The 72089-nt window shown below is 44.0% G+C and overlaps 1 protein-coding gene across 1 annotated transcript; it reads right to left on the bottom strand.

Moving 5' to 3' along the window:
- Window positions 1–15176: 15176 nt before the first annotated feature.
- Window positions 15177–71045, bottom strand: HSD17B2 (hydroxysteroid 17-beta dehydrogenase 2). Its single transcript, XM_082269688.1, has 5 exons — window positions 70663–71045; window positions 44861–45073; window positions 29948–30133; window positions 17708–17845; window positions 15177–15618 (listed from the first exon to the last, which is right to left on the bottom strand). The coding sequence occupies exons 1-5, from the start codon at window positions 70931–70933 to the stop codon at window positions 15254–15256; spliced, it is 1173 nt and encodes a 390-aa protein (XP_082125814.1). The 5' UTR covers window positions 70934–71045; the 3' UTR covers window positions 15177–15253.
- Window positions 71046–72089: the final 1044 nt, after the last annotated feature.

The raw sequence follows: 72089 nt of genomic DNA, 5'->3' as shown, positions 1-72089 counted from the left end.
GGTTAGGAATCTTCTACGGCCCTGTCCATCTCTCCTAGAGTAACTGCCTGTCTCCTGAAATCTCCTCCATGCTCTTTGAGACTGTGCTGGGAGACACAGCAAACCTTCTGGCAATGACACGTAGGAGTTGGTGCCTTCCTGGAGGAGTTGGCCTGCCTCTACAACCTCTATAGGGTCCAGGTATGGCCTCATGCTACCAGTAGTGACACCGACCCCCTCTATAGGGTCCAGGTATGGCCTCATCCTACCAGTAGTGACACTGACCCCCTCTATAGGGTCCAGGTATGGCCTCATCCTACCAGTAGTGACACTGACACCCTCTATAGGGTCCAGGTATGGCCTCATCCTACCAGTAGTGACACTGACCCCCTCTATAGGGTCCAGGTATGGCCTCATCCTACCAGTAGTGACACTGACCCCCTCTATAGGGTCCAGGTATGGCCTCATCCTACCAGTAGTGACACTGACCCCCTCTATAGGGTCCAGGTATGGCCTCATCCTACCAGTAGTGACACTGACCCCCTCTATAGGGTCCAGGTATGGTCTCATCCTACCAGTAGTGACACTGACCCCCTCTATAGGGTCCAGGTATGGCCTCATCCTACCAGTAGTGACACTGACACCCTCTATAGGGTCCAGGTATGGCCTCATCCTACCAGTAGTGACACTGACCCCCTCTATAGGGTCCAGGTATGGCCTCATCCTACCAGTAGTGACACTGACACCCTCTATAGGGTCCAAGTATGGCCTCATACTACCAGTAGTGACACTGACCCCCTCTATAGGGTCCAGGTATGGCCTCATCCTACCAGTAGTGACACTGACACCCTCTATAGGGTCCAGGTATGGCCTCATACTACCAGTAGTGACACTGACCCCCCTCTATAGGGTCCAGGTATGGCATCATCCTACCAGTAGTGACACTGTCACCCTCTATAGGGTCCAGGTATGGCCTCATGCTACCAGTAGTGACACTGACACCCTCTATAGGGTCCAGGTATGTCCTCAGTCCACCAGTAGTGACACTGACCCCAGCCAAATGCAAAACTAGTGAAAAACAGTCAGAAAAGATGAGTAGGTAAAAAAAGGTAATTGGCCTCCACCTGTAAAAAAAACCATTCCTGTTTTGGAGGTTGTCCCATTGTGGCCCATCTAGTGCACCTGTTGTTAATTTAATTAACACCAAAGCAGCTGAAACTGATTAACAACCCCCCCCCCCCTCTGCTACTTAACTGGCCAGATCAATATCCCAGGAGTTTAATTGACTTAATGCTATACTCTAAATAAAAAGTGTTCCTTTAATTTTTTTGAGCAATGTAGATTGATGAATGACCTGGCTGAGACAGATAAATAGATAGATAAACAGATTCTGCCACCAGAGGATGAAAGCCAGTTATATTTTTAGATCCAGTGGTCAGCAAAGGCTTCCAATGTAATTCTCTCAGCATTCTATATACTTGTAAAATAAATTCAAAAAGAGTACAGATGTCCCTTTAAATCCAATGCAACCTCCGATTCCTCCATTGTCTCTGGAAGAATTATCCCCGCGGATCCAGGCGAGATATTTTTACAAGGTACAGCCAGCTGGTTGACCTTAGTGGCACCAATCCAAATATCTCCCTGGCAGGTGAATAGATTGCAAACATGCGTAATCCTATTTACTTTCCGACACAATCCAGTGTTGTGTTTCAGATTGGCTCTGACTGTAGAATGTTTTGTCTGCCCGTTGTTCCTGGAATACTCTTCTACATAGAAGAGCAGAACGATCGCAGCTTCTGCTGGAAGATGGAGTGAACAGCTGTGGGACTGGCTGGCTAAGCCGGAATGGCTTTTAGGAAAGATAAATGCTTTGGATAATAAAGGCTGGTGGCTGTTTTTAAAAAAGGAAGAGAAAACAATTCTCTTTGAAATGTTCTCCATTTGCCTAAATTCACTATTTTCAGGCTTACAGTATATAACCCTGATATATAAACATAAATTGCAAGTGGGGCTGCTTTAGGATGATTTTTGGCCAAGGACCAATGTCACATGGGCGAGCCCCCATTCCTGCATATCATGGGTGTGCTCCCATCACATCTCAAAGGTGGGTTCCCATCCAAACATCTCATTGATCAGTGGTCATTCCGGCATCTTGTGGTGTGCCTTCATCCCAAAACATCTGTGTGTGTGTGAGCTTCTATCCCAACATCTCATGACTAGGTTTCCATCTCAACATTTCATGGGTAACCCCTCATCTCAACATCTCATAGATGGGCTCTTTTTCCAACATCTCATGGGTGGGCTCCTATCCCAACATCTCAGAGGTGGGCTCCTATCTCAACATCTCTTGTGTGGGCTCCTAACCCAACATCTCATAGGTGGGCTCCTGTCCCAAGATCCCATGGGTGGGTTCCTATCTTAACATTTCATGGGTAGCCCCTCATCTCAACATCTCATGGATGGGCTCTTTTTCCAACATCTCATGGGTGGGCTCCTATCCTCACATCTTAGAGGTGGGCCCCTATCCCAAAATCTCATGGGTGGGCTCCTATCCCAACATCTCAGAGGTGGGCTCCTATCTCAACATCTCATGTGTGGGCTCCTAACCCAACATCTCATAGGTGGGCTCCTGTCCCAAGATCCCATGGGTGGGTTCCTATCTTAACATTTCATGGGTAGCCCCTCATCCCAACATCTCATGGGTGGGCTCCTATCCCAACATCTCAGAGGAGGGCTCCTATCTCAACATCTCATGTGTTGGCTCCTAACCCAACATCTCATAGGTGGGCTCCTGTCCCAAGATCCCATGGGTGGGTTCCTATCTTAACATTTCATGAGTAGCCCCTCATCCCAAAATCTCATGGGTGGGATCCTATCCCAACATCTCAGTGGCTTTCTATCCCCACTGCTCATTGGTCAGTGGCCATTCCAGCATCTTGTGGTGTACCTTGATTCCAAACATCTTCTGGGTGGTCCTCTGTCCCAACCTCTTAAGGATGGATCCCCATCTCAACATTTCATGGGTGGGCTCCTATCCCAACATCTCATAGGTGTGCCTTCATACCAATATCTCCTAGGTGGGTTCCTATACAAACATTTCATTGGTTAGTGTCCATGTCAGCATCTTGTGGTGTGCTTTCATCCCAAACCTCTTGTGGGTGAGCCCTTATCCGAACATCTTCTGGCTGGCTTCCCATCTTGTGGTGTGCTTTCATCCCAAACATCTTGTGGGTGAACCCTTATCCGAACATCTTCTGGCTGGCTTCCCATCTCAACATCTCATGAGTGGCCCCTCGTCTGAACATTTTATGCGTGTCTATTCCAGCATCTTGTGGAATGCCTTTATCCCAAACATCTTGTGGGTAAGCCCCTAGCCCAACATCTCCTGGGTGGGTTCCCAGCTCAACATCTCATGGGTGGCCCCTCGTCTCAACATTTCATGGGTAAGCTCCTATCACAACCTAATAATGGGTGGGTTCCTATCCCCACTACTCATTGCTTAGTATCTATTCCAGCATTTTTTGATGTACCTTTGTCCCAAACATCTTCTGTGTTGGCCCCTAAACCAATCTCTAATTGGTGGGTCCCCATCCCAACATCCTATGTGCGTCTCCCAACTCAACACCTAATAGGTGGGTTCCCACCTGAACATCACCTGAAGAGCAGAGCCATGATTAAGGCCTGACAGCTAAAATGCTTTGGCTTTTCCAAAACTGTATTACATGAACTGTAATAGAGAACATTCGATTATAGCCGTTGCAGTGGAGCGCCAGCTTTCCGTACATGCTGTTTGAAGATTGGAAGTTAGACTGCAAGCTGTGGAGGATTACCCACTTCAAGACCTCAATACGTATATATATATATATATATATATATATATATATATATGGTTTACTGGTATTATGGCTGAAGCTATCAGCCTTAACCCCGGTATCATTTACAGCCAGCGGCTGACTTTCTCATGAAAGCATTCCGAGCGGCTCATGGGCCGCTGGAACACTTTCAGAAGCAGCGTGAGGGCCTACCACTGCTCCCTGGTGTTTCTCGGGGTTATCGTTTCTGCCGGTTGGCACGAGAAATGAACAAACCGTGCGGCCGGCTGCTCCCATAGACGTTCAAAGAGTAGATCCTCTTTGATCTCCTCTTTGGCCTTCGAGGACCAGAGCAATGTCATGACGTCACTTTTTTTTTTTTCTGATTGTTTGCTTTTAAAGATAAAGGAGAGATTTGGGGTCTTTTTAATCCCAGATCTCTCCATAAAGAGGACCTGTCATTCTTATTTTTATTTCAAGAGATATTTATATTCCTTGTAATAGGAAAAAAAGTGACAAAAAATAATAAATTAAAGAGACAGTGTAAAAATAAAAAATAAAAAATAAAAAGTAAAATAAATAAGAAAAAAAAAGTTAACATTTTTTTTTAAAGCAAAATATAAATTTGTTTATTTATTTATTTATTTTTTTTTGATCGTTTGCTTTTAAAGGTAAAGGAGAGATTTGGGGTCTTTTTGATCCCAGATCTCTCCATAAAGAGGACCTGTCATTCTTATTTCTATTACAAGAGATATTTACATTCCGTGTATTAGGAATAAAAGTGACATAAAGAGGACCTGTATTTTTTTTTTCTATCAGAAGAGATATTTACATTCCTTTAAGGCCCCGTTCACACAGGGGCGATCCGACTTGGGGGGGGCGACCTCCGAGGTCGCGGTGCGAGCAGCGCGCCGCGACCTTGGAGCGGCCGGCATGGACTTCATAACATTGAAGTCTATGACGGTCGCTCCGGGTCGCCCCAAAGAAGCTCCGGACCCTTTTTCTAAGTCGGAGCGACTTGTGTCGCTCCTATTAGAACGGGTCCGCAGCTTCCCTATGGAAAGCGACCTGTGAGGCGACCAGGTCGCCGCACAGGTCACCCCAGTGTGAACGGGGACTTAATAGGAATAAAAGTGACAAAATATAATAAATTAAAAAAATAAAATGTAAAATAAATAAGAAAAAAAAAGTAAACATTTGTTTTTTTAAAGCAAAATATTAAACTTTTTTGGGATCTTTTGCATTTAAAGGTAAAGGAGAGATATGGGGTCTTTTTGATCCCAGATCTCTCCATAAAGAGCCCCATCCCTCCGTACTCACACACAGAAGCGAACACATATGTAAGTCGCCAGAGATGTATAGTAACTAAGTAGAACTATTTCACTACTGTACTTAAGTACGGATAGGCGGTATCTGTACTTTCCTAGAGTAGAATTCTTTTCTCCTACTTCCACTTTTACTTCACTACATTTTTTCGATGATTTCAATACTTCTACTCCGATTTTTTTTTTTTTGTGCTGCATAGTTACTCGTTACAATTATAAAAATGACCACTGCCAGAACAGTAGATGGCAGGTTTCATGAAGCTCAAAACATGTGTATTATCAGCGCATATGAAAATAAATGCTACTGTATGTATAAATAAAAGCTGCATTTGAAATAATAAAAAACAATATGATGTTCAAACTTTTGACTTCTTTCTTTAATAACTACATAACACAGTACTTGTACTTTTACTTTCAGTACTTGAGTAGCACATTTTTTAAAAAAAACTACTTGCAATACTTAAGTACAAAAAATGTTGAATACTTCTACTCAAGTCACTTTTTGATCGGGCACTTCCACTTCTACTCAAGTCACTTTTTGATCGAGCACTTGTACTTTTACTCAAGTATGAGTTTCGAGTACTTTATACAACTCTGTAAGTCGCACACGCATATATAAACTGTATAAACACATGTGAGGTATCACTGAAAACATTAGAGCGAGAGCAATAATTCCAGTGCTAGACCTCCTCTGTAACTCTAAACAGGTAACCTGTAAAGCCGTTTAAAGCGTACCATAATTTGTCTCCATTTCCACAAGTGTGCGCAATTTTAAAGCGTGACATGTTAGGCATCTATTTACTCGGCGAAACATCATCTTTCACACTTTACAAAAAAAATGGGGGTATATATTGTGGGGTTTTTTTTTTTTTAATTCATTAAAATGTATGATTTCCCAAAGAATTGTGTTTGCAAAACCGCTGTGCAAATACCCCGAGACATAAAAAAATTGCAACGATCGCCATTTTATTCCCTAGGGTCTCTGCTACAAAAAAAAATGTATTATGTTTGGGGGTTATTGTGATGGTAGTTACCGTCACTGGGGATGAAATACAGACACTATAAGTGGGGCCCTTAGAGTAATGTTACTTTGGATTCAAGTCCATGTCTCCCCAGACGGTCAGACTCATGGCAGATGCTAATATTATATCAGCTCAACCACCTGTCTTCCACACATTCTTGATTGTGCTGATTAACTCATCTATTGTCCACTGTGGGGATGTGTTTATACTTGTAATAATGTGTATTGTACTTTATGAGCTTGATGCAGTCTGAAATGTTATAAGTAACTTTGTAGCAAAAAAATAAATAAATACTGATTCAAACTTGTAAACAAAAAATGCCAGAAAAAGCCTGGTCCGCAGGTGGGATGTAGCAGTTCTGTTTCACCTATCTTATATAAGGTCCCACACCAAGCTGGCCGCCCGAGATCTCACGAGTACAGCATCCAATCAGACAGCTGACTTTTCTCTGAGGAATGCGTCCATGGGGGCAGCGGTCCTCAACTCCGGTCCTCGGGGCCCACTAACAGGCCAGGTTTGCAAGATAACTAAATTGCATCACAGGTGATCTCATTTGCTGCTCAGTGATTGCAGTATTCTAGTCTGCGGCTCCCCAAAGTAATACTTAAAATCTGGCCTGTTAGTGGGCCCCGAGGACCGGAGTTGAGGAACACTGCATGGGGGGACATTTCCCCAATGGACACCACTTGATCTGTAATAATGGCACAGTGCCACCTACAGGACAGAGATAAAACTACACCCATTGTAGTAAACAAGGACCCATGATAATTGGCCCAGATTTCTACCAGAAATGCAGTTGTAACATCAGAGTTCTGCTATCTTGATTGGTAATAACATTTTTATGGCTTTTAGTATTTTTATAGGCCTTATAAACAGAAAGCAGTAGTTTTCAAACTGCGCTTATAATCTCAGCCAGGCAGGAGATGAGAGAAGGCAGAAAAGAGCGCGAGCGACCGGATTCAGAGATCCTCAGCTGGAAGGCTGGGTAATGACAGAGATATCTATACGCCGCTATAGGAGCGCAGCGTGTTGTGTACTATATGCCAGCACACACACAAAGGGAAATAAAGCATTTATTGCAAGCAATGTATCTCTGCTGGGTGTTTATGGATTCACCTTAATTATTCAGCAACAATACAAATATCAATCCAAAGGAATTATTTGCTAAAAAATATCTCTGTAAAAAAAAGTATATGAAAAATTAAAAGACTATAGTTTTATGTCTTCAATACCAATAAGTTTTTACAAGCTTTTTTTTTTTTTTTTAAGGTATATGGCGCTGCCTGAAATAGGATTGATCATTCATTTGATACACCTATTTCAGGTAGCGCCATATACCTTATAAAAAAAACTAAAAAAAAAACTTGTAAAAACGTATTGGTTGTATGATAATTATATATCTCTGTAAATAACTGGATAAATAATCAAAACATATTAATAAGTAATAAATGAATTAATAAAATATTAATAAATCAATAAATACTCAAAATAAATACTCAACAAATAATTAGTTAATCCAATATTCGATTAAATAAATAGTTCAAATAAACTGTGATATAGTGACTGGGTAAGTATACGACTGGTAATGATTGAGTCATTTACAGTGATATATTCTGTAAATGACTCAACCATTACCAGTCGTATACTATTTATTTAATTGGATATTGAATTAACGAATTATTTATTGAGTATTTATTTTGAGTATTTATTGATTTATTAATATTTTATTAATTTATTTATTATTTATTAATTTTTTTTGATTATTTATCGAGTTATTTACAGTGATATATTCATCATACACTTATTGTTGCACATTGAGACACCGTTTTGATACTTTAGTGACCCTGCACATTGAATTATTGCACATTTGGCACTTTAATAATATATTTATTGTTCACCACTGTTGTGTGACATCCATTTGATACACCTATTTCAAGTAGCACCATATACCTTCACTTTCCCCTCTATATACCCCCTACCTTGGGGTTATATTTAGAAGGTAGGCTGCAGCCAAACCATTTCATCCTAAGCGCGGATTTTCTTCTTCATATTTTTTATTTTTCTAACCACTTCTGGACTTGAAGGTTTTCCCCCTTAATGACCAGGCCATTTTTTTTTTTGCAATTCGGCACTGCGTTACTTTAATCACTTGCCGACCGCCCGCCCACCGCAGTTTTACTGCGGCAGACTGGCTCGGCTGCGCGGACCGACGTATTACTACTGCTGGGGGGCGAGCGCGCACCGCCGGTGGCGCGCTCCCACCCCCACTAGGCAGTGGGGATGCCGATGCACGGGGCCGGCGGCTGCAATTGCCGCCGGCCACCGGCAATCGCTCCCCACTGAGAGAGGAGGACGGACGGCTGTTGTAAACACAGCTGACCGTTCTTCTCCCTGGAATTATCACAGAGCGCCTGTGATCCTTCTATATAGGAACACAGGTCTCTATGGTCATTTCACAAGCCCCTCCCTCATACAGTTAGTAAACACTCCCCGAGGCTCAAATTTAACCCTTTGATCACCCACTAGGTTAACCCCTTCCCTGCCGGTGTCATTATTACAGTAACTGTGCATATTTTTAGCCCTGATTACTGTGATAATGTCACTGCCCCCCCCAAAAAAAAGGTCAGTTAGGGGTCCGAACTGTCCGCTGCAATGTTGCAGTCCCGCTAAAAATCGCAGATCGCCGCCATTACTAGTAAAAAAAATAAAAAATAAATAAAAATGACATAAATCTTTTCCCTAGTTTGTAGACACGATAACTTTTGCGCAAACCAAAGAAAATGCGCTTATTGCGATGTTTTTATTTTTTAACAAAAATATGAAATATGTAGCAGAATACAAATCAGCCTAGAAGGATGAAAAAAATGTATTTTAAAAATTTTTGGGAGGGGGAATGTTATATAGCAGAAAGTAAAAAAATATTGTTTTTTTTTTTTTTCCAGAATTGTCACTCTTTTTTTTTTTTTTTTTTGTTTATAGCGCAAAAAATAAAAATCTCCACTCCTCCATGTAAAAATCATAATTTTTTTGCTAGAAAATTTCTCAGAACCCCCAGACATTATGTATATTTTTTTTTTTTAGCAGAGACCCTAGGGAATAAAATTGCAGTCATTGCAACTTTTTTTATGTCACACATTTGCGGAAAAAAAAAAAATTAAAATTAATTACCTCAAGCTGCCAGCACTGCTTGGGGGCTCACCAACAGTGGCTGGACACCAGGGCCCAGTCACAAGTGCGTCCTTTGTGACCCTGGCAGTTCCGCCACTGGCACCTAGCCTTACAAATAGGTAAATGGGTGTCTTTCTTACATTGCTGAGGATGCATACATACAACATTGAATCAGAGACTTTTCTATTAAAAAATCATCTTTATTTGGCTTAATTTTGTTCAGAGCTCTAACTTTAAAAAAACAATTGATCATTTAAATCATTTGAGAAGATACGTAGGTCTGCTAAATCTGCCTACAGCTTCCGCTAATCATGAAAAGCAACAGAATCAGAATTTTACACATGAATTAAAGTGCTTGATCGTGGCTCATTTTCAAGTTTTTAGATTGTGTCTTCTGAAGACGTTTAGAGGTTTCTTGGAAGAGAATCTTCCCTACCACAGAGTGAGATTGGCCATAAATTGGTGGACATACTGGGGTTTGTTTACTAAAGGCAGATCGACTGTGGACTTTGCAATTGCAGTTTCTTCAGAGCTTAGTAAATGAGAGGAAGTTCTGCTGACTTCTATCATCCAATCATGTGCAAGCAAAATGCTTTTTGTTTTTATTTTCCTTGCCTTGGGTGTACTTGGGTTTGGGTCTCATTGGCTTTCCTTGCATGAGATTGGGTCTTAATCAGGGGCTGACTGGCAACTTTTGGCCCAGGGGGCAATTACAAACCAGAGGCCCATGGTGCAGCGACTTGGCCCTCCTCCCACTCCCCCTCTTCCCGGCCTCCTCCTGACCCCCATTCCAGACTGAATCTTTGCTCCAGGTACTCTCTACTCACTGGCCAAACTCGGGCCTGGCCGGGGGGAGGGGAGTCTCCAGTGGGGCATGGAGCCGGCCTCTGCTCAGACACAAATGTACACCGTCCATGCTGGGGGGGGGGGGGAGTCTCCAGTGGGGCATGGAGCTGGCCTCTGCTCAGACACAAATTTACACCATCCATTCTGGGGGGGGGGGGGAGTCTCCAGTGGGGCATGGAGCCGGCCTCTGCTCAGACACAAATTTACACCATCCATTCTGGGGGCGAGTCCCCAGTGGGGCATGGAGCCGGCCTCTGCTCAGACACAAATTTACACCATCCATTCTGGGGGGGGGGGGGGAGTCTCCAGTGGGGCATGGAGCCGGCCTCTGCTCAGACACAAATTTACACCATCCATTCTGGGGGGGGGGGGAGTCTCCAGTGGGGCATGGAGCCGGCCTCTGCTCAGACACAAATTTACACCATCCATTCTGGGGGCGAGTCTCCAGTGGGGCATGGAGCCGGCCTCTGCTCAGACACAAATTTACACCATCCATTCTGGGGGGGGGGGGGGGGAAGCTCCCGTGGGGCATGGGGCCGGCCTCTGCTCAGACACAAATTTACACCATCCATTCTGGGGGCGAGTCCCCAGTGGGGCATGGAGCCGGCCTCTGCTCAGACACAAATTTACACCATCCATTCTGGGGGGGGGGGGAGTCTCCAGTGGGGCATGGAGCTGGCCTCTGCTCAGACACAAATTTACACCATCCATTCTGGGTGGGGGGGAGTCTCCAGTGGGGCATGGAGCCGGCCTCTGCTCAGACACAAATTTACACCATCCATTCTGGGGGCGAGTCTCCAGTGGGGCATGGAGCCGGCCTCTGCTCAGACACAAATGTACACCGTCCATGCTGGGGGGGTCTCCAGTGGGGCATGGAGCTGGCCTCTGCTCAGACACAAATTTACACCATCCATTCTGGGGGGTGGGGGAGTCTCCAGTGGGGCATGGAGCTGGCCTCTTCTCAGACACAAATTTACACCATCCATTCTGGGGGGGGGGACTCTCCAGTGGGGCATGGAGCTGGCCTCTGCTCAGACACAGTTTACACCATCCATGCTGGGGGGCTGCGTTCTGTCCTTGTCTTCAACCCTCACTCAGTAGGTCAATGAGAGAGACTTTTTACTTCTCTTCACCAGGAATCCTTTAGGCATGTCTGTGGCAGAAGCAGTGCAGCCTTTTTATGGGGTATCAGAGTGGCAATTGCCCCCCTGCCCCCTGACCCAGTCCTCCCCTGGTCTTAATAGATACTGTCAAAAGCCGAGATACACATTTTAAATTGCAGAAAAACATATTGAAACATTAGAGGAATGTCAACTATGTTCATTGTATCAAATCCACATCCCTATGAGTATAAATGTATAAATAAAAGAACAAACAAATACATGACCTGCTAGTCCTAGAATCCAGTCGTGCCTGCCGTAGTGTATTCTTGCCGCCAGTTCAAGCACGGTCCAGTCTGCACCATTGAAGCTGTCTCCTAGGGTGGGCGCCTCTGGACCCCCCATGGCGGACGGTTAGGGCTCATGGGCCTGGCTATTCCAGCGACACGCCTGATTGGACCAACTTATATTCGATGATGGTTGTTAAGTATGGTAAGCATGCATATAATCAAGAGAAGTATGATGCTATAGTCTATATGTTAATATTCTGTAATAAATAGGATGATGATTGGCATCTCTGTTTCTTTCTTATTCCTTTGAAGTTTGCAAGGGTGAACCAACTGCCTATTATATTCCTGAGGAAGCAGTAACTGGACAGACCAGTCTGCGAAACGCGTAGAATAGGCAGGCCAACTGACACCTGGCTATAGATGCATTTTCCAACCAATCCCTTTTTTTGTATATCTGTCTGATGACTTGTTTTTATATATGCTTCTTTGAATAAAATATTTGATATGTTTTATATATGCTTGCCTTCTTTACTGTATGTATCAAATCCCACAAAATCCCATCAACAAGCATGACCACGACTGGATTCTAGGACTAGCGGGTCATGTATTTGTTTGTTCTTTTATTTATGCAGTAAAACATAAGTCAAGATTTGCAATGACGGAAGCCCCATAGTAACTCTATTTGAAGGAACCATGAATGCCAACGGGATCCTGAGACCTGTTTCCGCTGTGACAATTTAGGTCTTTGGCAAAGATGTGCAAAGTGAAGCTTCCCTTCATTTACTAAGCTCTGGAGCAACTGCACTTGCAGAGTTCACGGTCTATTTGCCGTTAGGAAGACAACCCCACAGCATCCCGATAATGATGGGTCAACAGAGATATACTCATCTATGAAGAAGTCCCACCTATGTTAGAACCAATATGATGATCACATGACCAGTGCCGGGACAAGGTCATCCTGGTGTCCCTCATTCTCATCTCAAAAGGTTGGGAGGTATGCCCACCTCCCCTCCTATCCAGGTGTATAGGGGAGCCAAACTGGCCCCCTGGAGCATAGGGCCAGATCACAATTGCGACCCCTGTAGTTACGCTCCTGATCAGTGGCGGCTGGTGCTCCATGGGCCTGGGATGACGGCAGACGGACCACCCCAAGGTCATCCTGCACCAAGGGCAAAGATGCCAAACTGCATCCCAAGTTTGCCTTCCCCCCCCTCCGTTCATGATGTTTAAGATTATGGGATCCTACACCCAGCTTGCCAACATCACCACTGCACCCAGAGCAGCCGTCCCAACCGCCCACCACTTGTCCCAGCCCTGCACATGACTACATAGTGCATACACCGTACTCGCCATCCTTCCTTATTATAAGGAGAAGGAAAAGGATCGGACAGGGCCCATGGGAGTTTTTTCAACACCACCAGAGAGTTCCATGAATGCCCCTAGGAGATCAAATGATGCTCAAAATTCGAAGTATAACTTTTTCCTTTAAGAGAACCTGTCTCCGCCTCTAATGTTAGCAGCTTGGCACATCAGAGAGAAGTTTTAAAATAACTCCGCACCCATGCCTTCACTTTGCATACTGTTCATTTTCTGTGCTAAAGCCACTGTTTTATACAGCCTAAAATTGACACTTCCTGGTGTGTCAGATCGCTCTAGTTCCCTTCCTCACTCCCCTTCTTCCTTATAGCTGCTCTGGCCCTCTTTTACCATTATTACAGCCAGAGGCGTAACTAGAACCTTCATAGCCCATGCAAGAAACCATGAATGGCCCCCCTGACCCTGGCTGGGGCCCTTCCCTTCGAGCTCAGACCCTTCCATCCAAGTCTGATGGATATGTTATTTTTTTAAATTATTTTTTAAATTTATTGTTTAGAAGCCCCGTTGGGGGGTTTTGGTGATTTATTAGGGGGTCTAAACAGGCCTCTGATGTTCCACCTTTGAGACAGGGAAAGGAGATTGAGGATACCGCCCAAAATCTCCATCTCTGTATCCTTAGCTGCACAAAATAAATGGACAGCAATAACTCTGTACAGAGGCTTCTTGTTCATTCACAAACTGACGCATAGTAAACGCTGTATGCTTCTGCTATGAATGGGCAGAGTCGGTGATTGGTACCAATCACTGACTCTGTCCATTTAAAAAGGGAAGGGGCCAGGAAATGACACATGCTTATACCCGTTCTCCATCCTGACTCATCCCCCCCAGCAGCCGGGAAGAGAGGGGAGGGGGAAGCCGGCAGAGCTGTGGGGACGAGGGGAGTCATGGGAGCACACAGGGGCCATGGGGCATTGGAAAGAAGAGGAAGCCGGATAGGAGGGGTGACATATAATAGAACCAATGCCCTCCATTTTCATCCTGCAGCTGCGGGAGGGAAGGGAGAAAAAGCAGGAGGTAAATGGAAGGGATCAGTTCCTCTATATGCCGCCTCCACCACCATAGCTCACAACTCTTCCTGATTTGGAGGGACTGTCCCTGACTTGGAACAAAGTCCCTCTGTCCCTCTTTCCTCCTCATTTGTCCCTCATTTAGGTCCAATCCATATAGTTGTATATAAAATTCACTTTTTATCTTTCAAAAAGTCTTTCCCAGTGCTAAACCTTTCATCCAATTTCTAAATTGCTGCATTTGTAAATTTTGAATGTCAATAAAAAGGAAATGTGGTAAAAAAAATGCATTTGAGGATTTAACTAATATTTTTTTTGTATAAATTCTCTTTTTAGGGAGCGTGGCGGGAATGTGTCCTATGCCTATATACTTTTACTAATTGGTGTCCCTCATTCTCATCTCAAAAGGTTGGGAGGTATGCCCACCACCACCCCTCCTATCCAGGTGTATAGGGGAGCCAAACTGGCCCCCTGGAGCATAGGGCCAGATCACAATTGTGACCGCTGTAGTTACGCTCTTGATTAGTGGCGGCTGGTGCTCCATGGGCCAGGGGGCGGCAGATGGACCACACCATACCCCCAAACACAAAAGACTCTGGGGTCTTCATCCTCCACCAAATACAAAGTGCACATCACCCTGTAAGCACAATGTTGTATGGATGGAGGTGTCCATGACGTGACCTGGCTTCCAAGTCAGAATCTGCATACATAGCTCACCTGCGGGGGCTTCAGTACACATACTGTAGGACAAGGCAAGGGCAAAGCATCTTGGGGGTGACTGAAATTAGCGAGCTGAGATAGATGGCTCACTTTTTTGTTGGTGGCAGCTTTGCTTTAAATTGAACCTGTCATTGCACCCTTTTTTCATTAATTTGCTTTCATCTTCCTGTAGCAGGAACATTGGGATTGAAGGCCAAGCATAGTCTCATATAACTTTGAGTCCTGACCAACAAGGCCAAGAATGTAACCATGACCCACTTTACTGAATACAGATCAACCTATTGAGTGTGGACATGCCACTTAAAGGAAACCTGGCATTAAATAAACACGGGGCTGCGATTATTAACCTACTTCTGAAAGCCCTAATACTTGGCTGTCAAGGCTTCAGCACACTCGAAATCTCTAATGTATGCAGCTTGTGAAGTCAGAGCACAGCCAGGGAACTAGCATTTTCAAAGGGAAGTCCTCCTGTACAGTAGCCTAATAGGAGCTCCAGGGTGCTTCTTCTTATTGCATCAACTTATCCAAAAAGTACAGTATATGTCTCTTTAGAGGTTTCTTTGTGTTTTGCTGGCTCAAATCTGAAACATGTCCATTCCTTGTCCGTTTAGTCAATCTTATAGTTATTATGAAATGTTCTTAGCGATCTGGGCAGGATAGTACGGTGGTTGGGGAACATTAGTTTTGCAAGGGTATCATAAACCCAAAGAGGGAAGTAGAGGAATATCGAAGGAATGAGGTAGGCAAGGTTTCCAGGGGTGTAGGTGGAATATGGGCGTTGGGCCAACAGAGCGTGGTAAGCATCGTCCAAGACGGGGGAGATGTCGGAAGACGAAGTCGTCAACATTTCATGGTGGAGATCCTTCAGAGAGTTGAGGTAGTCTTCTCCATAGTCATCTCTGACATCTGGCTTGATGTTCTCCAACAGGTTCTGCGCTTGGATCGAGCAATGCTCTTGAGAGCCAAAAATATCTGCAAAACAGGACAGACCATTAGATGACTAATTGGCATCCTACTAAGTTTGGAATTTTCCAATGTTAAGGAAAAATAGGAAGATAAACTTTTTCCACATATTATTATTCTTTTGGAAAGCTTAGTTATCCATGCACAATGCCATAGTACAAGGTCACACTTTATAAATATCCATTGTGATTACCACAACCCATACGCGATATTTCCTTGCCATGGTTCCTTATTTTTAGACATCAAAAGCCTAAACAAGGCTAAAGGCGAGGCCTAAACACGGCGAGGCAGGCTTGCTGGCGTAAACTACACAAAAGGATCTGTCGGGTTCGGGACATACTGGTTTCCCTGCCACCTTTAAGTAGGACTATGTGACGTTGCTTGTTCCTGCCTAAAGCCACTCACTTACTGCAAATAGGTTGTAATGACTGCATGTCCCTATCTATACATATACACACCAAATAACCATTTTACCTGGTCCGTCTGAGGGAGGAGGAAGCCATAAGTGGATATATGAAGTGCAGCTACGAGTGTGTTGATCTTCGTACTCCTAAGATATTTGGATGTATAAAAGAATTTCCAGCTATCAAGCTATAATTAGTTTCTATCCTATTTAGCATAAAAAGCAGTGCCTTTGCAGTGATTGAGGGACTGGACACTCAACCATAGATAAACGTGAGAATACATGTATACTTTGGATGCTATATATAAAAGACTGAGGGATTGATATCTACTGCCCTATGTGTCGCCACAATCTGCCACCTCCTGAGTCATTAAAAAGGAAATACCGGTCTGTCATGGTTTCTCTGGCCCTGAAGAAGCCTTGAGCGAAACGCGTCAGCTTGCTGGGGACCTACATTGACCGCGTACCACCTGAGACCTATCTTCCATCCTATACAGGCTCTTGGTTTTCCCCTTAGGGGAGTTATTTCTATTCTAGTGACCCTTATTAATTGGTTTTATAGAAATTTTTCTTTATGTGTCTTGTCCTTGTGAACATGTGCGTGATCGCCCATGTTTTTTTTTTTTTTAATGGGAATTTGTAATTTGTTTTTTATAAATTGGTTTTGGCGTGATCCTTCTACTCCCACTGGCCCGCAAAGCCCCATCTTTCTCTATCCTTTTACTTTGTATATCTATTTTGGGTAAGGGCCTGCCTACACGGTAACCTCTTTTTAAGCCTAAACAAGAAGCTACCCCAATTTTACCCAAGAGACTCTGACACCTTCCCCTTTCTAGGCGCGGTGTAAAGCCCATCCCTTAACCACTTATATTAATTTGTACAGCTTTCCCTCACTGCTGTTGTTGGGAGTGATGATGTCATCCTCTCTGTCATCTGACAACCACCCCCCAAAATAACCTCAGTGTTCAGGTTTAACAATTTAAAAAAAAAATAACGGTGACTAATTTTGGCCCGAGATCTCCAATTTGGTATAGGTTATAGTTCCTTGAGCAAAAATAGTTCCACTAATAGCTTCTTACTCATTAGCTTGCAGGCGAGGTGTGCAGCATGGTGAGGCGGCAATAATTCACACAGCCAGACGCAATAGAAGAAATACAGTACCATTTCACAATAAAGCCCGAAGGGATGACCGCCCACTTACGGTTTCCAGCAAAGAAAGTAGAGCAATACTCAGCTGGACTGACAGCGCCTGTAAAGAGGGCGGAATGTGGCCTGGCCATCTTATGCCCAATCAGGAAAATGCCCAGAGGTGTAGTAGACCCTACACTTTCCCTCCTTGTCAGGAACCTTTTCCTACCACTAGTACTGTCCCTAACAGGGGGGGTACCTTTTTCTACACTGTCCATCGCCAAATGCATGCCAAAAGGGGGAGCCAGGCCCTTAAATAGGCCGCCAGAATGATGGGGCGTTAGCATCCAACAGGATATCTTCCCCAGTGACCCAGGAAACCATAGAGGAACCCTGTTCCTCTTGACTATCTCTACAACAACAGTGCCGATGTGGAAGAGCACCACCTGCAATGGAGAAAGTAGACTGCACCTGCCTACAAGCTTTACCCAAATATGAACAAAGTAAAAGCCTGCAAAGGACCAGGATGCCTATTCTACAGACATGCGTGATGTTCCCTAGACTTACTTGTTTTGAAGCCGCTTGGATGAATAGATGACACCTTCACCCCCCACTTGAAGAGGTCTTGACGCATCACAGCACAAAACATGGTCACAGCTGCTTTGGATGCGGCGTAAGCTGCAAATCCAGGCATAGGATTAAGACCTGGGAAAGAGGAGAATAAATACAGCAGTAATTTAGTAGGGATCAAGATTGGGTTTGCAGTGAATCCTATGTGTTTGAGGTTCCTGGAAAAAAAATGCTGATATTCACCATAGTAACTACAAAGCACTGCCTTGCCTTTGAACTTAGGTCAGTTGGCTTAGTAGGGCCAATAAAGGGGGCTTTTGGATAAACCACCACCCTCGCTATAAAGGGGTGGGTTCCCAGCATTCTTATTGACAATATGCTTTAGCTATGATATGGGATAGGGAAAGATCAGTGTAGGGCTTGTAGACACTGGCAGGTCTGTTAAAGTAGATGTAAACCGTCACTAGATGTATGAATTGGGGGTGGAAGGGGGTTTACCTAGTGACAGGAATAATGCCCTATCATTGATGGCAGTGGAAGTAATAGTGCCCCATCATTGGTGTCAGTGAGAGGAATAGTGCCCCATCATTGGTGTCAGTGAGAGGAATAGTTCCCCATCATTGGTGTCAGTGAGAGGAATAGTGCCCCATCATTGGTGTCAGTGAGAGGAATAGTGCCCCATCATTGGTATCAGTGGGAGGAATAGTTACCCATCATTGGTTTCAGTGGGAGGAATAGTGCCCCATCATTGGTGTCAGTGGGAGGAATAGTGCCCCATCATTGGTGTCAGTGAGACGAATAGTGCCCCATCATTGGTATCAGTGGGAGGAATAGTACCCCATCATTGGTATCAGTGGGAGGAATAGTGCCCCATCATTGGTGTCAGTGGGAGGAATAGTGCCCCATCATTGGTGTCAGTGAGAGGAATAGTGCCCCATCATTGGTATCAGTGGGAGGAATAGTACCCCATCATTGGTGTCAGTGGGAGGAATAGTGCCCCATCATTGGTGTCAGTGAGAGGAATAGTGCCCCATCATTGGTATCAGTGGGAGGAATAGTGCCCCATCATTGGTGTCAGTGAGAGGAATAGTGCCCCATCATTGGTATCAGTGGGAGGAATAGTACCCCATCATTGGTGTCAGTGGGAGGAATAGTGCCCCATCATTGGTGTCAGTGAGAGGAATAGTGCCCCATCATTTGTGTCAGTGGGAGGAATAGTGCCCCATCATTGGTGTCAGTGGGAGGAATAGTGCCCCATCATTGGTGTCAGTGAGAGGAATAGTGCCCCATCATTGGTGTCAGTGAGAGGAATAGTGCCCCATCATTGGTATCAGTGGGAGGAATAGTACCCCATCATTGGTGTCAGTGGGAGGAATAGTGCCCCATCATTGGTGTCAGTGAGAGGAATAGTGCCCCATCATTGGTGTCAGTGGGAGGAATAGTGCCCCATCATTGGTGTCAGTGAGAGGAATAGTGCCCCATCATTGGTGTCAGTGAGAGGAATAATGCCCCATCATTGGTGTCAGTGAGAGGAATAGTGCCCCATCATTGGTGTCAAGGGCAGGAAAAAGGCAAGCAAAGGGCCGCAGTTTGGAGACCACTGGTATAGGACATTTAGGTCATGGTAAAGGTCTAGTACTGAATATCTGTACAGAGAGGGATAAACTCTCATTATGATCATACCTATTATCCAGGTCATATCGGCATGCAGTGTTCTATGTACTGTACAGAGTCTTATAGAATTGCATTGTGATTATGTCTAGCGGTCAGGTCACGTAGGAGGTTGCAATGTAACTGAATGAATCAAACTTCCTCCAGACTGCATATGGCATGAAATCCAGCATTGGCACAAATAGTTGGCAAGCGTGAAACGGAATAATTGTGTTCGCATTTGTGATGTTTGCCTGAACCTTTTTGGAAGATTCCGCTGTGATAAATACTTTAAGGCTCCTTCTCACTAAAGCTTAATCCTCATTGAAATGAATAGTTTGGTGGAGGTCAGGGTGACCTCAGCTCTCCTTTTTCTTTTTATTTTCTACACGGCAATCGGCAGAACATGCGGTCAGAAAATATAACCACACGTGCAGTTCACTGTGCAGGAAAAAAAGTCTTTAATCTGCTAACAAGCTGAAACTTGCACACTCTGTATTGCTTTATAATGACAAAGTATTCCTGAACAAGCACATCGCCTAATTGCACGCCTTTAAGTGGTTCAGTTTTTGAAAATGTCCGCTGTTAATGAGACGGGCAAAGGGAAATACTAAATGTTCCGCCAGTGCGCATCCATCCCCCGTCTGACACTTTCAGACCAAAACGTAAAAAAATGAATATTTTATTTGCAGCACTTAACCACTTAAGCCCCCCTTAAGAAGATTTTACCCCCTCCCTGACCAGGCCCTATTTTGCAATTTGGCACTGCGTGACTTTAACGGACAATTGCGCGGTCGTGCGACGCTGTACGTAAACGAAATTGACGTCCTTTTTTCCCCACAAACAGAGCTTTCTTTTGGTGGTATTTGATCACCTGTGCGATTTTTTTGATCATGCGCTATAAAGAAAAAAATAGCGTAAATTTTGCTAAAGTAACAATAATTTTCACATTTTTTGAAATTCCCTAAAAAAAAAAAAAATGTAAAAATCAAAATTTTTTAACATTTTAGGCCAATTTGTTTTCTGCTACCTATGTTTGGTAAAAAAAATCACAATAAGCGTATTTTGATTGGTTTGCGCAAAAGTTATTGCGTTTACTAAGGGAAAGATTTTTGTCATTTTTATTATTTTTTTTTTCTAACGAGTAATGGTGGCGAACTGCGATTTTTTTTTTTTTTGCAGGACTGCGACATTGGTGCGGACAGATCGGACCCTTGACTGACATTTTTGACACTTTTGGGAGTACCAGTGACATTACTACAGTAATCAGTGCTAAAAATATGCACTGTCACTGTACTAATGACACTGGCAGGGAAGGGGTTAACTTTATTGGAGAGGGAGGTGTTAAGTGTGTCCCTAGGGGCGTGATTCTAACTGTGAAGGGGTGTGGCTGTTTGTGTAACAACAGAGAAATACGATCCTGCATAGTAGAACCGTATGATCTCTGCTGTTACACAGGGAAGAATGACAGGCGGCTTTGTTTACATCAGCCGCCTGCCTTTCTCTCTCTCCAGCGGATGATTGCGGGTAGCCGGCGGACATCGGGTCTGCTGGTCACACGCGGGGGGGGTCCGTGAACGAGCGGGGGCAGGAGCGCGCACAGGCTAGCGATGTAGTACTACGTTGCTCTGCCTGTGACGGGCTGACTGCCGCAGTAAATATACTGTGGGCGGTCGGCAAGTGGTTAAAGAGGTTTTCCAACCTGCAAACTTCAATTATATCCTTTATGACTGTCTTTTACATAAACGTGCCCCTGCAGACCCCGCTACAGGAAAAACTGGGATGGAGGAGAGTCCAAGTCTCTGGTCTGCGAGCGTTTTGCAAGACAAGTACAATTATTTTATAGATCTTGACTGGATAAACAAGCGATGTCTTGATATACAAATAGCATCACGTCACAACCGAGTATAAAAGAGAAGAGAGGCGCCTCCTACAGTATCTCACAAAAGTAAGTACACCCCTCACATTTTTGTAAATATTTTATTCTATCTTTTCATGTGACAACACTGAAGAAATGACACTTTGCTACAATGTAAAGTAGTGAGTGTACAGCTTGTATAACAGTGTAAATTTGCTGTCCCCTCAAAATAACTCAACACACAGCCATTAATGTCTAAACCGCTGGCAACAAAAGTGAGTACACCCCTAAGTGAAAATGTCCAAATTGGGCCCAATTAGCCATTTTCCCTCCCCGGTGTCATGTGACTCGTTAGTGTTACAAGGTCTCAGGTGTGAATGGGGAGCAGGTGTGGTAAATTTGGTGTTATCGCTCTCACTCTCTCATACTGGTCACTGGAAGTTCAACATGGCACCTCATAGCAAAGAATTCTCTGAGGATCTGAATAGAGAACTCTTGCTCTACATAAAGATGGCCTAGGGCAGGGGTGTCAAACTCAATTTCATTGAGGGCCACACAAACATTATGGTTGTCCTCAAAGGGCCAGTTGTGTCTGTAAGACTATATACATTTATGCAGGGCTTTTTTCCCCAGAGAATAGGTGCAGGAACCTAATCACGCCCCCCCCCCCCCCCCACTCAACCGCATCATACTATGGCTGTGGCCAAATTGCATTAGCAGTGGGAGGATCTTAAAGGGGCTATAAATACCAGGAGTGCCATATGTGCGGAGCTCAGGGATGCACTACGTACAGAGTGCAGAGTCCAGGGGTGCGCTGCATACAGAGTTCAGGAGTGCGCTGTGTACAGAGTGCAGTATTGAGAAGTACGTTACATACTGAGTGCAGTATTGAGAAGTACGTTACATACAGTGTGCAGTATTGAGAAGTACGTTACATACAGAGTGCAGTATTGAGAAGTACGTTACATACAGAGTGCAGTATTGAGAAGTACGTTACATACTGAGTGCAGTATTGAGAAGTACGTTACATACAGAGTGCAGTATTGAGAAGTATGTTACATACTGAGTGCAGTATTGAGAAGTACGTTACATACTGAGTGCAGTATTGAGAAGTACGTTACATACAGAGTGCAGTATTGAGAAGTACGTTACATACAGAGTGCAGGGCATAGGGCTGTGCTACACGCAGTGTGCAGTAATCAGCTTTCTTTCACAGGCTTTTCACATCTTATTTTCACCCCTTCCTCTCGGTGCGTGGGCCACATAAAATGGCCTGGAGGGCCGGATTCGGCCCTCGGGCCTTGTGTTTGACACATGTGGCCTAGGGTATAAGAAGATTGCCAAAACCCTGAAACTGAGCTGCAGCACGGGGGCCAAGACCATACAGCGGTTTAACAGGACAGGTTCCACTCAGAACAGGCCTCACCATGGCCGACCAAAGAAGTTGAGTGTACGTGCTCAGCGTCATATCCAGAGGTTGTCTTTGGGAAATAGACGTATGAGTGCTGCCAGCATTGCTGCAGAGGTTGAAGTGGTGGGGGGGGGGGGGGGGGGGGTCAGCCTGTTAGTGCCGGTTCACACATATGCGATGTCAGACTTCACATATGATTCGTACCACACTGCTCTGCAAATCACGTGCAATGTGAATTCAGCCATACAGATTGTATGGCTGAATTTGCATCGCATTCGGACCAAAGTCACGCAGGACCCTTTTTTTGGTCCGCACCAGAATTGGATCGCATTGGTGTTCACACCTATGCATCCGATTCCTGTCCAAATCGACAGCTCGCACTGCGATATGAGAACTGATCTGGGGATGTCATTAATTTTGTATTGACACTCCCCAGCGATTCGCATATGCCAGTGTGAACTGCCTGCAAGTCGGGTGCAATGTGGGAGCCCACAGTGGATTCGCAGGGTTCCCGCATCGCACCAATGTGAACCGGCAATAAAACAGGCACATCTGAGTATGCCGGCATCCGGGGTAAAGCTTTCCACATAGACCGTCCTCCACACTGCCATCAACGTCATCCCTTCCCCACTGCGTTCCACGAGCGATTCAAGCCTCACTTTCAGATCGCTCTCCTGCAGGGAAGTCTTCCCGGTCATGACTGCAGACTGACAGAGGTTAGAGCCGGCGGTGCGGAGGACGGTCTATGTGGGCAGATTTACTCGGATGCCTGCATACTTAGATGTGCCTCTTTTAACTACTTCAGCTGTACCCAAATAAAATTGATGTCTTTTTTCCCCACAAAAAAGAGCAACAATTCTGAAAAAAAAAAACGCAATATTTTTTATTTTCTTATAATAATTAATATTTTTTTTTTAAAAAAGCTAATTTCTATATCAATTTAGGCCAATTTGTATTCTGCTACACATTTTTGGTAAAAAAAATCCTAATAGGTGTATATTGATTGGTTTGCGCAAAAGTTATAGCGTCTACAAACTAGGGTATAGTTTTATAGACTTTTTATTTGTGCCAGTGGCGTAACTACAGGGGTTGCAAACGCAACCGGGCCCCATGCTCCAGGGGGCCCGTGCGGCTCCCCTGTACACCTGGATAGGAGGGGCGGCGGGGGCAGCATGTAGAGAAATCACTGTCCTCCTTTTTCCTCTTGTAGCTGTAGGAGGAAAATGGAGGAGATCGGTTCCTCTGTATGCTGCCCCCGCCACTCCTCCTATCCAGTTCACTTGTGTGCTGCTGTCTCTGGGCCCCTGTGTGCTCCCCTGGTCCCCCCCCCCACCCCCTGCTGTGCTCCCTCCCCTCTCCTGCCGGCTGCTGCAGGGGATGTGCCACAATAGCGAACCAGGGGAAGGGGTCGGTAAATATGTAACCAGTTAGGGACCAGCATTGCTGGAGCAGAGCGACGCCCCTAGCTGCCAGGGGAAGAACTCCTCCAGTGAGGCCGGAAGAAAGGGAAAGGAAAGACAGGTGCTGGTGGTAGGGGACTCAATTATTAGAAGGACAGACAGTTCAATCTGTCACAAAGACTGTGTGCGCCAAACTGTCTGTTGTTTACCGGGCGCTCTGGTTCGGCAAGTCGCGGATCGGGTGGACAGATTACTGGGTGGGGCTTGGAAAGACCCAGCTGTCATGGTACACGTGGGTACCAATGACATAGGCAGAGGAAGATGGAAAGTCCTAAAAAATGATTTCAGGGAATTAGGAGCTAAGTTGAGGAGTAGGAACTCCAAGGTAGTATTTTCAGAAATACTACCTGTACCTCGAGCCGCACCGGATTGGGCGGGTGTGGAAAGTGGGGTCCCCCAAGGTTCTGTCCTGGGACCAATCCTGTTTAATTTATTCATAAATGATCTAGAGGAGGGGATATCTAGTACAATCTCAGTATTTGCGGATGATACTAAACTAAGCATGCCAATATCTTCTATGCAGGATGTGGAAACCTTACAAGCGGACCTGAACAAAATAACGGGGTGGGCAACTACATGGCAGATGAGGTTCAATGTTGAAAAATGTAAAGTAATGCACTTGGGCATCAGAAACCAGAAAGCAAGCTACTCACTAGGGGGGGAACCTCTGGGTGAGTCTAGGATGGAAAAGGACCTGGGGGTACTGGTAGACAACAGGCTTGGCAGTGGCATGCAATGCCAAGCCGCTGCAAGCAAAGCCAACAGAATACTGGGATGTATAAAAAAGGGGATTCACTCCAGAAATAAAGAGATTATTCTTCCACTCTACAAGACTCTGGTCCGGCCACATCTGGAGTATGCTGTCCAGTTCTGGGCACTGGTCCTCAGGAAGGATGTGCTGGAATTGGAGAGAGTCCAGAGAAGGGCAACAAAAATAATTAGGGGAATGGAGGACATCAGCTATGAGGAAAGACTACAAGCACTGAACCTATTCTCTCTGGAGAAGAGACGATTGAGGGGGGATATGATATCAATGTACAAATACTGTACTGGTGACCCTAGCATAAGGAGCAAACTAATCAGAGAAAGGGAATACAATAAGACACGTGGCCACTCTCTAAAACTAGAGGAAAGGCGGTTTAACCTTAAAATACGTAAGGTGTTCTTCACTGTCACAGCAGTAAGGATGTGGAATTCTCTTCCACAAGCAGTGGTATCAGCAGGGAGCATTGATAGTTTCAAAAAACTATTAGATGGGCACTTTAAAGACCACAACATACAGGGGTATACAATGTACAACATACAGGGGTATACAATGTACAACATACAGGGGTATACAATGTACAACATACAGGGGTATACAATGTACAACATACAGGGGTATACAATGTACAACATACAGGGGTATACAATCAAATCACACACACACATCATAGGTTGAACTGGATGGACTGATGTCTTTTTTCCACCTCACAAACTATGTAACTATATAAATATGTAATTTACCAGCTCCTTCCTTTTCTGATTGGACAGAGTCATAGTCAGTGACATTGTAAAAAAAAGAAAATAAAATTATAAAAAATAATCCAATTAAAATACAAAAAAAATAAAAACTACTGACACCAGTGGGTGAACTTCCAGGATCGCAAAGGTTACACTTGTGACCGGGCCCTGGCATTCCACCACCGTGGGGAGGCCCCAAGATGGCAGGAAAGGGGCCCACTGCAGAACTTGTGAAAGGGTCCCACTGCAGGACCGCAATAAAGGGCCCCGCAACGAGAGTAAAGGGCCCCAGGATCAGTGGAAAAGCCCCAGACCTGAAGGGAAGGGCCCCGGCCAGGGGTCCGGGGGGCCCTTCATGGTTTCTTGCACCGGGACCCTGGCATTGCACCACCGTGGGGAGGCCCCAAGATGGCAGGAAGAGGGCCCACTGCAGAACTTGTGAAAGGGTCCCACTGCAGGACTGTAATAAAGGGCCCCTCAACGAGAGTAAAGGGCCCCAGGATCAGTGGGAAGAGCCCCAGGCTTGAACGGAAGGGCCCCGGCCAGGGGTCCGGGGGGGCCCCTTTATGGTTTCTTGCACCGGAGCCCTGAAGGTTCTAGTTACGCCTCACTTGCTCCCTGGAATTGTTCTATAAAGCAAACCCCAAACCCAAATCCTAACTGCTGCGTTACGCCCTTTAGGTCTTCTACAATTCCGGCTAAGCTCAAGCCGACGTGAAATTACTACAGCAGATTGGAACCGTCAACGGAAAACTTTCCGACATGCGAGATCAAGCAAAGTAATAATTACACTGTCCTCCTCAGACCCCCAAATTTGTCGCTCCCCATGTAAACGAGGGCTGCATGCGCGTGCAATTACAATCACATAACAAACTAATTAAATAATCAAACAGCCAATTACTTCCCAGTGACAAGCTACTTCTGACAAACTAATGAGCTCATTAATGAATAGCCAGTATCTGCGGCTCGGCGTCAGAGGGTTTGATTGATCCGTGCGCTAATCTCTCCCTATGTAAGTGACTGCATGATTGCAAGGCTGGAGTGGAGACTGCGAAGGGGGATGCCGCAGGTGCGCGGCGCTGTCACACGGCGGAGGCTGTCACACGGCGGAGGCTGTCAGTCGCTGCCCCGGCTCTACCTCTGCATACAACAATGAGCGCAACTTCTGCATACAAAGTCTCCAGCGCTGAATATATTATTAGCTTTCATCTATTAGCATATTTATAACAAATAAAAATACTAATGCAAAGGAGGATTTTTGGCTAAGCTTCCTATTTGCAGCTTGGCGAATGTGTGGCTAATGGAGGGAGAGATTGGGCACTTTGGGTCTCTATGGGGAATCCCTGTTCAAGTTTATTTAACCACTTAAGCCCCGGAAGATTTTACCCCCTTCCTGACCAGGGGGTTTTTTGCGATTTTTTACTGCGTGACTTTAATGGACAATTGCGCGGTCGTGCGACGCTGTACCCAAACTAATTTGACGTCCTTTTTTTCCCACAAACAGAGCTTTCTTTTGGTGGTATTTGATCACCTGTGCGATTTTTTGATCATGCGCTATAAACAAAAAAATAGCGTCAATTTTGCAAAAATAACAATATTTTTCACATTTTTTTATATGAAATTCCCCCCAAAAAAAATGTAAAAATCAAAATTTTTTAACATTTTCGGCCAATTTGTTTTATGCTACATATGTTTGGTAAAAAAAAAATTGCAAAAAGCGTATTTCGATTGTTTTTTTGCGCAAAAGTTATCGCGTTTACTAACAAAGGGAAAGATTTTCGTCATTTTTGGTGTTTTTTTTTTTTAACGAGTAATGACGGCGATTTGCGATTTTTTTTGCGGGACTGCGACATTGCGGCGGACAGATCGGACCCTTGCTTGACATTTTTGACACTTTTGGGGTTACCAGTGACATTACTGCAGTAATCAGTGCTATACATATGCACTGTTACTGTACAATTACACTGGCAGTGAAGGGGTTAACTTTATTTGAGAGGGAGGGGTTATGTGTGTCCCTAGGGGCGTGATTCTAACTGTGATTGGCTGTGGCTTGAGGTGTGGGAACAGTGATCAACGGTCCTACATAGTAGAACCGTGTGATCACTGTTTCTACACAGGGGAGAATGACAGGCGGCTTGTTTACATTAGCCGCCTGCCTTTTTCCCTCTCCACCCGACGATCGCCGAGTGACCGGCGGACGATCGTGTCCGTCGGTCACACGCACGGGGAGGTCCGTGACCGCGCGGGAGCAGGAGCGCGCCTCCGGCGGCGCGCGCTCGCTCCCTAGAGCCTCACAGGCTAGCGACGCAGTACTACGTCGCTTTGCCTGTGAGGGGCTGACCGCCGCAGTAAATAGTCGTGCGGCGGTCGGCAAGTGGTTAAATATGAAGATTTTTGAATAAATTAAAGTGATTGAAAAAGGCTTTTCTATTTTTTTTTTATTCTTTCTTTGATACATTTTTTTATATAGTAGTTTTGCAAAGACACAAAATATTAGTTAAAGTGATATTAACCACTTCTGGACCGGAAGGATTTGCCCCCTTAATGACCAGGCCATTTTTTGCAATTCGGCACTGCGTTATTTTAACGGAAAATTGCGCGGTCGTGCGATGCTGTACCCAAATAAAGCTGATGTCTTTTTTTCCCCACAAACAGAGCTTTCTTTTGGTGGTATTTGATCAGCCGTGCGATTTTTATTTTTTGCGCTATAAACAAAAATAGCAACAATTCTGGAAAAAAAATATATATTTTTCACATTCTGATCGCAATAAGTGTATTTTGATTGGTTTACGCAAAAGTTATTGCATTTACTAACTAAGATTTATGTCATTTTTATTGTTTTATTTTTTTTTTTACTAGTAATGGCGGCAATCAGCGATTTTTAAAGGGGACTGCGACATTGCGGTGGACAGATCGGACCCCTAACTGACATTTTTAACACTTTTAGGGGGACCAGTGACATTACTACAGTAATCAGTGCTAAAAAAATATGAACTGTCACTGTACTAATGACACTGGCAGGGTCAGTGACAATTTTGAAAAAAACAATTTTTTTTTAATTTCTGTTATTAAATTTTGCAAATAAGTAATTTATCTCTTTCACTGATGGGCACTGATGAGGCTGCACCGATGGGCACTGATGAGGCTGCACTGATGGGCACTGATGAGGCTGCACTGATATGCAGCACTAATGGGCACTGATGGGTGACACTGATGGGCACTTATAGGCTGTACTGATGGGCACTGATGAGGCTGCATTGATATGCGGCACTAATGGGCACTGACAGGTGGCACTGATGGGCATTGATAGGCACTGATGGGTGACAATGATGGGCACTGATATGCTGTACTGATGGGCACTGATGAGGCTGAACTGATATGTGGCACTAATGGGCACTGCTAGGTTGCACTGATGGGCATTGATAGGCACTGATGGGTGACACTGATGGGCACTGATAGGCTGCACTGATATGCGGCACTAATGGACACTGATAGGTTTCACTGATGGACATTGATAGGCACTGAAAGGTGGCACTGATGGGCACTGATAGGCTGCACTGATGAGGCTGCACTGATATGTGGCACTAATGGGCACTAATAGGCAGCACTGAAGAGCATTGATAGGCACTGACAGGTGGCACTAATCAGGAGGAGGCACTGATGGGCACTGCTTGAACACTGATGGGGCTGCGCTGATGATCAGTGCCTTGATTATCTGTATACATGTCCCCTGTCAGGATTGCCGGTTCCCGGCTCTCCTCTCCTCACGCTGTGACAGTGCGTGAGGAAAGTATTGCCAATAACCGATAAGTCTGTTTACACTGGGATCAACTTTGATTGGACGTTGTAAAGGGCCAATCACAGTGGTCCTTTACCACGACCTGTGTCCAAAGGACAGCGATCACAGAGCACGCTGAATGTGCCCTCCAGGGGGCGCATGAGGGGCGTGGTTCCAGGAGGACGTCAACGAACGACCTCCAGGAACAACAGCAGGGTAAGGAAGTGGTTCATCCTATCAAATAACAGAACCCCAAACTTATGCCAGCCATACATGACCGACTTGTGTACAACCAGCTTGTCCATACATGGACTGATAGATGGTCCCTACTGGACCAGCCGAATCTCAATCCATGCATGGGGAATGTAAACAGCATATGGCTCTGTCATTATATACTGTTATGTACACTCAAGAGCTTGGAGACGCCATGAGTTCCCAGCATGGGATCAGGCAGTTGACAAAGCGGCATCTGTTAGACATCTGGACAGTCGGCATGCAAGCTTCACAGTCCTAGACAAAGAGAGATTTGGGGTGTCTCTTCCTGAATGCAGACGTTGTTGCGCTCGTACTCGCTCACCTGCCATGCTGGATATGGTGACCAGCCTTCCTTTGGCTTTCCGCAGTAAAGGCATGAACATTTTTGTGACTTGCACCACGCCGATGAAGTTGACCTCCATGCATTGCTTGTAGACGTTCATCGGAAGCAATTCCCCATCTGCTACGTAGACAAGGACGCCGGCATTGTGCACAATGGCCCACAAACCTGGAGAGACAAAGACACCAGACAATGGATCAGTGGGGACACATTCCTGTCTGACCAATAGATGTCTTCATGCAAAGACCGCAAGCTGGACCAGTGGTGTATTTAGGTTTTGTGCTGCCCTAGGCCTGACTAAACTTGGGCACCCCCTAATTTAATATGATCCACCCCTTCCTGTAAAGGCCACACCCTTTCTTGTTTATGACCCGCCCGGTCATCTGTAAACCACAGGCCACAACCACAGTCTATCAGTGCCCATCAGTGCAGCCTCATTACTGCCCATCAGTGCAGCCTCATCAGTGGCCATCAGTACAGCCCCATCAGTGGCCACCAGTGCAGCCTCTCAGTGCCCATTAGTGCAGCCCTATCAGTGCAGCTTATCAGTCCTGCCTCATCAGTGGTCATCAGTGCAGTCTATTCGTGCCCATCAGTGCAACACATCAGTGCCCATCAGGGCAGCATATCAGTGCAGTCCCATCAGATTTTTTGCTGCCCCCCCCCCCCTGCAAAGTGCTGCCCTAGGCCTGGGCCTTGTTGGCCTAGGCCAAGATACAGCAATGAGCTGGACCACCCTCATCCCAAAGTCCCTCAGCCTCCCTCATGGCATAAGACTCAATGGCTCTACCAAGAGAAGATATCTTTCCCTTCATATTTACCACTTGTATCCAGTATCAGTGATGGTGAACCTTGGCACCCCAGATGTTTTGGAACTACATTTCCCATCATGTTCATGCACTCTGCAGTGTAGTTGAGCATCATGGGTAATGTAGTTCCAAAACATCTGGGGTGCCAGGGTTCTCCATCACTGCAGGAGATGGTGATGAATGCAAGCTCTGTGCTCTGTTAACCAGTTCTGGACCAGAAGATTTACCCCCCTTAATGACCAGGCCATTTTTTGCGATTCAGCACTGCGTTACTTTAACTGAATATTGCGCGGTCGTGCGGCACTGTACCCAAATAAAATTGATGTTGTTTTTTTCCCTACAAATAGAGCTTTCTTTTGGTGGTATTTGATCACCTGTGCAATTTTCATTTTGTGTGCTATAGACAAAAAAATTGCGACAATTCTGAAAAAAAAATAAAAAAACAATATTTTGTTATCCATTCATTGTTACTTAAAGGGTGGGGCCAGGAGTGTCTACCTATAGTTTACACCACGTTCCCGCCCTGACTTACTGTGTTCTCCTATCTGTCCCCCCACTTTCCTCTCTCCGTGTGGAGGAAAAGAAAAAAAAATGAATATTGATTGTAAGGTCCGGAAGTGACAACCTATAGTTGCCTCTCTTGTTTCACCCTAAATTACAGTGATACCGATTCCATCCCCCCCCCCCCCCCCCACTATGTGCAACATCATCTATCGCTGTGCAAATACAGTGTGACATAAAAAATTGCACAGCCCACCAATTTATTCTCCAGGGTCTCTGCTTTAAAATATACAAAGTATATATATATATATATATATATATATATAATGTTTGGGGGTTCTAAGTAATTTTCTAGCCAGAAAATACTGATGGTTACAAAATGGGTGGCTTGGATCCACAAACCCTCCCACTTCCATGGTGGGAACAACAGTCTCTGAAATATAGGTACACAACCAGAAAAAACAATGTTATCTAATTATTTATTAATTGTGCACAATAAGTCACAAATTTTTTGTATTTCTTCACCTTTTTCACTTATAGAGTTTGTTGGTGATATTTCCTTGACAAAGGCTATAAATGCCGAAACGCGTCGGAATACCCAGTTCCACAACCGGGAATCACCACTGCGATTCTTAAGTAACATGGCTTTGAGTTGACTGTCAAAACCACATATATGACTTTGTATCATACCATCAGTACAATCATTATTGTGTTTTTTCCTCTTTTTGTTTCTACTATGTATAAATATTAAATAAAATTGATATAATTTACTACCTGCCTACAAAATCCCATCTTTTTTCTGGCCTGAGGAACCAAAAAACCCCCCTTTACAAAATGGGTGGCTAACCTCTTCCGGACGCCAGCCACAGATATACTATGCAAGCAGCCCCTCCTGCGCCTACGTCAGTCCTGCGCCTGCAGCTAGGGGGCGAGCGCACGCTTCCCGCCCCCCACTCGGCATCGGGGACTCTGATGCACGGGGCAGGCGGCTCTGATTGCTGCCTGACACCCGCGATCGCTCCCCGCGGAGAGAGGAGAATGGTCGGATGTTGTAAACACATCTGACCGTTCTTCTCCCTGGAATGATCACAGAGCGCCTGTGATCCTTCTATATAGGATCACATGTCTCTATGTTTATTCCACAAGCCCCGCCCCCATACAGTTAGAAAACACCCCCTAGGCTCACATTTAACCCCTTGATCACCCACAGTGTTAACCCCTTTCCGGCCAGTGTCATTACTACAGTAACTGTGCATATTTATAGCACTGATTACTGTAGTAATGTCACTGGTCCCCCCAAAAGTGTCAAAAATGTCAGTTAGGGGTCCGATCTGTCTGCCGCACTATGCCGCAGTCCCAATAAAAATCGCAGATCGCCGCCATTACTAGTAAAAAAAAAAAAAACAATTAAAATGACAGAAATCTTTCCCGTAGTTAGTAGATGCAATAACTTTTGTGCAAACCAATCAAAATACACTTATTGCAATTTTTTTTTTTACCAAAAATATGTAGCAGACAACAAATTGGCCTAAAATGTTAAAAAAAAATTTGGGGGGAATGTTATATAGCAGAAACTAAAAAACATTTTAATATAAACTTTCAAGTTTTGTTCTTTCAAGTTCACAAAGTACATAATCCTAAATCATAACCACATATATGGGATGATATGATGGTAAATCTGATTTATTACTCTAGATGGGATTAGACGAAAAATTGTTTTTTTTTTTTTTGTATTTTTAATTTTCAAGTGATGTTCATACGTAACGCTTACCTGAAATATTTAGGAAGTTGACCTTGTTTATGTATCCCTTAGGCTACGTTTCTATTTTTTGCACTATAAACTAAAAAAGAGCGACAATTCTGAAAAAAAAAAACAATATATATATATATATATTTTTTTTTTTTTCACAAATAAAGTTTATTGATAAACACAATAAAGAAACTTATATAAACATTAATGAAAATGCGTAAGGCTACGTTCACTTGTGTGCGTAACAGATCGCTGGCAGAATCGCGGTGATCTGTAATTATTGCAAATCGCGGGACGCCTGTGCGATGCCCATGATTTGCAATGGCACCCCAAACGCTGTGCGATGTTGCAGCGATTTCCGCCTGCCGAATCGCGGTAACATCGTGCAAACACAATCGCGGGACGCATGACGCACAAAAGAAGCTCTTGTATCTTTTTTTGGGCGTCACGCGTCCCGCGATTCCGTTTGTGCGATGTTACCGTGATTCGGCAGGCGGAAATCGCGGCAACATCGCACAATGCTTGGGGTGCCGTTGCAAATCATGGGGCATCGCACAGGAGTCCCGAAATTTGCAATTATTCCGGATCGCGGGCAGAATCGCGGTGATTCTGCCCGCAATCCACTATGCCAACATGTGAACGTAGCCTTATGCATTTTCATTAATGTTTATATAAGTTTCTTTATTGTGTTTATCAATAAACTTTAATTGTGAAAAAAATATATATATATATATTGTTTTTTTTTCAGAATTGTCGCTCTTTTTTTGTTTATCGCGCAAAAAAAAAAAATCGCACAGGTGATCAAATACCACCAAAAGAAAGCTCTATTTGTGGGGAAAAAAAGACATCAATTTTATTTGGGTACAGCGTCGCACGAGCACGCAATTGTCCGTTAAAGTAACGCTATAACTTTTGCGCAAACCAATTACCATTACGCTTTTTGGGATTTTTTTTTTTACCAAAAATATGTAGCAGAATACAAATTGGCCTAAACTGATAAAAAGATTTAATTTTTAAAAATTTTTATTGGAAACGTTTTATAGCAGAAAGTAAAAAAATATGGCGTTTTTTTCAAAATTGTCGCTCTTTTTTTCTTTATAAAACAAAATCTAAAAATCGCACAGGTGATCAAATACCACCAAAAGAAATCTCTATTTGTGTGGGGAAAAAAGGACCTCAATTTTATTTGGGTACAGTGTCGCATGACCGCGCAATTTTCTATTAAACTAACGCAGTGCTGAATCGCAAAATATGGCCTGGCCAGTAAGGGGGTAAAATCTTCCGGTCTTAAAGTGGTTAAAAATACGCTCATTGAGAATTTTTTTGTCAAAGACATGTAGCTAAATACATTTTGGCCTAAATATATGACAAAAATTGAATATATTGGATGTTTTTTAACTTTGTAAAGTAGAAAATGTAAATTTTTTTGCAAAATTTTTGCTCTTTTTTTTATTAATATCACAAAAAATAAAAATCGCAGAGGTGATCAAATACCACCAAAAGAAAGCTCTGTTTGTGGGGAAAAAAAGGACGTAAATTTCGTTTGGGTACAGGGTTGCATGACCGCGCAATTGTCAGTTAAATTTGCGCAGTGCCAGGTTGAAAAAAGTGGCCTGGTCATTAAGCAGGAAAATCCTCCGGGGCTAAAGTGGTTAAGGGGGCAAATCCTTCCGGTCCAGAAGTGGTTAATAAAGTTGTAAACTACACAAAAAGAAAGTTTGCTGGACATGATGTGTAATAAAGCCAATGGCTGCGTGAAAATGACAGTACCCCAATAACAGCCAATCAGAAATCATCTTTCGCTGTTCTGATTACCAATGCAATAAAACGGGTGGCTTTGTATGGGTCACCGCCCCTCCCCCTGCAAGGCGTTATGGAATAATCCCGATAATATCGGGTTGAATGATTCTCCTATCTGGAAGCCGCTCTGAATCCGCTAATCACCTTTTACACGGGATCAGATTATTTCTTGCCTCGCTCACAACGTGACGACGTGACTGCGTCAGTTTCACAATATTTATCCTAATTACACGAAGTTCTATTAAACTAATGAGCGCAATATCTGACTCTTTTTAATCAAGTCAACGTGTCAGGCTGGAACAAAAGCAAAAAAAAAACCTGAATCGTCCTCGTTAATTACCGGTGACACCGTGTCAGGAAACCGAATTTTGGAACAATGATAGGGTATGAAATGACTAGAAAAGCAACCGCAACCTCGTATGACTGACACCGCTTTGTGAACCCTCCTCTGTAATTTATTGAGGTATAATTTAAAAAATGCCAGTCAAAAATAAAAACATTTTTTCTTTTTTTTTTTATATTTCAATATTTTTTTTAAAGTCACAAAATAATGTTATACACTGCTCAAAAAAATGAAAGGAACACTTTGAAAACACATCAGATCTGAATGGGGAAGAAACGCATGCTGGATATCTGTACTGGTATGGACTGGGTAATGTGTTAGGATCTATACTGGTATGGACTGGGTAATGGGTTAGGATCTATACTGGTATGGACAGGGTAATGTGTTAGGATCTATACTGGTATGGACTGGGTAATGTGTTAGGATCTATACTGGTATGGACTGGGTAATATGTTAGGATCTATACTGGTATGGACTGGGTAATATGTTAGGATCTATACTGGTATGGACTGGGTAATGTGTTAGGATCTATACTGGTATGGACTGGGTAATGTGTTAGGGCCTATACTGGTATGGGCTGGGTAATGTGTTAGGATCTATACTGGTATGGACTGGGTAATGTGTTAGGATCTATACTGGTATGGACTGGGTAATGTGTTAGGGCCTATACTGGTATGGACTAGGTAATGTGTTAGGATCTATACTGGTATGGGCTGGGTAATATGTGTTAGGATCTATACTGGTATGGACTGGGTAATATGTTAGGATCTATACTGGTATGGACTAGGTAATGTGTTAGGATCTATACTGGTATGGGCTGGGTAATATGTGTTAGGATCTATACTGGTATGGACTGGGTAATGTGTTAGGATCTATACTGGTATGGACTGGGTAATGGGTTAGGATCTATACTGGTATGGACTGGGTAATGTGTTAGGATCTATACTGGTATGGACTGGGTAATGTGTTAGGATCTATACTGGTATGGACTGGGTAATGTGTTTGGATCTATACTGGTATGGACTGGGTAATGTGTTAGGATCTATACCAGTATGGACTGGGTAATGTGTTAGGATCTATACTGGTATGGACTGGGTAATGTGTTAGGATCTATATTGGTATGGACTGGGTAATGTGTTTGGATCTATACTGGTATGGACTGGGTAATGTGTTAGGATCTATATTGGTATGGACTGGGTAATATGTTAGGATCTATACTGATATGGACTGGGTAATGTGTTAGGATCTATACTGGTATGGGCTGGGTAATGTGTTTGGATCTATACTGGTATGGACTGGGTAATGTGTTAGGATCTATACTGGTATGGACTGGGTAATGGGTTAGGATCTATACTGGTATGGACTGGGTAATGGGTTAGGATCTATATTGGTATGGACTGGGTAATGTGTTTGGATCTATACTGGTATGGACTGGGTAATGTGTTAGGATCTATACTGGTATGGACTGGGTAATGGGTTAGGATCTATACTGGTATGGACTGGGTAATGGGTTAGGATCTATTCTGGTATGGACTGGGTAATGGGTTAGGATTCCTGTTTTGGAGGTTGTCTTATTGTTGCCCATCTAGTGCACCTGTTGATTTTATTAACACCAAAGCATCGGAAACTGATTAACAACCCCTTCTGCTACTTAACTGACTAGACCGATATCCCAGGAGTTTACTTGACTGATGCTATACTCTGATTAAAAAGTGTTCCTTTCATTTTTTTGAGCCGTGTATAAGGCATAGTATTAGAACAATAGTGCAAATAAGTGTTCAAGTCCTGCAAATACAAAAATGCATTCCCTTCAAAAGACTAACAATTATCAAATATCTTGATATCAGGTAGAAGTTTTTTTTTTTTAGTTTTATTTTATTTATTTTTTTTACTTTTTACTGCAGTGTGCCAAAATCAAATTATTCAAAGCTGAATTTTCATTGGTAACTAGGTTGGAATTTTTTTTTACTTACCCTTTTTTCTTTACTTTTCCTTTTTTTAAGCACTTGCTAGAGCTGCATGATAAATCGTTAAAAAAATTGCGATCACGATTCACCCTCCCTCACGATCCTAATCCAGCATTTCCACGATTCATGTAAACAGTGCAGAGCAGTTCTCCTGCTCACAGCTGTCAAAGAAAAAAAAAAACAAAAGCAGCCGGCAACGTTTATCAAACAACATTGCTGAGCTGACAGAGAGATAAAAAGAAACATTGTATCCTTCCGTTCTTTTAGAGATCAAAGGGATGAACGTCAGTCTGTAAATGAGGTCAGTTTAACCACTTAAAGACCTTTTTCTGATACTTGTTGCTTACAAGTTAAAATCAGTATTTTTTGCTAGAAAATTACCCCCAAACATTATATATATATATATATATATATATATATATATATATATTTTTTTTTTAGCAGAGAAGCTAGTGAATAAAATGGCGATAGTTGCAATATTTTATGTCACACTGTATTTAAGCAGCGGTCTTTCAAACGCAATTTTTGATGAAAAAATACACTTCAATTAATTTAAAAAAAAACTAAACTGTAAAGTAATTGCAATATTTTTGTATAATTGAAAGATGATGAGAATCGTGATCCTTATTCTAAGCAAAAAAATTGTGATTTTTCACTTTATCCAGAATCGTGCAGCTCTAGCGATTGCCCTTCCAGAAAATGTGACCCCCCTTCAGGACCAGGCACTGCGCTACTGTTAAATAGCAATTGCAAAGTCATGCAACGCTGTACCCAAATTAAATTTATATAATTTTTTTCACATAAATAGAGCTTTCTTGTGGTGGTATTTGATCACCTCTGGGTTTTTTATCTTTTATTATATAAACAAAAAAAGAAAAAAAATGTTGGAAAAAAAAACAATATCTTTTTTTTGTTCCATAAAGCAATATTTTTTACTTTCTGCTACAAAACATATCCAATAAAAAAAAAAAAAAATCAAATTCCTCATATATTTTGGCCAAAATGTATTCTGTTACATGTCTTTGTTTAAAAAAAAAAAAAAAAAAAATCCCAATAAATGTATATCGATCAGTTTGCATTAAAGTTATAGCATCTAAAAAAATGATGGAATATATTCTGAATTATTTTCAAACTACTAAGGGCGGTGATCAGCAATTTATAATGTGACTGTGATAGCGCGGCGAAAAATCTGACACTTACTGACGCGGGGGGGGGGGGGGCTGACTGCCACTGACATCTCCAGTGACACTAATAAAGTAATCAGTGATAATAATATACACTGTCACTGTACTAATGACACTGGCTGGAAAGGGGTTAACATCTAGGGGCGATCAAGTATGTGTAGAGTATACTGCTTTTACTAACAGATCTTTTAGTTTCTCATCCCTGCAGGGAGAATCTCTCTGTACAGAGCTCTGTAGTGATTGTCAACACAGGGCTCTGGGCTGTGATTGGACACAGCCAATCAGCAGGTCTCAGCCATGAATCATTCATTGGTCGGGACTTGCTGACAGGCTGCGCTGTATATACAATCACAGCAGGTGGCGGCAGAGAGGCGTGCGCCCTGAACCTGGAAGCAGGCAGCAATGTACAGCTACTGCGCTTTAGCAGTGTGGACCACCCGTAAAAGTGGTTAATTACTTTTTTTTTACAAAGTTTTAGCTTTTTGTTTTATGCTGAAAAATCACAGAAAAATCCAAAAGCCTCCTTATCCGTGCAGCTCAAACACAATGCAGCACACAGAAGCCTTAGGAAGCAAAAAACAAAAAAACAAAATTGAATTAGAAACATAGAATGTGTCGGCAGATAAGAACCATTTGGCCCATCTAGTCTGCCCAATATATCTGAATCCTATGAATAGTCCCTGGCCCTATCTTATATGAAGGATAGCCTTATGCCTATCCCATGCATGCTTAAACTCCTTCACTGTATTTGCAGCTACCACTTCTGCAGGAAGGTTATTCCATGCATCCACTACTCTCTCAGTAAAGTAATACTTCCTCATATTACTTTTAAACCTTTGCCCCTCTAATTTAAAACTGTGTTCTCTTTTCAGGGGATAACACCATAATTATAGGAACATAAAATTAATTTAAAATTATTTTTTTACAAAGTTTTAGCTTTTTATTTTATGCTGAAAAGTCACAGAAAAATTAAAAAGCCTCCTTGTCCATGCAGCTCAAACACAATGCAGCACACAGAAGCCTTAGGAAGCAATTACAAAAATGTTGTAATGTGGATATAAAGTATCTAATACAGCAATATACAAGTGTTGTATTAATCTTGAGAAAAATACATTTCAAGATTAATAAAACATTTTGTTTATTGCCTGTATTAGATATTTTTAACATTAGACATTTTTGTGGATTTTAATATTTTCTATGTAATAAACTGGATTTTAATCTATTATGTTTGTTATATGTATTATAATTAGTACCTTTAACCACTTAAGCCCCGGAGGATTTGGCTGCTCAAAGACCAGGGCCTATTTTGCGATTCGGCACTGCGTAAATTTAACTGACAATTGCGCGGTCGTGCAACGCTGTACCTAAATTAAATTGACGTCCTTTTTTTCCCCACAAATAGAGTTTTCTTTTGGTGGTATTTGATCACCTGTGCAATTTTTACTTTTTGCGCTATAAACAAAAAAAGAGCGTAAATTTGGAAAAAATAACAATATTTTTCACATTTTTTTATATGAAATTCCCCCCCAAAAAATGTAAAAATCTAATTTTTTTTAAACATTTAAGGCCAACTTGTTTTCTGCTACATATTTTTGGTGAAAAAAATCACAATAAGCGTATTTTGATTGGTTTGCGCAAAAGTTATTGTGTTTACTAACTACGGGAAAGATTTATGTAATTTTTATAGTTTTTTTTTTAACTAGTAATGGCGGCGATCTGTGATTTTTTGCGAGACTGCGACATTGCGGCGGACAGATCGGACCCTTGACTGACATTTTTGACACTTTTGGGGGTACCAGTGACATTACTACAGTAATCAGTGCTATACATATGCACTGTTACTGTAAAAATGACACTGGCAGGGAAGGGGTTAACTTTATTGGTGAACAGTGGGTTAAATGTATCCCTAGGGGCGTGATTCTAACTGTGGGGGGCGTGGCTAGTGATGTAAGCACAGAGACATATGATCCTACATAGCAGGATTCTATGATCTCTGCAGTTACACCAGGGAGAATGACAGGCGGCTTTGTTTACATCAGCCGCCTGCCTTTCTCCCTCTGCAGCGGGAGATCGCAAGTGGCCGGCGGACATCGGAGCCGCTGGTCACTCACGCGGCGATGTTAGGGAACGAGCGGGAGCGCGCCTCCGGCGGCGCGCGCTCGCCCCCTGGAGGCTCGTGGGCGAGCAACGTGGTACTATGTCGCTTTGCCCAGTAGGGGCTGACCGCCGTAGTAAATAGTCGTGCGGCGGTCGGCAAGTGGTTAAAAATAAAACCTAGAAGCTGATTGGCTACCATGCACAGCTGTATCAGATTCTGTGTGCACCAGGTTTAGTAAATCATTTGTTGCACCTTACAGTCCTTAGATGTGGTGGCTGCATTCTATTTTTTCAAGCTCAAACACAATTCAGCACACAGAAGCCTTAGGAAGCAATTACAAAAATGTTGTAATGTGGATATACAGTATCAAATACAGCAATATACAAGTGTTGTATTAATCTTGATAAAAATACATTTCAAGATTAATAAAACATTTTGTTTATTGCCTGTATTAGATATTTTTAACATTATAATTTTTTTTCTAGTGTGGATTTTAATATTGTAATAAACTGGATTTTAATCTATTATGTTGTATGCATCATAATTAGTACCTTTAAAGCAGGGGTGGGGAACCTACGTCCCGGGGGCCGTATGCGGCCCTCAAAGTCATTTGGTCCGGCCCCCCATGCAGCTGAGTCTGTGTCTCTCAGCTGATCTGTCAGAACGGAGCCAATGTTTCCTGTATAGTTCTGGCTCCGTTGTGACAGTCTGAGTGAGTCACAGGGGGAGTGATATCAAATACACTCCGCCTGTGACCAATACAGGAAACATCGCCTCTTCCTCCAGCGTGGCGCCGCTGCTAGCCAGCATTTCCTGCCAGCAGCGCACACAGCAGTACCACCCAAAGCCAGCAGTACTCACAGCAGTACCAGCCAGAGCCAGCAGTACTCACAGCAGTAGAAGCCAGAAGTACCAGCCATAACCAGCAGTACCCACAGCAGAACCAGCAGTACCCACAGCAGTACCAGCCAGAGCCAGTATACCCACAGCAGTACCTGCCAGAGTCAGCAGTACCTACAGCAAAGTACCAGCCAGCAGTACCCACGGCAGTACCAGCCAGCAGTACCCACAGCACAGTACCAGCCAGCAGTACCAGCCTGAGCCAGCAGTACCCAAGGCAGTACCTACAGCACAGTACCAGCCTGAATCAGCAATACCCACAGCAGTACCAGCCTGAGCCAGCAGTACCAGCCAGCAGTACCCACAGCACAGTACAACCAGCAGTACCAGCCTGAGCCAGCAGTACCAGCCAGCTGTACCCACCAGCAGTACCAGCCAGCTATGCCCACCAGCATTACCCGCCAGCAGTTCTTTTCAAAACTTACCACCACAAAGTCGACTGCGCTCCAGACTGACCGACGCAAACCTGGAAAACCAGTTGCGAGTAGCAACATCATCAATACCAGCTAACATCACACACCTCACCAAAGAGAAGCAGTTGCAGCCATCACATTAGGGGTGAGTTAATTAAATGTTTGACCAAACATAACAGGCACATTTTTAAGTTGATAATTTTGTACGGCCCCCAAATGATTTTATAAATACCCAAATGGCCCTTGGCAGAAAAAAGGTTCCCCACCCCTGCTTTAAAGCCTACCCCAACCCTCCTTTTTTTTTTTTCTTTTTAATTTTCCTCTATTTGTACATTTTTTTGGAATGTGAATACACCTAATACAGCGAGGTAAAATATTTTATTTGTTTTGTATATTTTTTTGTAATGCGGATTTAAATAGTTTTCTATGTAATAAACTAAATGTTATTATGTTATGAATTATTATTATTGTTGTTGCTATTTTATGAATTATGTTATGAATGTTACTATTATGTTGTATATTTTTTAGTCTTCCTCTTTTTTTTCGATCGAGCTTATTGTGGAAAGGAAAGCAGTGGGAACTGGACATAGGGAACGGAAAGGGGGAAGGGTGTTCATAAAATGAACAGCGGGATAATAATCTCTAGATATTATAAATATTTAGCACAATATTCAATGTTTTTTCATGATGGCCCTGAGTAAATATGTAAGAATTTCAGGGTCAGAACAGGTCAGTATAAAAATGTTTATTAGGCAAATAAGCTTTTCCTGCTATGATCTGTATGTAGATACATTTCTATGCTGAGAAATGTCACTTCTAGGTAAGAGCTTAAAGCAATAATAAACACAAAACCAAACATTTATTAGATAGCAGCTTACCAATCCCTAAATGCGACGGCTGCATTCGTTTTTTAAATTTATTTTTTTAGGCTTAATTTGTTCTATTTTCACCTGGTGATTCTGCCAGTAAGTCTGTTGTTTTTCAACAGAACAAGCTGTCCTGCGGAATGTATCTGTTACAGTAATGAGACAAACCATTTACCACTGACAGGGATGGATAGAATGATTATAGGCAGGATCAGTGTACTTTCTCCACTGCGGGTGGCGCTCTCCCGCAGCAGCACTGTTGTTGGAGAGGAATTCAAGAGGGACAGGATTCCTCTATGGTCTCCTGGGTCACCAGGATAGCTGTCTGATAAGATGCTGCCGCCCCATGCGATTCTAATGGCCATCTTGGGTCAGGCAGAGCCTATTTAAGGTGAGCAAAACAAAAAAAAAATTTGGTGCAAACCACCTATCTCCTGTGCTCTGAGAGGTTATCTTCTAACCACACTCATGCAGCTACCGAAGACTTTCTACTTGGCTTTGCTTGGATACTTCGGCCTTGCAGCCCCTTTTCAAGACCAGGATAGTCTGAGACCACTAAAATCAAAGAACAAACACAAGGGCGCACCGACCTAGTGCATTATCCTCTAAGCTTCCTCAGAGCCTCTGAGGAAGAGGCAAAGCCTCAAAACGCCTAAGCCTGGCTTCAGAGGACGCTATACCTTGGGGTTCTGATGCGGATGACACTGTATCCATTTGGTATGCTTTTACCAAGAATCTGTTTGTGAGTATTTTTATGCCTTTTATCCAATAAAACCTTTTTAGAGGATAATGCACTAGGCCGGTGTGCCCTTGTGTTTGTTCTTTGATTTTAGAGCCTATTTAAGGCCCTGGCTCCCAATTTTGGCACGCATTTGGCGATGGGCAGTGCAGGAAAAGGCACCCCGCCTGTGAGGGACAGTACTAGTGTTAGGGAAAGCGTCCTGGAAATGTAGGGTCGTAACTCTTTGGGGCAACTTCTGGATTGGGCGTGAGATGGCCAGGCCACATTCGGCCCTCTATACAGGCGCTGTCAATCTGGCTGGAAATTGCTCCTTTCACGTTACTGGAATTGATGAGTGGACCTGCCTGGGAAGCCTGCCCACTGGGTTTATTGTAAGTAAATAAAAATTTCACCTTGCACCTGACTGTGTGAAATATTGTCGCGCACACCTATTGATATAAACCTTTATAAAAAAAATGAACAAAACTGTTCCTGTAACTGATTATAAAGTGTGAACTGAAGTTTGGCTTTGTTAGTGTATCTAAACCTGCTAGTCCATGTAACACTGTAACACTCCACTCCCCCTGACAATGTTGCTGTCTGCTGTGTCCCCTGAGCTCCTTCATCCAGAGTGAGGGCGCTCCAATTCAGGAGGTAAGTTACTAGCCAGATCACCAGATAACAAAAGGGGAAAAAGCCTAAAAAAAAAGAAGCGTAGGTAATTGATCCTGGTCCAATGTAGTTCTTCAAAAGAGCAAAGATCGGGGTCATTACCATCTAGATGGGTATTACCGTGTTTCCCCGAAAATAAGCGTCTTATAATAATTTTGGCTACAAAAAACACACTGGGGCTTATTTTCAGGGAATGTCTTACCTATGTCCCCCTCTCCTCCCGTCAGCTCAGGAGTTAACATTATGACATATTTAATCCCAAAATAAACCTTTGTTAAAGTCATTGTAAAAATATGTAATCCATTTTGTAAAAAGATTTTATAATGTCCAGTGTGTCTCCTTTTGAAACTTTCTAATTAGATTATATCATGTCCAGGGAGTCTCATTTTTGTAACTTTATTGTCGAAAATACCTTATTTACAGCGCCGCTGGGCGCTCACGTGATCCGCTGGAGCTCTTCTTTCCCACTCCAAGCACTGCCGAGGGAAGGGCTGAGATCCCTGCTGATGTCAGCCCAGCTCCGAGCACTGCAGAGGGAGGGGGTCGCTGACCTCAACCTGGAGGAGAGGAGAAGATCTCACGCCGGTCATGTGAGCGCCCAGCGGCGCTGTAAATAAGGTATTTTTAATAAAGTTACAAAAAGAGACACACTAGACATTATTTAATCTTTTTACAAAACAATTCATATATATTTGCAAGAACTTTACTAGGGCTTATTTTCAGGGAAAACACAGTATTATTCTTTCTCTACATATCCTTATCAAATCCAAAACACATACCAAGAGCTGGAGTGTTCTAGGTTGGATGTGCCTTGGTTGAACTGTCTGCCCTCCTACCACTGACGCCTAAAGAAAAACCAAACATTCCGTACCTGTATCCTTCACCCGGCTGCTGATCTCACAGTACGCTGCGGCGATTTCCTCAGAGTTGGTGACGTCCAGCTGGATCAAGCAAAGGTTCGGTGAACAAGCCCTCCTGAGTTCTTCAGCCCCGGGCCCATTTCTATTCAATACGCCAGCAAAAACAAGAAGGCCTTGTTTATCCAAATGTTTGGCTAAAGCGTGTCCAAGCCCGGAATCGCACCCTGAATAATGGAAAGCAATGACAACATAAGCATGACCCAGCCAAAATAAACACCTCCCCCTCGAGTGCGGCCAACAACCTGCCAAGCTAGGAAATTACTAGAGAAGCAATCATCAAAAGGAGACTCCTAACCTGAGGATGCGCTGGCGTTATTCTGTAGATTAATTGTCTTTTAGGGCAGGGGCCTCCAAACTTTCTAAGCAAAGGGCCAGTTTACTATGCTACAGGGGGGCCTGGACTGTGGCCAGTGGGAGTAGAAAATGCCCCATGATCGGTTTCAATGGGAGGAATAGTGCCCCATTGTTGAGATCTATGAGATGAATAGTGCCCCATTGATGGTGTCAGTAGGGGGAATGGTGCCCCATCATTGGTGTCTGTTGATGGAATAGTGTCCCAAGGGCCGGGTAAGGGCCAGCAAAGGGCCACATCCTGCAGTTTGGGGACCACTGCTCTAGAGCAGAACTTCAGGCATACAGCTAAATGCACTGTTGGAATACACATAGAGTAAGTGAAGTCTTATCTTATACACCTCTGACAGACAATACAGCCAGGAGGGTGACATCACTTCCATCCTTCCTATGCATTAGGAGTTTTGAACAGCAGAATGTCAAGCAAGAGAGCAGAGCCTTGCAGGGGAGTCAGAAAGTGTGAAACTCGCCAGAAGGCCCAATTACGTTCTCCCACTTACCACTGATACTTGGGCCATTTTTTCCCTCCCACTGATGCTGTAGCATTTTTATTCTCCTACTGACCAATGCTGGGGCATCTTTTCCTCTAATTGACCACCAAACCTGTGGCATTTTTCCTCCCACTGACCACCATAGCCATTGACAGTGGGGCACCTTTTCCTCCTGCGGACCACCAGCGCTGCAGCATTTTTTCCTCCTATTAACTATAAACAGTAGGGTACCTTTTTCTTTCACTAATGGAAGATGTTGAGGTATTTTCCCCCCACTGACCACCAACAATGGGGCATTTTTTTTTTTACTCACATCGAAAAATCAAACTGAGCCTTTTTGCCTCTCATTGTCTACTAACATTGGTAAATTATTTCCTCCCACCGATCACTAACACTGGGGTATTTTTTCCTCCCACTGTCCACTAATGTTAAGGGATTTTTTCCCTACCCCCAGTGATAGGCCATTCTTTCCTTCCATCGATCACCAATACTGTGGCTTTCCTTCTCCCACTTCCCAAATAGCCTGGCATCATTTCTTCCTCCTTACTCCCAACGTTGAAGCATTATTCAATCCCACTGACCCCCCCAACACTGGCCACATCGCTGGATCCTGGGACAGGTGAGTGTGTATTTGTTAAAAATCCGCAGCTATACTTTTTATAGCCATTGAATTTTGAAAGCTGCTGATAATCCAGGACTGATTAATGTTGATAAATGTCAGTCGGTCCACGGAGTCGGTGGACAGACACTCACTCTTATCTGTCACAAAACCTCCGGCAGCACTGAATGCCTGTTCAGAAAGCACACTGGATGCAGGGCAGCCGAGCAGCTCAATAGCATACTGTAAAAGTTCTGGCCAGTGGTCTATTCTCCTGACTCAGTAACCCAGTGGATCATCAACTGGAAAGATCCCCGTGTCTGTTTTCACCCCTAGATAATTTCCCACCATTTGATGCAGACTCTGCCGACGGGATGTGGAAGCTGACAGCCCTGGGCACCGAGGACTAAAAAATTTTGAAATGCATCACTAAGGCTTCTCCGCTGCTCCTCTCTTGACCAACAGAAGCCTCATAACTACATTTTCCACGAGGCTGTAACCTACCAGAGTCGGGAAAAGCATTAGATAAACTCCTCTTCAAAGTGTTCTAAAGAGATTTCATCTTCTGCTTCCTCTGTGGGGACAGGATGAGTTCTGAGACTCTCTCCTTATAGCAGTGGTCAAGAAGGGTTGCAACCAACAGTGTTCCTTCTCCTTGATGCCACGTATTCTTGGGTCCTTTTGCAGGCTTTGAAGAAGATGAAGAAGAGGGAGCCCATGCACCGCAAGTTTATGGAGACATGAAAAGCAGACTCCTCTGGGTCGCTGAGGATTACAGTATCTGGGACTGCCTCCTCCCAGCCACGTACTACTTCCAAGGGTTCTGGGGATGGAAAACTATCTGTTAAGGGTTGACGTATGTCTTGCTTTGCTTCAATGCCTCCAAAACTGCCAGGATCCTCCTCCTCCCTCTCCTCTTGTGTGTTCTGTGGCGTGGCAAGAATGGTATAAAACAGGGGTCCCAAAACTATAACCCTCTAGTTGTTTATGTCTGTGTCATGTCTGTGAAGTTTTACATTGTCTCATGGGGCGTGTAGCTCCGCAACAGCTGGAGGGCTATAGTTAGGCGATCCCTGGTATAAAACAAAAACCCCTGTGCCACAGAATCCTTAAAACTGGTAATTAATCCGTGATACCCTTGCTGCTAAACCCGAAAAAATTAGTGTATGATACACAGATTGCAATTCAGAAAAATCTTGTAGTGTATGGGCACTAGGTATCTCATTATTGGTGACACGTAACCACTTCCAGCCCAAGCCTATTCTGTCACTCCCCTCCTACATGTAGAAATCATAATTTTTTTGCTAGAAAATTACTCAGAACCCCCACACAATATATATGTTTTTTTTAGCAGAGACCCTAGGGAATAAAATGATGGTCGTTGCAACTTCTTATGTCACACTGTAAATGCGTTTTTTTTGGGGGGGGGGGGGATACTGTTTCATGAATGAAAAAACAAAACAAAACACTAAAGTTAGCCTGATTTTTTTGTATATTGTGAAAGATGATGTTACGCCGAATAAATAGATACCTAACATGTCAAGCTTTAAAATTGCACACACTCGTGGAATAGCGTCAAACTTAAAACGGTACTTAAAAATCTTCATAGGCGACATTTTAAACATTTTTACAGGTTACCTGTTTAAAGTTACAGAGGCAATCTTGGGCTAAAATTATTGCTCTCGCTCTACCGTTTGCGGCGATACCTCACATGTGTGGTTTGAAGGCTGTTTACATATGTGGGCGCGACTAATATATATTTTTTTATTGTTCATTTTACTTTAATTTTTTTATTTTGACACTTTCACTTGAATTTTTTTTTTTTTATATATCACTTTTATTCTTATTACAAGGAATATAAACATCCCTTATAATAGGAATAGGGCATGACAGGTCCTCTTTACAGCGAGATCTGGGGTCAATAAGTCCCCACATCTCTCCTCTAGGCTGAAAAGCAAAAAAAAAAAAAAACCACAATCTCAGCTTCCCAGCCAAAGAAACGGCAGTGTTTACATCTACCGAAGGCCGGACGTGATGTCATAACGTTGCAGCCAGCCTCCGAAGGTCATAGAGATGACCGGGGACCATCTGGTCAGCTCTATGGTAAACGGCCGCCGTTGGCTGATTCATTCTCCCGCTCATTGATTGTACGGGCAAGCCGGTAGAAGCAGCGGGGGGGCAGCAGGAAGAGGGGGGGGACGTTTCCTCTCGCCGCCTGTAAAAAAAAATCAAGCAGCTGCACCCATCATCTAGCTATCTCCACTCAAAGTCCAGGACGTCATGTGAATATAAATGCATTAATCACATATGAGCAGAAATAGCGTGGTAAAATAATACATAAACAAAATAGTCCATCTTTTAGTCCATTATAGAACCATTAACCCCTTGCTTGAACGCACGCTGAACCTCCATGCTCGGAGGAGGTGGCCGGAGATATATTAAACACTGCTGATATATCGCTGGGTGATGGCTTGGGCTGCAACAAATGAGAGTTGTAATTTTACTGCATTTTTTTAACGTTTTAAATAAATGTAAACCTGATTGCGCTATGAGGAGCATGTCTGGCTTTTGTTTCTGAGCTATTTATTGGGTGAGGAGCGGAGGTTTCAAGAAAGTACTATCTGTCTCTGGGGTACTTACCAAGGGAGGACAGGTGGTCTGGAGCAAGTTACTGATAAATCAAGCGCAAGGTGACCAAAAAAAAACTGGGTCCTAAAATCTGGTGAGTGGCAGTGTGTGTCACACTACAAAATTTTTGTTGGGTGGTAAGAATGGTATCTGCATAAAGCGGGCCTTGAAAGGAAAGGAAGTCTTCCTCTTCCTCCCACTGCTCTGCCTCCAGTGCCCTGTCCATAATTCCACGCATAATCTGTTTCAGCAGGAACACAACAGGGATTGTGTCACTAATGCATGCATTGTCATGGCTCACCATCCTTGTGGCCTCCTCAAATAGTGACAGTACAGTGCATGCATCCTTTATCAGCAGCCTATGGCGTGGGGGAAAAAAGCAGAGCCCAGCCTGAGCCTGTTATTGGCCCATACACTACAAGATTTTTTAGGTTGGTAAGAATGGTATCTGCATAAAGCGGGCCTTGAAAGGAAAGGAAGTCCTCCTCTTCCTCCCACTGCTCTGCCTCCAGTGCCCTGTCCATAATTCCACGCATAATCTGTTTCAGCAGGAACACAACAGGCATTGTGTCACTAATGCATGCATTGTCATGGCTCACCATCTTTGTGGCCTCTTAAAATAGTGACAGTACAGTGCATGCATCCTTTATCAGCAGCCATTGGCGTGGGGGAAAAAAGCAGAGCCGGCCTGAGCCTGTCGTTGGGCCATACTCACACAGGTACTCGTTGATGGCCCTCTGCTGCATGTGCAGCTTTGCCAATGTCTGAGAGCTGAGAAAGGGAGGGTGTCTCCCGAAACACGTCAGCTTTCTCCAACCGTGGAGGGGGATTACTCCCATCACCGGAGATTTGTATTCATGATGCTTGTTATCATCCCATGTTTGTGAGTATTATTTTGGCGGTTTTCAATAAATTTGGTGTTGGTGTTGAAGGATATGCACTAGACGGATCATATCCCCCTTATGTATTTATACATGGAGATCATATCCCCCTTAAGTATTTATACATGGAGATCATATCCCCCCTTATATATTTATACATGGAGATCATATCCGCCCTTAATCTCCTATTCTCAAGGGAGAATAAATTCTGTTCCTCTAATCTCTCCTCATAGCTGAGCTCCTCCATGCCTCTTATCAGTTTGGTTGCCTTTCTCTGCACTTTCTCCAGTTCCCTGATATCCTTTTTGAGATCTGGAGCCCAAAACTGAACTGCATATTCAAGATGAGGTTTTACTAATGATCTGTACAGGGGCAAAATTATATATTTTCTCTGCAATTGCCTTCAGAAGTCACCTAATTAATAAATAGAGTCCACCTGTGTGTAATTTAATCTCAGTATAAATACAGCTGTTCTGTGAAGCCCTCAGAGGTTTGTTAGAGAACCTTAGTGAACAAAAAGCATCATGAAGGCCAAGGAACACACCAGACAGGTCAGGGATAAAATTGTGGAGAAGTTTAAAGCGGTTGTATACCCCCGCTTGGTGATTTTTACCTACAGGCAAGCCTATAATAACCTGCACGGTTTAGGAGATATTCACCCTGCATGCAGCCGCTGACATCATCGGCGCATGCTCTCTGAAGGTTTGGCGTATCGTATCGGAATTTCAGAGCTCTTTGCTGGAACGGAGGGCTCACACGTGCTGGAAAATAATGGTGGCCAAACAAAATATTGACACTTTGGGCCCAATTTTTAAATTTTTACTTAGGGGTGCACTCACTTTTGTTGCCAGCGGTTTAGACATTAATGGCTGTGTGTTGAGTTATTTTGAGGGGACAGCAAATTTTCACTGTAAGGCCCCTTTCACACGGGCTTTCTGATCAGGTCCAGTTGTCAGTTTTTCAGGCGGACCTGATCGGATGCTCCATGCACCTCTATGGAGCAGCGGATGTCAGTGGTGACATGTCCGCTGATACCCGCCGCTATCCGATCCGTCGTGGTGCGTGAAATCCGGACGGATGGAAACCCTATTGCTTTGCTGTGTAATTTGGCCTCTTCTATCACCTAAAATACCTGGCTGATCCTGTCTGGCTATGTCCTCCCCTCTGTAAACTGACCCCGGTATACGATGGCTGCTGAGCCCTGACACTGTGGTCAGTCTATGTGCCTCCATCATCTGCAGCCCTCCTGTCCTCCTCTGTCCTCTCTCCCCCCCAATCTCCCTGTGTCAGTAACCCCCCCCCCCCCTCCTGCTGCTGTAGTTTCATTTAAAGTTCCATATTCCGTCTACAGTCTGTTTAATAATCCTGTGTCCCCCTGTGTCTGTGTTTTATAAAAATAAGCCGTTCTTTACCAGTTTTCAGAGCGCCACTCGCCGCTCACGTGACCCGCCGCCTCTCTCCTCCTCTCCACCTCTCCTCCTCCTCCCCTCCCGACTGACATCAGTGAGGAATCCTCGGCCCCGCCCACTGCAGGCAGCTGTCAGACGGGGAGAGGAGAGAGCCGACGGGTCACGTGAGCGGTGCTCGGCCCTCTGAAAACTGGTAAAGAACGGCTTATTTTTTTAAAACACAGACACACAGGCACACAGGATTAATAAACAGACCAGACAGGATGGTATAACGTGGCTTAACAACCACTTGAAAGGGGAAGTTGAGATTCCAGGGGGGGGGGGGGGAGCGGCATTTGCCCCTACCTAAGGACGCCCATGTGTGTGTATATATATATATAAATTGAAGGCCTGTCTAGCAAGCACCCTAACTGCATGAGGATAAACAAAGCGCCCAGAGGTCACAGAAAGTAGACCAGCTTTAGAATTTCATCTGCATACAATATTCCCACAGAGACGGTCACACGAGGGAGTTATATGAAGTCATACAGGAGGCTGCTAGCTGGTGCACAGCAATCCCCGATCCAGCAACCTCTATGAGTGTGATAATATGAAGCTAAAATTTTACTTGCCATTAAACTGTCTTACTCCCTTTCTCCAGATTTACTAACACAGTTACAAAGTTAATAAGCTCGAAAAAAAAAAAAAAAAGAAAAGAAAAGTGATCACCATCAAGTTAACCTCTCAAGTTGCGGCTTTTGTGTTCGATTTTGTCACACGGGAGGTAAAAAAAGAATCTTCCTGGCCCCATAGGGAATGTAGCACCCCTTTGACACCCCAAAGGCAGGATAGAACCTCCAGAGCAAACAAAAAATTCTCCTGCGCTCAGGGGGGTATAAGGAGAAGGGGATAATGAAGGATAAGGGATCTTTCATGGTCTTGATATGCACCACTCAAAGTCTTGCTGCCCCCTCAGGACCAAGGGTATCCAAAATGTACTGAAAGACAACAACAAAAAAAGAAGGGCGCACCGACCTTGTGCATTACCACTAAAAAAGGTTTATTAATAATTCCAAAGGCAACATACATTATACTCACAAACGAGTGATGATATAGCACATAAAAGACAATGGAAACGATCGTCTCCAAGGTGATCAGGGTAGCCCCGTACTGGATGACAAGCTGGTGTCAGCAACTATTTGGCTGGGCATTCATAGCACTTTTTGGCAGGAAGGAAGAGGGTCCTCCCTCAAAATGCATCAGCCCAGCCAAATAGCTGCCGACACCAGCTTGTCATCCAGTACAGGGGTTAAGTGGTCACCTTGGAGACCTTGGAGACGATCTGTTCCATTGTCTTTTATGTGCTATATCATCACTCATTTGTGAGTATAATGTACGTCGTCTTTTTTAGTGGTAATGCACAAGGCCGGTGTGCCCATCTTCTTTTTTTGTCGTTTTTTTGTTGTTGTCTTTTAGAACCTCCAGAGGCCGGAGGGGGGGGGGGGGTGCAGTATTTGACCACAGGGCTGAGTCCATGGCTAAAATGTTGGGATCAAGAAAGAATATTGGGCGCTGGTCATTTTTGTCTTTGGAGCGGCTTTGAAATCGTGCGAGTTCATCTTAAGCCGACTTTGGAGGCGACTTCAAAAGACATCTGTGTCTACAGCTTCATGCACAGGGGTCTATTAAAATTGCCCCAAAGTCGCCAAAAGCAGTGCTTTTGGAAATTGGTGTGGCGTCGCACCGATTGGGACTCTCCTATTATCGGCAATAGGCTGCGATTTGACCTGTCAAATCATATGTCAAACTGCTCCGATGTGAACAGGGGCTTAAAATTTTACAGATGAATGGTTTAAGGAGGTGAGGTTTAGGGGTTCCAGATACCGTAACAAATCACTGACGGACTCAGCAGATCAATGTCCAGCTTCACAGTATTAGCACCTTTAGGCCGACCTGGCAACAGCGTAAGCACATTCCCAAATGTCAGTGCGTCCTCCAAATAGGTCACCAGGCCCTTCTAAGAGGCCAACCTTCTTCCTGGCTCTCTCCAGTAAGGGTCCTCCCCTGGGTCTCCTCCCTGGCACAGCTTCTTCCAGACCAGGCAGGACAGCTTCAGAACCACATCAGCACACGTTAGGCCCAAAAACAAGCTATTGGGCCTAACAGCATAGCCCCTGTAATGGAACCGCCACCCTACACTGTGCTTGTGGGCTTCCGTCAGTATACCGCTTCCTTCAGTCTAAACATAGATATCAGATATTCGAGCCGCACCCCAATACAAAACTAGAAGGAACTTAGCTTGTATAGAACTGGAACCAACTACTTTATTGAACAGTCCCACATACAATATATACAGCCCAGGGAAACATCCCCCTCTTGATCAAATTACCACACCAGGTGCCTGATTACATTATCATATGCAGAGGAAATTGTGTACATAAATATAATTAACATAGCTAAGGAACAACCAACACAAACAGTATTCTACTTTTCCACCAGTAACTAATAGATGACAGTGATTCAATCGACCTGAGCCAATTACCTAGCAGACTGCTGTCCTCCAGCTCCTGAAGTACAATACACATTATCATAAGTGTAAACACAGAACCCACAGTAGATAACAGGTGAGTAAATCAGCATATTCAACAATGTGTGGAAGACAGGTGGTTGAGCTGATGAAGTTAGCATCTGCTATGAGTCTGACTGTGTGAAGCAGTCTCTTATTGGCATTAGGGAGCTAGGCCTATAGTCCCAGAGTCTTCATATATTCCTTGAGAGATATTGTGGATAAATATTTCTGTTCCATTTGAGTAATGCAAACCATATTCTCAGTGTCCATTAAGTACCTGTCCATCATTTCCTGGGTCACTTTGTGTCCCTAATAGACACAGGGTGACTTACTCATGTAGCACTGCCCCCTTGAGGGCTGCTGGATTTCTCACCTTTCAGGTCCCCCTGGGTTACCAATAGCAACTGCATGCAGAATCTTAACGCTTTACATTCCGTCTCAGTCAATGATCAGTCTAGGGGTTGTTGTTTTTGTTGTTTTATTTTATATGGGGATAGGAGAAGGGATGAGTGGGATACTCCGAACTATTCACAATACTGAGGACTTCTATCGGAGAATACAGCAAGGTTGCAGCTTCATCCTGCCACTAGATGAATCTGAGGTAAAGTTCTTTAAGCACCTATCTTCAGGGTACTCGCCTAGCACCCCCTTTCTATCCATCAGCTGACACCCGTCCTCTGACTACTCTACTCCGGAGTGGCCCCTTCCTGGTCAGGCCCTTAGACACGATCTCCTGTACTCACGATACTGATTTTCAGGGTCTCCAGTGTCTCAACTCCTCCTAGTCAGCTCTTCTGGACCTCTGGGTTCAGATCCTCACTTCTGGCTCACCAGGCCGACTGCCTGCGACCGTACACCAACCACTGCAGAAGAGGAGGCAGCCGCCACCCTCCTTCCGGGACTCTGCTCACCACCAGCCAAAGACCCCCAGCACATGTGCCCTTGGCTTTTATACTACACTCCACAATGCACAGAGACAGCAGTCTGTGCCAATCCCTGGGGCTGTTTCAAAGCCTGTGTGCCCATTGGTCTGGTTTCCTCCACTGTCCAAAATGCCTCCCCATTGGACAAGTTGGGACACTCCCCCAGACCACATGAATCACACACTGAGCACATTGAGCAGACCTAACTCACAAATCCTGCTCTCTGTTAAGCAGAGTGCAGTATAGAATTTACCTGCTTCTCCTCTGATAGGCAGACAGAGCCAAAAACTATACTCACTCTCTAGCACCTACCTAGGAGGGTGCTACACACATAAGAGGGGCCTAAGGGGCTGAGAGAGCAATTTCCCAACCTCTCTAAGGTAGGCTGGGTTCCACGGGCCCCCCAGCCAAAGTGACTCCCGTCACAGCCCCATCCAGCAGCACCTCCCTAGGCCTCTAGTCAAGGGAGGTGACCATTGCACCCAATCATGGACATGCACCCAATCAAGGGAGGGGATCATTGCACCCAATCATGGGTGTGCACCCAATCAAGGGAGGTGACCATTGCACCCAATCATGGGTGTGCGCCCAATCAAGATAGTGGGCCAGGGCACCCAATCATAGTTACGTATCCAACCAAGGGAGGTGACCAGTGCACCCAATCACAGCCAGGCATGCACACAATCAGGGGAGGTAATCAGTGCACTCAATCACAGGCATGCACCCAACCAAGGAAAGTGACAGTACAGGAAATCATGGATGTGCACCCAATCAGTGGAGACGACCGGTGCACCCAATCAATGGAGATGACCAGTGCACCCATTCACGGGTGGGTATCCAATCAACGAAGGTGACCAGTGCTCTTTATCACAAACATGCACTAAACCGAGGCAGGTGACCAGGGCACCCAACCACAGATGTGCACCCAATCAAGGGAGCATAAAGCAATGCAGCTTATCAACGTGCAAAACTATAACAAAAAATCCGTTTTGGAGCCGGGCTTTAATAATTATTCCATTACACACGTTTAGGGCTTTTAGCTCAGTAGAAAGTAAAAAATAGCTTTACTCACACAATTGTAAAAATATATTTTGGGTGGCCAGCAGTCTCCTGACCTCAAAACTTCCTTATCTTTTGTCCTTTCATTATTTTAAAATCTCAAAAAGTCTTTATAAATAATAGATCAATAAACCAGACGGCTGAGGCTACAGGAAAGCCGTTATAGCAAAGGACTACATATTCAAATAGCAAAGGACAATTTGATGTAATGGTTTCGCAGGTGGAACTTTGGGAAAGTACATTAAAGAGAAATACAATTTCCTTTGGGTTATGGCGTACGGGAACATTGGTTTTTATGAACATGGCTTGGGATTTATAGACAATCGCTGTATTTGGGAGTCAATGACGGCCGGTGGCAAGGAGGATGAGGTGGAGCGAGAATGCTGAGGCATGTAAACACTCTCCGTAAAAAAAAAAAAAATATAAAAAAAAATTGTAGCCAGTAAAGTGCCACATTTCTATCGCTTCTCATTTTCCGTGGGGTACGCTCCATCCAAACATCAACAAAGGAATAGTCAAGTTAATTTTACATTTCATTCTAAAGTTTACATATTTACATTTAGGTGTATAAACTGATGTTTTATATCTTTTAAGTATTTATTGCATCTTTAAAATACATTTTCTCTCACTAACAAAATGTGTAATAATTGGTGCATTTATGACATTCAATTTACAAGATATGCTGGACATTCTTAACCACTTCTGGACTGGAAGATTTTACCCCCTTAAAGCGGTAGTATACTCAAAGTATAAAAAAAAAACCCCTGCAAGACAAAGGCATAATGAGCTAGTATGCATCGACACGGACCCCCGGACACCGCTGTGGGAGCGGACATGATCCCTCGGCATCTCTTCCGGGTTCGGCGGCTCCGGCGCTGTGAATGGCCGGAGACGCGATGACGTCACTCCCGCGCATGTGCGCGGGAGGGATTTTCCGGCAACTTCCCGGCAAGGAACTCTGAAGGTCCGGCGTGCAGGTTTAGGAGATATTAATTGTACCTACAGGTAAGCCTTATTAAATATATTTTTAAGGAGGACATTCCTTCTACTGGCCACCAATGTAAGGAGGGCCCTCCCCCTACTGGTCACCAATGTAAGGAAGATATTCCTCCTACTGGCTACCAATGAAAGGATGACATTCCTCCAATTAGCCACCAATGTAAGGATGGCATTTCTCCTACTGGCCACCAATCTAAGGAGGACATTACTCCTACTGGCCACCAATGTAAGGATGAAATCCCTCCTACTGGCCACCAATGTAAGGAGGGCCCTCCCCCTACTGGCCACTAATGTAACTAGGACATTCCTCCCACTGGCCACCAATGTAAGGATGACATTCCTCCTACTGGGTACCAATGTAAGGATGACATTCCCCCTACTGGCCACTAATGTAACTAGGACATTCCTCCCACTGGCCACCAATGTAAGGATGAAATCCCTCCTACTGGCCACCAATGTAAGGAGGGCCCTCCCCCTACTGGCCACTAATGTAACTAGGACATTCCTCCCACTGGCCACCAATGTAAGGATGACATTCCTCCTACTGGGTACCAATGTAAGGATGACATTCCCCCTACTGGCCACTAATGTAAGGATGACATTCCTCCTACTGGCCACCAATGTAAGGAGGACATTCTCCCTACTGGCCACCAGCGTAAGGAGGACATTCCTCCTACTGGCCACCAATGTAAGGAGGAAATTCCTCCTACTGGCCACCAGCGTAAGGAGGACATTCCTCCTACTGGCCACCAATGTAAGGAGGACATTCCTCCTACTGGCCACCAATGTAAGGAGGACATTCCTCCTACTGGCAACCAATGTAAGGAGGACATTCCTCCTACTGGCCACCTATGTAAGGAGGAAATTCCTCCTACTGGCCACCAATGTTTTATTAGGACATTCCTCCTACTGGCCACCAGTGTAAGGAGGACATTCCTCCTACTGGCCACCAATGTAAGGAGGAAATTCCTCCTACTGGCCACCAATGTTTTATTAGGACATTCCTCCTACTGGCCACCAGTGTAAGAAGGACATTCCTCCTACTGGCTATCAGTGTAAGGAGGACATTCCTCCTACTGGCCACCAGTGTAAGGAGGACATTCCTCCTACTGGCCACCAATGTAAGGAGGACATTCCTCCTACTGGCCACCAATGTAAGGAGTACATTCCTCCTACTGGCCACCAATGTAAGGAGGACATTCCTCCTACTGGCCACTAATGTAAGGAGGAAATTCCTCCTACTGGTCACCAATGTTTTATTAGGACATTCCTCCTACTGGCCACCAGTGTAAGAAGGACATTCCTCCTACTGGCTATCAGTGTAAGGAGGACATTCCTCCTACTGGCCACCAGTGTAAGGAGGACATTCCTCCTACTGGCCACCAATGTAAGGAGGACATTCCTCCTACTGGCCACCAATGTAAGGAGGACATTCCTCCTACTGGCTATCAGTGTAAGGAGGACATTCTTCCTACTGTCCAGCAAAGCTAGGGACATTTTTCCGATTGTTCACCTATGAATTGGTTGTTGCAAGTGGGTTCCAATGGGGTAAAAAGGCGGAGAAATGCTGGGTACAGAAAGGGTCGTGTTCTAAATGTGGAAAAACACTGAACAGTAAAGATTGGAAGCGTCTCTTAGAAACGGCACAATACATTGTAGACTTTTCACCCGTGGTAGTACATAGGCTCATTCTGCATGAACTGCGTTTTCTCCTCATTCCACTTTGCACACGTAAAACATTTCTCCTTTACATTCTGTTTAGATTACGGCTCTAAGGATTGCTGCAGTCCTCCAGTTCTAGATAACAGAGCTGTATAAAATAAGGAGCGCCGGGGATTGAACTCCAAACAATACGGTGTGGAGTGTCTCAGTGATACGTTTGTTGTTTAACCACTTCTATACAGTGCACTTTCACCCCCTTCCTGCCCCCTCCCTCCCAATACCGGGCACTTTCACCCCCTTCCTGCCCAGGCCAATTTTCAGCTTTCAGCGCTCTCACACTTTGAATGACAATTGCTTGGTCATGCTACACTGTACCCAAATGAAATTTGTATCATTTTTTTCACACAAATAGAGCTTTCTTTCGGTGGTATTTAATCACCGCTGAGTTTTTTATTTCATACAAAAAAAAAAAAGAAAAAAGACAGAAAATTTTGAAAAAAAAAAATTCTTATTTTCTGTCAGTAAATTTTGAAAATATTTTTTTTTCTCCTTCACTGATGTGCGCTGATGAGGCTGCACTGATGGGCACTGATAGGCTGCACTGATGGGCACTGGTGAGGTGGCACTTATGGGCACTGATGAAGTGGCACTGATGAGGAGGTACTAATATACCTCACTGATGGGCATTGATGAGGAGGTACTACTATACTTAACTGATGGGCACTGATGAGGAGGTACTACTATACCTCACTGATGGGCACTGATGAGGTGGCACTGATGAGGAGGTACTAATATACCTCACTGATGGGCACTGATAGGTGGCACTGATGAGGAGGTACTAATATACCTCACTGATGGGCACTGATGAGGAGGTACTACTATACCTCACTGATGGGCACTGATGAGGTGGCACTGATGAGGAGGTACTAATATACCTCACTGATGGGCACTGATAGGTGGCACTGGTAGGCGGCACTGATGGGCACTGAGAGGTGGCACTGGTAGGCGGCACTGATGGGCACTGAGAGGTGGCACTGGTAGGTGGCACTGATGGGCACTGAGAGGTGGTACTGATGGGCACTGAGAGGTGACACTGATGGGCACTGTGAGGCGGCACTGACGGGAGGCTCTGATGGGCACTGACGGGCGGCACTGATGGGCACTGAAGGGTGGCACTGATGGGCGGCACTGATAAGCACTGATGGGCGGCACCATCAGTGCCCATAGTGCTGCCAGTCAGTGCTCATCAGTGAAGAAAATAATATTAAATCCGCGCTTAGGTGATGCAAACTAATATCACCTGCAGCTGCTGCTCACTTAGTGTAAAGTAAAAACCAAGAAATGTATAAAATATTATAAAACAGCGCTACCAGGCGTGTGAAATAAACATAATTTACACATCCATGATATAATAAAGTGCACTAGTGACAAAAATCTGAACCATTCAGTAATACTGATAATAATAATGAAGTGCACTAGTGACAAAGATCTAATACCATACAATCATAATGAATTGGGACAATAAATAATCTAAGGTGCAAAATATATATGACAATAAATATACTAAAGTGCAAAGAATTGTGCAATAAGTGCCTAAGTGCTAAATCCAGTGCAGTCCAGAAAATATTATATACAGTCCACTCAAATTATATAAAATGCTGAATAAGGTGCTTGAAGTGCTCCACACAAGTGCCAAGCCAAGTGCTTCCAAAAAGACCCTTTTGGAGATCCACTCACCAGACTTAGGATAACTCTGAGCCTCCAGTGTGCAGTGACCTCCAAACATATAGCCAGTAGGAATGGATAGGGCAGCTGAGCCTCCAAATAAATCTCCAGCCTCAGATTTAGGATATAATCCAGCCCCAGATCTATAGTGATTTTCCCCAGGATAACCAGTAGGAATGAATGAGCCTCCAATACACCTCCAGCCTCCTCTATAGTTTCCCCTTGCTCAGGTGCTCAGACAAAAGAGGAAAGGAGCCAAATAGTGAAGCCCGTAAGATATTTATTGCATTAAAATATATTAAAACTACTCAGAAGGATAAATCAGGTAACAGCGTTGTATCACAATCAATAGTCACAGTAAACCGATCCACTTCCGGGTACGCTGCCGGCGTGCATTCCGCGGTGGTTTCAGGAAGTGACGTCGTGTGACGATTGTCTGCCAGGAAGTACGTTGACGCGTTTCGCCCTGCCTACAATGGGCGTTATCAAAGACATCCATCAGATAAGACATCCTAGATAAGCAGGCACTGACTGGCAGCACTATGGGCACTGATTGTGGGCACTGATAGGTGGCACTGTGGGCATTGATGGTGGGCACTGATGGTGGGCACTGTGGGCATTAATAGTGGGCACTGATTGTGGGCATTGATGGTGGGAACTGTGGGTGCTGATGGTGGCACTGTGGGCATTGATGGCAGGCACTGATTGTGGGCACTGATGGTGGTACTGTGGGCATTGATGGTGGGCACTGATTGTGGGCACTGATGGTGGCACTGTTAGCATTGAGGGTGGGCACTGATTGTGGGCAGTGATGGTAGGCACTGTTGGCACTGATGGTGGAAACTGTGGGCACTGATGGTGTCAATGTGGGCATTGATGGTGGGCACTGATTGTGGGCACTGATGGTGGCACTATGGGCATTGAGGGTGGGCACTGATTGTGGGCAGTGATGGTGGAAACTGTGGGCACTGATGGTGTCACTGTGGGCATTGATGATGGGCACTGATTGTGGGCACTGATGGTGGCACTGTGGGCATTGAGGGTGGGCACTGATTGTGGGCAGTGATGGTGGAAACTGTGGCCACTGATGGTGTCACTGTGGGCATTGATGATGGGCACTGATTGTGGGCACTGATGGTGGCACTGTGGGCATTGAGGGTGGGCACTGATTGTGGGCAGTGATGGTGGCACTGTGGTCATTGAGGGTGGGCACTGATTGTGGGCAGTGATGGTGGGCACTGTGGGCACTGATGGTGTCACTTTGGGCATTGATGATGGGCACTGATTGTGGGCACTGATGGTGGCACTGTGGGCATTGAGGGTGAGCACTGATTGTGGGCAGTGATGGTGGGCACTGTGGGCACTGATGGTGTCACTTTGGGCATTGATGATTGGCACTGATTGTGGGCACGGATTGGCACTCTATTCCAATTTTCTGTAATCAGGGCACTGATAATCAGTGCCCTGATTACCTGTCCTTGTCTCCCCAGTGAGGAGGAGCTGCTGATTGGCTCTCCTCGCCACACACTCTGACAGTGTGAGGCGAGTAGAGCCGGTAAATGGCACTTCCTCGTTTCCATAAGACCCACTGTTTTTGGACACAGCCAATCACATGGGGTAAAGAGTCATGTCATTGACTCTTTACCGAGATCGGTGTCGCGCCGTGTCCTAGCAACACAGCGCGGCCACGATCGCCGCACTGCGCGCCCCCCGCGGGCCCGCGACAGAGGCTGTTCTGGTGCACCGCCATATGACATCGTTCCCAGAACAATGGATGCACCGCTCTGCCGTCATTTGATGGCAGGTGGGTAAGAAGTGGTTAACTTAGCCACTTCTGGACTGGAAGATTTTCCCCCTTAACAAGGCCATTGCGTGACTTTAACGGACAATTGCGCGGTCGTGCGACGCTGTACCCAAATAAAATTAATGTCTTTTTTTCCCACAAACAGAGCTTTTTTTGGTGGTATTTGATCACCTCTGCAATTTTTATTTTTTGCGCTATAAATAAAAAAGGGCAACAATTCTGAAAAAAAACAGTATTTTTCATTTATATATAACATTCCCATTAAAAAAAAAATTTACATTTAAAAATCTAATTTTTTAATCATTTTAGGCCAATTTGTATTCTGCTACATATTTTTGGTATAAAAAAAAAAAAAAGTATCGCATCTACAAACTAGGGGAAAGATTTATGACGGAGCCATCTTTGTTCAGGCATCATCTAGGGTTGCCATCTTTTTCCTGGACTGGGATGCCGCCTCAGAGGTGACATGGCCATGCAAATCATGGTGGCTGTGCAGTTCTTGGCTGCATTCACAAATGTCTGACACAGATCAGCCCCTGCTGCAGCCTCCCCCCACCTTGTTACCTGATAGAATGTTACAATGAGTGATTACTATATTATATATATATATTTATATATATATATATATATCTCATGTAAATCCTGGTGCCTGATCAGTTCTTAGCTGTGTTCACAAATGTTTGACACAGATCAGCTCCTGCTGCAGCCTCTCACCTTGTTACCTGGTAGGTTACAATGTACAGTCTGATCGATCACTATATATAGTGATTGTAAATCCTGGTGTCTGTGCAGTCCTTGGCTGTGCTTACAAATGTCTGACACAGATCAGCCCCTGCTGCTGCCTCTCACCCTGTTACTTTCTATAAGGTTTCAATGTACAGTCTGAGTGATTATTTTATATATATATATATATATATATATATCTCATGTAAATCCTGGTGCCTGTGCGGTTCTTAGCTGTGTTCACAAATGTTTGACACAAATCAGCCCCTGCTGCAGCCTCTCACCTTGTTATTTGCTACAAAGTTACAATGCGCAGTCTAAGCGATCACTATAAATCATGCAGTTTTTGGTTGTGTTCCCAAATGTCTGACACAGACCAGCCCCTCGCCTTGTTATTTAATATAAGGTTACAATGTACAGTCTGAGGGATCACTATAAATCATGTGAATCCCGGTGCCTGAGCCGCACATCAGAGCTAGACCCGCTGTGTGTAGACAAATGGCAGCCTCAGCCTGGACCCCTGCCAGGCCACACCCCCAACGTGTTTTACTCCGCCCACTGGAGCTTATTCATGGGGATAGCCAGCACTTCCAGCAGCAGGCACAGGACTACACTTCCTAGCAGCCTGAGCAGTTCATATACACACCATGTGTTCACAAATGTATGACACAGATCAGCCCCTGCTGCTGCCTCTCACCTTGTTACCTGATAGAAGGTTACAATGTACAGTCTGAGTGATCACTATAAATCATGAAATTCCCAGGTGTCTGTGCAGTCCTTGGTTGTGTTTACAAATGTCTGACACAGATCAGACCCTGCTGCAGCCCCTCACCTGGTTACCTAATAGAAGGTTACAATGTACAGTCTGAGTGATCACTATAAATCATGTAATCATGTCCTTGGCTGTGTTCACAAATGTCTGACACATTGTTACTTGCTACAGAGTTACAATGTACAGCACATGTGTCAAACACAAGGCCCGGGGGGCTGAATCTGGCCCTCCAGGCCATTTTTTTTGGCCTTCGCACCTCTCCTGCAGCTGCTGCACCTCCCTCATCTCCCCTCCCCCCCCCCACCTTGTTTTAGCAGATGGCAGCAGAGAGGAGGACAGAACTCCTTCACCAGATCCTGTGCTTCTCCATGCAGCCACAGAGAGGCTCGTCTTTGCCGAACCCCCCGCTCTCCCCTGGCTCAGAATTTGGCAGCAGAGAGGAGGACAGAACTCCTCCTACAGATCCTGTGCTTCTCCATGCAGCCACAGAGAGGCTCGTCTTTGCCGAACCCCCCCCCCCCCTCCCCTGGCTCAGCAGTTGGCAGCAGAGAGGAGGACAGAACTCCTTCACCAGATCCTGTGCTTCTCCATGCAGCCACAGAGAGGCTCGTCTTTGCCGCGTTATCACGTCTACAAACTACGGGAAAGATTTATGTTATTTGTGTTTATTTATTTATTTTTTACTAGTAATGGCGGCGATCTGCGATTTTTAGTGGGACTGCGACATTGCGGAGGACAGATCGGACCCCTAACTGACATTTCTGCCACTTTTGGGGGTACCAGTGACATTACTACAGTAATCAGTGCTATAAATATGCACTGTGACTGTAATAATGACACTGGCAGGGAAGGGGTTAACCCAGGGGGCGATTAAAGGGTTAAGTGTGAACCTAAGGGGTATTTTCTAACTGTAAGGGGGATGGACTTGTGAAATGAACACAGAGACCTGCGATCCTAAATAGGAGGAGCTCTGCATTGATTCCAGAGAGAACAACGATCTGCTGTGTTTACAATAGCTGACCGTTGTTCTCTCTCCGCGTGATCTGTGATTTTTTGCGGGATTGCGGCGGACAGATCGGACCCCTAACTGATATTTTTGACACTTTTGGGGGGACCAGTGACATTACTACAGTAATCAGAGCTAAAAATATGCACTGTTACTGTAATAATGACACTGACAGGGAAGGGGTTAACACTGTGGGTGATCAAGGGGTTAAATGTGAGCCTAGGGGAGTGTTTTCTAATTATGGGGGGTGTGGCTTGTAAAATGACCACAGAGATCTGTGATTCTATATAGAAGGATCACAGGCGCTCTGTGATCATTCCAGAGAGAAGAACGGTCAGCTGTGTTTACAACAGCCGATCGTCCTTCTCTCTCAGCGGGGAACGATCGCGGGTGTCAGGCAATCAGAGTGGCGGGTCCTGTGCATCGGAGTCCACGCCGCCGGTGGCACGCGCTCGCCCCCTAGCTGCCGGCGCATGACCGACGTAGCCCTACATCTGCTTGCGCAGGAGGGCCGCCCTGCCGCAGTATTATATGTGGTGGGCGGTCCAGAACCGATTAAAGAGTCATTGTAATCATTTGATGAAGATTTTTTTTGTTCCCTTTGCCACATTCTAATCGAAAAAAAAAAAAAAAGTTTTCGATTTGACCGATTCAAAATGTATCGATTCGAACGTTTCAAATTAAAATAAATAAATAAATAAATAAAATAATCTGTACATGATTTAGTGCACAGGGTCTGGGGTCTGCGTGCCGCCAGCGACTCACTCCCACTGTGATTGGACACGGTAAGAGCCAATCAGCAGGTCCGGCGGACTCCATGTTCACCAGCACCCGGCCATTATTCTTAGGAGAGGCAGAACGGCGGTCTGTGAGAGGGGAAGGTGGAGAATTTCTGCTAAGCAGGAACCCAGATCTCTGTCTTCCCCCAGTCAAAGCTCCTCCACCACGCAGTTAGCAAGCACCCCCTAGGAACACATTTAACCATTTGATCGCCCCTGGTGTTAACCCCTTTCCAGCCAGTGCCGTTAGTACAGTGACAGTGCATACTTATTAGTGTCACTGGTCCCCAAAAAAAGTGTCACTTGGAGCCTAATTTACTGTACCTCCAACGCTGATCTAGTTCCCCGTGTCAGATTTGTCCGCCGCAATCCCGAAAAAAAAAAAAAAAAAAAAAAAAGCTGATCGCCACCATTACTAGTAAGAATTTAAAAAATAAATTACAAATGCCATAAATATATCCCATAGTTTGTAGACGCGATAACTTTTGCACAAAACAATCAATGTATCAATATATGCTTATTGGGATTTTTTTTTTTTTTAATCAAAATTATGTAGCAGAATACAAATCCTAAAAGGATGGAGAAATTTCATTTTTTTTTTATTTTATTTATTGGATATGTTTTATAGCAGAAAGTAAAAAATAAAAGAAAGTAAAAAATTTTGTTGTTTTTTTTCTTTTCAAAATTGTCTGTTTTTTTTTTTTTTTTTTTTTTTTAAATTGCACAGGTGATCAAATAATACCAAAAGAAATCTCTATTTGTGGTAAAAAAAAAAAAAAAAGGACATCAATTTTATTTGGGTACAGCGTTGCACAACCGCACAATTGTCCGTTAAAGTAACACAGTGTCGAATCGCAAAAAAATAACCTGGTCATGAAGGGCGGTAAATCCTTCCGGGGTTGAAGAGGTTAAAGAGTCATTGTAATCATTTTATGAAGATTTTTTTTGTTCACTTTCCCACATTTAAAAAAAAAAAAAAATTAAATAAATAAAAATCAAAAATTTTCGATTTAACTGATTCGAAATTTATTGATTTGAACGTTTCTAATAGATAAAATAAAAAAAATAAAAAATCGGTTTATTTGAAAAAAAAAAAACATAAAACAAATTTTGAATAGGAATTGAACAAATCAACCGAATTTAACTAAACGAAATAACTAGATTCCCGAATTGCAAAAAAATAACCTGGTCATGAAGGGGGAGGGGGGGGGGGGTAAACCTTCCGGGGCTGAAGAGGTTTGTAATCATTTTATGAAGATTTTTTTTTTTTGTTCACTTTCCCACATTTAAAATAAAAAAAAATTTAATAAATAAAAATCAAAAATTTTCGATTTAACTGATTTGAAATTTATCGATTTGAACATTTCTAATAGATAAAATAAAAAAACATTAAAATCGGGTTATTTGAAAAAAAGACATAAAACAAATTTCGAATGGGAATTGAACAAATCAACCGAATTTAACTAAACGAAATAACTAGATTCCCGAATCGCAAAAAAATAACCTGGTCATGAAGGGCGGGGGGGGGGGGGGGGGGTAAACCTTCCGGGGCAAAAGAGGTTTGTAATCATTTTATGAAGATTTTTTTTTTTTGTTCACTTTCCCACATTTAAAAAAAAAAAAAAATTAAATAAATAAAAATCAAAAATTTTCGATTTAACTGATTCGAAATTTATTGATTTGAACGTTTCTAATAGATAAAATAAAAAATCGGTTTATTTGAAAAAAAAAAAAAACATAAAACAAATTTTGAATAGGAATTGAACAAATCAACCGAATTTAACTAAACTAAATAACTAGATTCCCGAATCGCAAAAAAATAACCTGGTCATGAAGGGGGAGGGGGGTAAACCTTCCGGGGCTGAAGAGGTTTGTAATCATTTTATAAAGATTTTTTTTTTTTTTTTCACTTTTCCACATTCAAGTAAAAAAAAAAAAAAAATAAAAAAAAAAACATTTTCGATTCAACTGATTCGAAATGTATCGATTTGAATGTTTCCAATAGATAAAATTAAATTAAAAAATATCGGTAAATTTGAAAAAAAAACATAAAAACGATTTTCAAATAGGAATTAAACAAATCAACCCAATTTAACTAAAATAAATAACTAGATTACCGAATCTAAACGAAACAAAATTTTTTCGTCATACACATGTCTACCTGCTGCTGCAGGAGCCAACGTCATTAGTACAGTGACAGTGCATATTATTAGCACTGATCCCTGTATTAGTGTCACTGGTGAGGTCTGTGGCAGTTAGTCAGTTCCCCCCAGCATCAGATTGTCAGCCGTACTATCACAGTCCCATTATAAGTCATTAAATTGCCGCCATTAGTAGTATAAAAAAAAATAAATAAATAAAAAAATCCCGGTATATATCCCATAGTTTTTAGGTGTGATAACTTTTACGCAAACACAACAATGTACACTTATTGGGATATTTTTTTTTTTTTTTTTTAAAACCAAAAGACGTAGCAGAATACATTTCAGCCAAAATTTATAAATAATTTTTTTATTTTTTTAAATGTTCTTATTTTCTGAACACGAATCCCGATCCCATCCCCCTCACCAGGAGAAAGTAAAATATATATCTTTTTTTTTTATTATTCAGAATTGTCTGTCTTTTTTCCTTTATATAGTAAAAAATTCAAAACCACCAAAAGAAATCTCTATTTGTAGGAAAAGCTTTTTTATTTTTGGTGTTTTTTTTTATTATATAAATGAAAAAAGACCGATCTTTTTGAAAAAAGTATATATATTTTTTACTTTCTGCTATAAAAAAAATAAAAAACAAAAAATAAAAAAAATCTAGCTTCTTCATAAATTTTGGCCAAAATGTATTTTGCTACATATCTTTGATAAAAAAAAAAAAAAAAAAAATCCCAGTATATATCCCATAGTCTGTAGGCGCAATAACGTTTACGCAAACACACCAATATACACTTATTTTATTTTTATTTATTTTTAACCAAAGACGTAGCAGAATACATTTCGGTCAAAATTTTTAAAGATTTTTTTTTATTTTTTTTACATTTTGTTATTTTCTGAATACGAATACGCCCCCTCCCCCCAGCCCCGCCCCCTCTCATCACCCCCACCGCTGCCACTGATCCCATCCCTCTCACCAGGAGAAAGTAAAACATATATTTATTTTTTTTTGTTCAAAATTGTCTGTCTTTTCTCCTTTATATAGTAAAAAAAATTCAAAACCACCAAAAGAAATCTCTATTTGTAGGAAAACAATTGTAGGGAATTTTTTTTTTTTTGGTGTTTCTTTTTTTATTTTTTTTTATTATTTAAACAAAAAAAGACCGATCTTAAAAAGTTTATATATTTTTTACTTTCTGCTATAAAACAAATAAAAAAAAAATCTAGTTTCTTCATAAATTTTGGCAAAAATGTATTTTGCTACATATCTTTGGTAAAAAAAAAAAAAAAAATTCCAATAAGCGTATATATTGATTGGTGTGCATGAAAGTTATATCGTCTACAAACTATGGGATATACACTGGAGGTTTTTTTATACTACTAATGGAGGTGATCAGCGACTTATAATGGGACTGTGACAGTACGGCGATTTGAACAGTTCCATTGCAATAAACTGGGTGCGACTCGCTGTGCGATTTTTGAACTGGCAGATTGCATTGGTGGGAACCCCTTTACACCGAATCCGACTTTGATGCTACTTCACTTAAAGTGCGACTTGCCGACTTCATGCACACAGACGGCTATGCAAGTCACGCCTGAAATCGACAAAAATGGCGAAGGAACTACTTTTTTTAAATCATCTTGCGTTTACACACGTTTGCTCGCATTCATGTGCGTTTCCACAAAAAAAAAAAAAACTGCAGCATGCTTTACTTTTTTTTTTTAAACGCACATGGAGCCCTTGTTCACATTGCTTAGAAATTGTGCGACTTAAGATCTCACAGAATGTCCATGCAACTTTAGGTACAACATAGCAGACATCTGTGTGACTTCATGCCCAGATGTCTATGCAGGTTATGACTTCATGTGCAACTCTGCAGACATCTGTGTGACTTTATGCCCAGTGTCTATGCAAGTTGCGACTTCATGTGTAACTCGGCAGACATCTGTGCGACTTCATGCCCCGATGTCTATGCAGGTTACGACTTAATGTGCAACTCGGCAGACATCTGTGCAACTTCATGTGCAGCTCAGCAGACATGTGTGCGACTTCATGTGCAGCTCGGCAGACATGTGTGCGACTTCATGTGCAGCTCGGCAGACATGTGTGCGACTTCATGCACAAATGTCTATGCAAGTTGCGACTGTAGGTGCAACGCGGCAGACATCTGTGCGACTTCATGCCCAGATGTCTATGCAAGTTGCGACTTCTGGTGCAACTCGGCAGACATCTGTGCGACTTCATGCCCAATGTCTATGCAAGTTGCCACTTTAGGTACAACTCGGCAGACATCTGTGCGACTTCATGTGCAACTCGGCAGACATCTGTGTGACTTCATGCCCAAATGTCTATGCAAGCTGCGACTTTAGGTGCAACTCGGCAGACATCTGAGCGACTTCATGCTCAGATGTCTATGCAAGTTGCGACTTCATGTGCCACTCGGCAGACATCTGTGTGACTTCATGCCCAGATGTCTATGCAAGTTATGACTTTAGGTGCAACTCGGCAGACATCTGTGCGACTTCATGCCCAATGTCTATGCAAGTTGCCACTTTAGGTACAACTCGGCAGACATCTGTGTGACTTCATGTGCAACTCGGCAGACATCTGTGTGACTTCATGTGCAACTCGGCAGACATCTGTGCGACTTCATGTGCAACTCGGCAGACATCTGTGTGACTTCATGCCCAGATGTCTATGCAAGCTGCGACTTTAGGTGCAACTCGGCAGACATCTGAGCGACTTCATGCCCAGATGTCTATGCAAGTTATGACTTTAGGTGCAACTCGGCAGACATCTGTGCGACTTAATGCCCAATGTCTATGCAAGTTGCAACTTGAGGTTCAACTTGGCAGTCATCTGTGCGACTTCATGCCCAGTGTCTATGCAAGTCACACCTAAAATCGCCAAAAATGGTGCAGAAATTACTTTTTCAAATCGTCACTGCAAAGTCGGTGTCGCACTGATCCGAACAGTTCCACTGCCGTCAATAGGGTGCAACTTGTCATGCAATTTGGAACTGTCACATCATATGAAAAGTCGCACCAATCTGAAGGGGGGGGGGGAGCCCTGCAAATTGTGCAAAATTTAATTTCATTTGCGCTCATCCTGCGATTATGCTGCGTTCACACACACACCTGACTGCATCTGCTGTAGAGCGCTTACTTTGTCCAATAAAGGATGCGAATTGTGCGCAGCGGCCCTTTAAATCCCCCCAAAAGCCACATCTGGCGCGGCGCGCTCTTACCTGTGACGAGGACGCTCTTGCCTTGGGTGGGCAGCATCCGTCTGACTGGTAATGCCATGTAGTAGAAAACGCACGCCACAAAGAAGACGCTGAGCCCCAGCCTGGCGGGGAGGACCAAATAGCAGAACGCTTCCAGCAGCAGCAGCGCCGGCAGAGCGCACAGCGAGGCGTTCTGCGCCTTCACCTTGTTCTTCAGGATCTTGTGAAGGGATAATCCGGAGAAGAGGGCGCCCAATCCCAGGTAGAGCGCGCCCGCGTCCTCCCCGGCCATCCTGCCAGGAAAAAGTCGCCCCTCAGTCGGGAAGTGGAGGCTGCCAGTCCTCAGCGCTCCTCATAGTTCTTAGTAACTTGCCCTTTATATTCCCACCTCTCCCCGTGTGAGTGAGAGAAGAGCGTTCCCCTCTTTGTCTGACACCCGGCCCCTCCTCCTCCTCACACTGCTAAAAAATAACTTTCAATAAGTCATTTATTATCGCAAGACGTGACCCAGTTTTACTGGTTTATCTGGAATCCCGGGATGGGACAGCAGGGGGGGGGGGGGGGGATAGCAGCATCTGCGATCTTCCCTTACAGGACTTAAAGGGCTTGTCCATGTCATAAATCAGCAAAAGGTGTGCAAAGTCATATCCGGATTTTTTTTTTTTCTTAGAAAGCAGCTACAACCTGTAGAAAAAGCTGTCCCCTGCCAGAATGCTGCAACTCTGCTCTCTGTGTGGAAGCAGTGGTCTCTCTGCAGAGGCCTGGCACACTCCCTGCTGAGTCAAAGCTAGAGATGTCCAGTCAGCAAAGCTCATGCTCCCTGCTGATCTGAGAGTTCCAGTTCTGTCCCCTGTCAGCATGCTGCAGAGAAGGATTCTTGCTCTCTGTGTGGAAGCAGTGGTCTCTCTGCAGAGGTCTGGCACACTCCCTGCTGAGATAAAGCTAGAGATGTCCAATCAGCAAACTCATGCTCCTTCCTGAGTAATGCTAGCGATCCCCAATCAGTAAAGCTCATGCTCCCAACTGATTGGAGAGTTCTAGTTCTGTCCCCTGCCAGCATGCTGCAGAGAAGGATTCTTGCTCTCTGTGTGGAAGCAGTGGTCTCTTTGCAGAGGTCTGGCACACTCCGTGCTGGGTCAATCCTGGAGACCTACAATCAGCAAAGCTTATGATCCCTGCTGATTGGAGAGTTCAAGTTCTGTCCCCTACTAGCATACTGCAGTGATGGACCATTGTTCTCTGTGTGGAAGCAGTGGTCTCTCTGCAGAGGTCTGGCACGCTCCCTGCTGAGTCAGTGCCTAGATACCTACAATCAGCAAAGCTCATGCTCCCTGCTGATTGGAGAGTTCTAGTTCTGTCCCCTGCTAGCATGCTGCAGAGAAGGATTCTTGCTCTCTGTGTGGAAGCAGTGGTCTCTCTGCAGAGGTCTGGCACACTCCCTGCTGAGT

Source organism: Pelophylax lessonae (assembly GCF_965119305.1).
Source record: "Pelophylax lessonae genome assembly, chromosome: 10".
Taxonomy (NCBI): Eukaryota; Metazoa; Chordata; class Amphibia; order Anura; family Ranidae; genus Pelophylax; species Pelophylax lessonae.
This window is presented reverse-complemented; position numbering and strand designations above follow the sequence as displayed.

What these genes read in the sequence shown, in the direction of transcription:
- HSD17B2 (XM_082269688.1), bottom strand. Translation starts at nt 70,933, where the DNA reads ATGGCCGGGGAGGACGCGGGCGCGCTCTACCTGGGATTGGGCGCCCTC. An exon ending in CAGCCGGGTGAAGGATACAG is followed by an intron (nt 30,134 to 44,860) that starts GTACGGAATGTT and finishes TTGTCTCTCCAG; the next exon opens with GTTTGTGGGCCATTGTGCAC. An exon ending in CACCATATCCAGCATGGCAG is followed by an intron (nt 17,846 to 29,947) that starts GTGAGCGAGTAC and finishes CCTCTTTCCCAG; the next exon opens with GTCTTAATCCTATGCCTGGA.